Source organism: Dipteris shenzhenensis, chromosome 7 (genome assembly GCF_047967505.1).
Source record: "Dipteris shenzhenensis isolate YYH24624 ecotype China chromosome 7, Dip_SZ_1.0, whole genome shotgun sequence".
NCBI lineage: Eukaryota > Viridiplantae > Streptophyta > Polypodiopsida > Gleicheniales > Dipteridaceae > Dipteris > Dipteris shenzhenensis.
The window spans coordinates 32,328,340-32,400,428 of record NC_141602.1 but is presented as its reverse complement, the minus strand read 5'-3'; the positions used below and the strand labels follow the sequence as shown (position 1 = coordinate 32,400,428).

Genomic DNA, 72,089 nt, shown 5'->3' with positions numbered 1-72,089 from the left:
GTCCTGCCCTTCCAGAGCTAGGTTTACCTCCTTGATTGAGGCTAGTCCGTCATATCCTTGGGAGCACCCATCTTCCCGAGATCTCTTGGCCTATTGGTATAAGATCTTGCAATCCTCGATTGTGTAGGCCTTGTAGTGGGTTGGGACCTATCGTAGGTCTTCCTTCTCTTCAACCTCCTCCTCTATTTCTATAAGAGAAGTGGTCCTTTTGGCCTTAGCTGAGCTTTTGGATAAAGGGAGTTCCGGACCTGAAGGGGGCTCTTTCATTGCACTTATAGAGCCAACGAGGGAGGTGAAGAGAACTCATGGTGAGCGGTCGTGGCACCTACGTATGATAGCCAGTGGAGATCTGATTTAACCCTTACTGTTCCCTTGTTCACCTCATGGGGTCTGAGCATGTTAAACATTCTAAGGGAGACCACAGGGGTCCAGTCCCTTAAGCTCGGAGGTAGCGATCTGCAACCATATTCTCTCTAAAACATCAATGTTGGCTAAGATGTGCATCTAGTTCTGAGAGAATTCCAACTCTGAAAGAGGTGCATACCAAAATTCATCAGACTCTTTTCCATCCTCTTCCCTTTCATAGGGTTGGAATAGATTCGGAAATGTGGTCCAAACAATTGTGTCGGATTCTGGGGCAAAAAGTGTCTTGACAATGGGTGGACCTTGTAGGTGTGCAAGTCCACTCACATGATTTGTTCCTCGTGCCACAAATAGATGTTATTAGTGCGCCAATCATGTATGAGCCCGAACATTCGTAAGAAGGGTCTGCCAAGGATAGCCTCATATTCCAGATGCCAGGTGAAGCATGCCAGGTGAAGCCTACGAATGTGACAGGGTACGTGAATCTGAATACTTTAATGTTAATGCCAATAAGGACTCCCAAGGTTTTGCAATTCTGCCATCAGCCACTTCACTACCAGATGGGTTTGCTTGAGTGTAGGTTTTCCCCACTTCACCCAGCATTCCTTGGTATAGGCACTCACTCCCGCCCCCCCATCCAGGATGGCATCAGCCTTTTGGTGTTGATAGATTATGGGAATAGCAGCGTTCGTGTCATCACCCTTGAAGTATTGGCCTAGCTTATTGATGGGAACCTTGGGTAAGTTCTGCCCCTTCTCTAGCAACGATTGGTTGGCCTTAGGGCTAGTAGGGCCTAGGGGCAAGAATTGTCGGTTCATCCAATTGGATAGGTCTCGCCAAAGGATGGGATTCCCTCTAAGTAGGGAGGCGATTGGCATTTTTACCTCAGTCGATAGGAAGGTAGCCAACCCGGCACTATTGCAGGGTTCTTGTGAAGAATCTCCTCTAATGGATAACAGGTCCTTGAAACCATAAAGGTCTCCTTCTTCCTATAGGTTTTGCAATACTGGGTCCTCCTGGAACATTTTTTGCATCAGATCTGGAGCCTTTGATTGATTGAAGCTGAAACCTTCCACCTTTTTCGGCACCTTGAGTGCTTTTGCCCCTCGGTGGCCCGTCATGTGGGCTAGGATAGTGTCTGACCCTCTGCTCACCTTGAGTCTATGCTCAAACTTTTCCTAGCATTCTCTTACCAAGTCTGAGCCTCTATTACGTATTGCTTCCTAGGACCGGGTCAGGATAGGTTTCTTTATAGGAGGGTGGGGGCTAAGTAGAAAAATTCGAATTCGTGATTTGAAAAATTTGGGAAAATACTCGAATGATTCGAATGGAAGAAAAAATCGGTTAAAAAAGCAGTGACACATCACGTTTTTTAGATAAATCGCCATGTCATCCCCATATATTCGTACAAATATATTTTATTCGTACGAATAAACCTGTATTAGGATGAATATGTTACTGCGTTTCTGCATATAAGCTCAGTGTTTGCCAATGTCTCTTATCTCATGCATGGTTCCCCAACTGAGCATAAGAGATCAAACAAGGAAAAGAAGAAGAAAGGTCCTCAAGGTTGTGAAAGCGATCTAGAAGGTCCGAAATAAGATGGATTTTTTGTTAGGGAGCTTTAGGATCTCATTTTGAGTTCTTGAGATCTCTTGCAAGGTTTTTGGTTTTGGTCTTTATTCTTTTATTTGTGGGAATTCTACATTCTCTTTATTGAGTTCCTTCGATCTCTTGTGATAAAAATGTTTTAGATATTTTTTTGTCTGAAATTTGTTTGTGGGAGTTCTAGGATCTCCTTGTTGAGTCCCTTAGATCTCTTGTGAGATAAATTTATTTGTGGGAGTTTGAGGATCTCCTTGTTGAGTTCCTTAGATCTCTTGTGAGAAATGTGTTTGTTTTTGCGTCTATGAAATTTGCTTGTGGGAGTTTGAGGATCTCCTTGTTGAGTTTCTTAGATCTCATGTGGATAGATTTTTGTACGTGGGAGTTCTAGGATCTCCTTGGTGAGTTACTTAGATCTCTTATGATAAGATTTTTGTACGTGGGAGTTCTAGGATCTCCTTGTTGAGTTCCTTAGATCTCTTGTGAGAAATGGGCTTGTTTTTGTGTCTATGAAATTTGTTTGTGGGAGTTCTAGGATCTCCTTGTTGATTTCTTTAGATCTCTTGTGAGAATTTTTTGTATGTGGGAGTTCTAGGATCTCCTCATTGAGTTTCCTAGATCTCTTGCGAGAAATATGATTTTATTTTGTGTTTGTATTCTCACACTTTCTTTGAATGAATATTTAATATTCTTTCAATAGAATGTCAAAATGTGAAAGAATATAAAGAGTTTTAAAGTGTACGAATTGAAAGTTTTAAAAGATATTAGAAGAGTTGTCTCATTCTTACACTTTCTTTTGAATGAATATTTAATATTCCTTCAATAGAATGTGAATGAATGATTTTTAATTTGAGTGTATTCTTTAAAAAAAAATGAATCCATATCTCTTTTTATTACTCAATTCTTTCACTTTCTTTTGAATGAATATATAATATTCTTTCAATAGAATGTGAATGAATGATTTTCAATTTGAGTATATTCTTTCAATAGAAATGAATCAATGTCTTAATTTTAATTACTTATTCTTATAGTTTCTTTTAAATTAATGTTTCATATTCTTTTAATAGAGTGTGATTAAATGACAATTAATATATTGCATGCTTGAACGTGTTTTTTCAAGGATATATGTTGTTTTTTATAAAATGTGTATTGCAATATGTTTCTATTGTATACTCAAATTAGTTTTTTTGCATTTTGTTTTTGGCAACTTCAAAAGCATGGTATGCGGCAAGATTTGGTCATACATGATGGAGATAAGAAAAGTACATGCCTCAGTTTCTTTCTTGTAGTGTAAATATTATGGACACAAGCTCACAGGCAGTTCTACTCACATCAAGCAACATTTTCTCGGAATAGGCAGTGATGTTGGAGCTTGCACATGCACTCCATCTGATGTTCTTCCGTTATGCAAATCATATTTAGAGAAAGTGAAGAAAGTGATTAATCCGACCCTAATAAGACATTGTTCAAATCAACAAGATGTGAGCGCTGAGGTTGATGAGACGGTTGAAGGAGAAGCACCAATAAATGCAAGGAATGTATCCATACATGAAGGTGATGTAGATATGCTAGCAAGCGAGTCGCATGTGAGTTTTGATGCGACTAATGCCTATCAAGTAAAGAAGAGAAAAAAGGGAGAACAATCTTCTATGGAGGAACAACAAGTGCATGAAGAGCACTTAAGATGGACAAAAGCATTTGTTAAAAATGGTATACCATTCAATGTCATGAGAGATGAAACATTTCATAATGCCTTGAAATGATGTGCTAGACCAGGATTTATTTTGCCAGATTATAATAAAATGCATACAGATCATCTTGATAGAGTCAAACAAACTGTGGTAGATTGCTTGAAAAAAAAGATATTGGATTTTATTCCTACATATGGGTGCAGTTGTGGGGGTTAAAGGTCATTGTGCCTTTACCCCGGTTATGTACAATACTCAAACACATATATAAATGAATGAAAAAGAAGATTAGGGTGGTTCTGCACCCACCAAACTTGTGTGGCTCTCTGTCTCTCTCTCTCCTTCTTCCGTTCTTGCTTCCGTTGAGAGCACTCTCAACTGGTATCAGAGCCCGAGTGATCTAGCTGAGCGTGCGTGAATGCTTGGAAGCTCAGTAGCTCTGTGGGAGGAAGGAGAAGCTCTGTGAGAAGCTTTGTGGGTGACTTTACTTGCATTCGAGTGTGCAAAGACCTTGGAGGAACCTTTGGAAAAGTCACTTTGGCTTTACGAAGTAGTTTTGAGAGCCTGTTAAGTGGTTTCAAAGAAAAAGTCGTTTTTTGAGCTTTTCCCTGTTCCGTTCGATGACAGAGACTCCGCATTGACTTGTAGAGGCAACTATTGCTTGCTTTTGGTATCCACTTCACTTCAGGAGCTTGGAAACACCTTCATTCTTGAATTAGGGATCATTTCATTGGATTTATGACTCACTGTGTCAGTTCCTGCGTTTTTTGCTCGGGTGTTGGAACTCAAGTTTGGAGCAACCATTTGCAGATCTGTCAATTCCGGTGGACTCAAGAGTCCTAAAACTTCTATGTTGCTCACCATTCGCACTCCGGTGGAGTTTACAGATAGCTCTGTTTCCAAAAACGTTTTTCAGTCCGTGTGTTGGACCCAGTGATTGAGACCACGGTTTCCAAAACTGTTTGTCCCATTGCGTTCCGGACGCCCAAAAACCCCTACCTATCAGTTCTTGCATGATTTGGTGGAGGATTTTCAGAGTTATAGATCTCTGTGTATTCGATTTCGTCTCTCTGTTATGCATTTTTCATTCTAAGGTTTTGAAACCTTAGATTTATGCCACATGGCAGTGGATAAGTGTTGACTCCCATTTCTCACTCATCGGTTGGGATTTTGGAGTTCTGGCAGAAGAGAGATATTTGCATATTTTCTTGTTGAGTCCGATTATGCAATGGCACCCATGTTTTGAAGCATCTCAGGTTCTATTTTCAGTAGCGCTCATTACCGTGGGACTATGATTTCTTGAGCATACCTTATGCAGATCACTCTGGTTGCAGTTTGAGTAGTGTGCGCTCATTCGTGGTATGCATTGGGTTGCAATGGATGATTTATAGGCCACGGTCCTTGTTGGATGCGCTGATAGGCCCAAATTGCCTTGTGGGATGCTATTTTTTATGGACGCTTTGCACATGGATGCTATTTTAAGCTGAGGGACAGCTTTGACACATTGTTGGTGATGCACTGATAGTGCTATGCTCTCTTGGATGAGATATAATTGATCGATATGCCAGTGGACAGTGTTTATGCTTGAGTCATTTGGCACTTATTGGCATTTTCTTTTGGGCCAGATTTGCTCATATGGATGCATAGTATATGCACATGAGTCAGATGCATCTTTTGATGCTTTGAGCTTTGAATTTTGGTGATATTTCACTCTATTGTGGCATACACATTTCGGTGCACCTGGTATTTGGTGTGATTCTCTCTTGCAGGCACTAGCATTTGGGATTTTGTTTCATTTGCATCATGGCATCCTCTTCCACGTCTGAAAAGGAGTTTTTCAGCATGAAAAAGTTTGATGGGACAAACTTTTCTTTGTGGAAAAAACAAATAAGGGATGTGCTTATTCAAAAGAAGCAGATTAAACCCTTGGCAGGTATTGAAGCTAAGCCTGCGGATATGTCTGAGGATGATTGGAATGAGTTGGATGCATTAGCAAAGTCTACTATTAGACTTCATCTTGCAGAGTCAGTTTATTTCACAGTAGTAAATGAGCAGACTACGGAAGATTTGTGGAAGAAACTGTGTGCCACTTATGAGAAGGAAACTGCCTCTAATAAAGTTTACCTCATGAAGAGGTTGTTTGAGCTACAAATGAAGGAAGGGGTCTCTATTGCTTCTCACTTGAATGAATTCAATATTATTTTCAGCCAGCTTCAGGCTCAGAAAATGAATTTTGATGCAGAGACTAAGGCAATATTTCTTTTATGTTCATTGCCATCCTCATGGGATACCTTCCGTACAGCTCTCAGTAACTCAGCACCTGGCGGAGTACTGAAATTTGATGATGTTCTGGGTAGCTTGTTGGCCGAGGAGATTAGACGGAAGTCTATGGATGGCAACAAGCAGGATGCAGCCTTAAATGTGCAAAGGGGCAGATCATAGTTCAGGGGGAAGTCCCAAGAAAGAGTGAAGTCACGTAGCAAATCCAGGGCACGGAACATTGAGTGTTACCACTGTGGCAAGAAGGGCCATATGAAAAAGGATTGCTACAAGCTGAAAAGAGAGCAAAAGGATAAGAAAAAGAATGCAAATTGGGGTGCAAATAAAAAGGAAGAGAGTCCAAGGGAGGACAAAGGAAAAGTGAAGATCGAGGAGATCAATGCAGTCACACGTGATAGTGACAATGATGTTCTCTTCATGTCTAGTTTATCTGCAGAGTTGCTTACCACTTCAGATGATGCATATTCCCAGGATTGGATTTTGGATTCTGGTGCTTCATTCCATGTTACTCCCCATAGGGAATGGTTCTCCACTTATGACAGTGGAAAGACAGGTTGTGTGCATCTTGGAAATGACTATGCATGTGACATAGTGGGAGCAGGTGTGGGAGCAGGTGACATAAAGTTTTCTTTTGCAAATGGGTCTGCATTTGCTTTGAAACATGTGAGACATGTGCCTAAGCTGACCAAGAGTCTTATTTCAATGGGTCAGCTAGATGATGCTGGTTTTCACACCACTTTTGGCTTTCAAAGTTGGAAAATTCAAAAGGGCTCTATGCTTTTGGCTAGGGGTGCCAAGTGTGGGACTTTGTATCCCTTACATGTATCAGGGGTATTTGATCATGTTGTTGCAATAACCGAGCAGCCAAGCACTTCTTTGTGGCATTGCAGGTTGGGGCATATGAGCCAGAATGGAATGAAACTCTTATGCCGTTTGGATTATGTACCGCATTTGAGTTTCTCTGATTTTGAATTTTGTGAGCATTGTCTCTATGGGAAGCAGACTAAATCAGCCCATAAAAGAAGGGGAAAGAAAGAGTTTGAAATGCTTGATTTGGTGCATTCAGACGTATGTGGTCCCATGCCTACACGGTCATTAGGCGGGGCTGAATACTATGTGACATTCATTGATGATGCAACTAGGAAAGTGTGGGCTTATGCTATAGCTCGGAAGAGTGATGTGTTCCACGTATTTCAAAAATGGCTGGCCTTGGTTGAGAATCAGTCAGGTAGAACGCTTAAATGCCTATGGACTGACAATGGTGGAGAGTATCTCTCTCATGACTTTCAGCATTTCTATGATACACGTGGGATTAAGAGGGAGCTCACATCCCCTCGTACTCCAGAGCAAAATCCAGTTGCAGAAAAGATGAATCGTACCATTCAAGAAAGGTTGCAATGCATGCTTTCCAATGCAAGTCTTTCTGGTGGTTTTTGGGCTGAGGCAATGAAGACTGCAGTGCATGTGATCAATAGATCACCTCGTAAGAGTTTGGATGGTGGTATTCCTGAAGAGGCATGGAGTGGAAAGAAGCCCTCTTACTCTCATTTGCGTATATTTGGGTGTGAGGCATATGCACATGTGCCAAAAGAGCTTTGAAAGAAGCTAGATCCTAAGTCTAGGAAATGCATCTTTCTGGGTTATGGTGAAAATGGAGAGATGGGCTATCGTCTCTGGGATCCAGAAGCCAAGAAGATCATACGCAGCCATGATGTGGTCTTCAATGAGAAGAAGATGCATAAGGCACCCATGAGGGATGTGGAAATGAGGAGAATCACTTTCCAGGATGTGAATCCACCTGCATATGTTGATAGACAGCAAGCTGTCCATGCACCAAATGTGCAAGAAATGGTACCACCAAGTACTCCCACAGGTATACAATCAAGGGTAGATGATGGATCATCTATTGGTGGAAATGATGAGCCAAATGTGGCTGATATGCAGGTGGGACAGCAAGCTGAAATGCCCTTGAGAAGATCATCTAGAGTGTCTAGACCGCCTGATAGGTTTGTTCCAGGGGTAGACTATGTGATGCTTACTGATTGCGGGGAGCCTTCTTGCTATAGAGAGGCTATGATGCGTGAGGATCAACGCAAGTGGGAGTATGCTATGCAATCAGAGATGAGTTCACTTATGAAGAATAAGACTTGGCACTTGGTTTCTTTGCCACATGGAAAGAAAGCATTGCCATGTAAATGGGTCTACAAAATGAAGGTCACAGGTGATGATGTGCCTAGGTACAAGGCCCGTTTGGTTGCTAAAGGGTTCAAGCAAGAGAAGGGTGTGGACTTTGATGAGATATTCTCTCCGGTTGTGAAGATGACCACACTTAGATGCATGCTTGGACTAGTGGCAGTAGAGGATATGGAGCTTATGCAGATGGATGTCAAGACAGCTTTCTTGCATGGGGATTTGCATGAGGAAATTTACATGGTGCAGCCAGAAGGCTTTGAAGAAAAGGGCAAAGAGCATTTAGTTTGCAAGCTGAAGAAGAGTCTCTATGGTCTTAAGCAAGCACCTAGAGAATGGTATCAAAAGTTTGATGCTTTTATTCGGTCCCAGAGTTTTAGAAGGAGTGAAATTGATCACTGCCTCTACACTAAAAGGGCTAAGGATAATAGCCTGATAATCTTGGCACTATATGTGGATGATATGCTATTGGCTAGCAAGAATACTTATGAGCTAGATGCATTAAAGGCCAAGTTGCATGAGGCCTTTGATATGAAGGATTTGGGACTTGCAGGTCATATTCTTGGTATGCGCATCACGCGTGATCGGAGTAGGAAACTCCTTTGTCTTTCACAAAAAGAGTATGTTACAAAAGTATTGCAGCGTTTTAATATGGAGGGGGGGAAGGCAGTGAGTACTCCATTGCCTCCATATGTGAAACTGAGTCATACAGATAGTCCCAAATCAGATGAGGAAAGGGCCATGATGGCCAAGGTTCCTTATGCATCAGCAGTTGGGAGTCTTATGTATGCTATGATAGCTACTAGACCAGACATTGCATTTGCAGTGGGAGTTGTTAGCCGATATATGGCTAATCCAGGAAAGAGGCATTGGGAGGCAGTTAAGTGCATCATGAGGTACATGAAGGGTACCAAGGAGATGTGCATCTGCTTTGGTAAAGGAGACATGCGTGTACTTGGGTACACAGATTCAGACTGTGCAAGGCATGTGGATAGTAGGAGATCCACTTCTGGTTATGTGTTCACCTTTGCAGGTGGTGCAGTGTCGTGGATGTCTCGTGCACAAAAGTGCGTGGCTTTGTCTACCATAGAGGCTGAGTATGTTGCAGCCACAGAGGGTTGCAAGGAGGCTATATGGCTTGATCGGCTAGTGGGAGATTTGGGGATTCATACAGGTGTACCGACATTGCATAGTGATTCCATGAGTGCTATTCAACTAGCACGGAATCTGGTCTTTCATGCAAAGACCAAACACATTGAGGTCAGGTACCATTTCATCAGGGAGGTACTTGAGGACAAGCGCATAGAGCTTGTCAAGGTTCATACAGATGATAACCCTGTAGATATGCCGACGAAGAGTCTACCTAGTCAGCGGTTTGAGTATTGTCGTGTATTGATGGGCATTGGATAGTATGCTCACTGGTTGTTCTCCCTTAAAGGCACATTGTCCTTTAAGTGGGAGGTTGTGGGGGTTAAAGGTCATTGTGCCTTTACCCCGGTTATGTACAATACTCAAACACATATATAAATGAATGAAAAAGAAGATTAGGGTGGTTCTGCACCCACCAAACTTGTGTGGCTCTCCGTCTCTCTCTCTCCTTCTTCCGTTCTTGCTTCCATTGAGAGCACTCTCAGCAGTTGCTTTTTATGGATGGACTAGCAAGCAGGCCAGACCCTTGATAAATGTAATGTGCATTACTCCCAAGGGAACTATGTTTTTGGAGAGTATTAATACATCTCTAAAAGAAAAAACTTCAACATATATTGTAAAACTATACGAAAGAGCAATTCGTAAAGTTGGTGGCAGTGAGAATGTTACTACATTAGTAATAGATAATGCATCGAATTACAAGACCGCGGGTGAGATGGTCACGGCAAAGTATCCCACTTTAACATGGGTACCATGTGGCACTCATACTCTCAACTTATTGTTGAAGGATATTGGATAATTGCCATTTGTGCAACTAGTACTACAACATGCTAACACCGTAGTGAGTTTTATAAAGAGTCATCAATACTTGCATGTAGTATTTAAAGAGCACTCTATGAAGCAACTCAATCAATTTTGTCAAACTAGATTTGCCACTTCTTTTCTAGTTCTTGCTAGATTGTTGGAAGTGCATCAAGGGACTGTTGCTGATAGACGATGGGCGAATCAGCTTGAGAAAAAGACGCAGTATGCAATACCAGGCTCTAAATGTGTGCATCTTGTACAATCATCTCTATTTTGGAAAAATGTCAAAAGAATAAAAGAAGGTGTAGAGCCATTTGTAACAGTATTGAGGATGGTCGACGGTGATGCCTTTGTTATGGGTAAAGTGTATTGGAAGATATTGGAAGCAATACGACAAGTTAAAGAATTCGTGCGCTTTGCACCTAGGGAAAAGCAACAAGTGATATATTAGGCCGATAAGAGATGGAAGCAAATGCACACCCCTTTGCATGGAGCTGCATTTGTAATACATCCACAATATCAAATGCATGCTCAATCACAGGATCCTGAAGTCATAAGTAGCTTTCGAAAGGTTTGTAAAAACTTACTTCCAAGAGATCAAGGAAAACTGGCCTACTAGCAACGAGTGAGGTATACAAATCGTGAAGGCTCTTTTGGAGATCCTTGGAATCTTGATGCTATTAAGACGACTATTGCACCTACTTGGTGGAAGGAATATGGTGGAGAGACATAAGAGTTGCAACATGTTGTAACTCGTGTGCTCTCTATTGCTGCATCATCGGGTGAATGTGAGCGAAATTGGAGTGCATACGATTTTATTCATTAAGGGATGCAATCGCTTAAAGCCATCAAGAGCTACAGATTTGGTATTTTGCTTTGGAAATCTATGATTGTTGAAAGGATTCAATGTTAAGCTAGGGCAGCAAGCGAAGCCGCTATAATGAGAATTGTTGGACAACGATTGACTACAGAATTAGTTGCTGAGGGTGCATTCAGCAAAGAGTAAGACGAGCTTGAGCTACTCAGTGACAATAGTGAAGTCGAAGAGATAGACGATATTGTACCTATGTTGAATGCAATATAGAGTGATAGAAGAATATGATAGGTGATAGAAGTGGTGGATGAAGCTGTAATTATATCGAATATAATGTTGTATGCGAGGGGATGGATGGGAGAATATGTCAAGGATGGAAGAGCGCATATGCTCGTATCCATCTTATCTCCTTTTGTACTTGAAATCTAGAACCTTGTGGGCTACAAGCGATGTTGTGTTGTAGGCAACATCAGAAAGTTGGAAAGAATAATCGAATATGCATAATCAAAGTTTATATTTTCAAGTCTCAAGGGTTGATCCAACTATCATGTGCACTAATTCACGTTGATATATTTCAATATTTATGCATTAACTTTACAAGTTCACCTAATCCATTAAAATCACTTAAATCACTTTCACCACTTAGTTCACTTAGATCACTTAAATCACTTAGTCCACTTAAATCGCTTAGTCCACTTAAGTCACTTAAATCACTTAGTCCACTTAAATCACTTAGTCCACTTGAACCACTTAAATCACTAATATCACTTGAACCATCATTGCATAAGAAGTTGGAGAATGATAAAAATTGTATAATGAAACAAATACACTTAACCTAGATCATTATATTCAAAGAAGAGTATTACAAAGTGATATGTGAAGTTTACAAAGTACATAATTATGTAGTAGGATCCACATCTGCCATTCCCTGAGTGCTTGGTGGTCCTGCACCCTGCGAATCTATATTAGTGAGGTCCTCAAAATCAAAAGTGTCAGTATCCTCAGCTACATCCAAATCTCCAAAGGTATGTCTGTAGTGTGCAAGCTTAGACTTCAACATCTGTATGCATGCTTGCAAGTCCTCGATCTCTTTGGCTTGTGATGTAACATGATCTTGTAACTCCTCAGCAATAACACCTTGTTGACGTTTATGTGGGGGTTAAAGGTCACTGTGCCTTTACCTCGGTTATGTACAATACTCAAATACATATATAAATGAATGAAAAAAGAAGATTAGGGTGGTTCTGCACCCACCAAAACTTGTGTGGCTCTCTATCTCTCTCTCTTCTCTTCTTCTATTCTTGCTTTTGTTGAGAGCACGCTCAACTGGTATCAGAGCCCGGGTGATCTAGCTGAGTGTGCGTGAATGCATAGAAGCTCAGCAGCTATGTGGGAGGAAGGAAAAGCTCTGTGGGAAGCTTTGTCGGTGACTTTACTCGCATCCGAGTGTGCAGAGACCTTGAAGGAATCTTTGGAAAAGTCACTTTGGTTTGGCAAAGTGGTTTTGAGAGCCTGTTAAGTGTTTTCAAAGAAAAAGTCGTTTTTTGAGCTTTTCCCTGTTCCGTTTGATGATAGAGACTCCGTATTGACTTGTAAAGGCAACTATTGCTTGCTTTTGGTATCCACTTCACTTCAGGAGCTTGGAAACACCTTTATTCTTGAATCTAGGATCATTTCATTGGATTTCTGACTCACTGTGTCAGTTTTTGCGTTTTTTGCTCGGGTGTTGGAACTCAAGTTTGGAGCAACCATTTGCAGATCTGTCAGTTCTAGTGGACTCAAGAGGTCCTAAAACTTCTATGTTGCTCATCATTTGCACTCCAGTGGAGTTTACAAACAGCTCTGTTTCCAAAAACGTTTTTCAGTCCGTGTGTTGGACCCGGTGATTGAGACCACGGTTTCCAAAACCATCTGTCCCATTGCGTTCCGGACGCCCAAAACCCCCTAGTGTTAGTTCTTGCGCAATTCGGTGGAGGATTTTCAGAGTTATAGATCTCTGTGTATTCGATTTTGTCTCTCTATTATGCATTTTTCATTATAAGGTTTTGAAACCTTAGATTTATGCCACATGGCAGTGGATAAGTGTTGACTCCCATTTCTCACTCATCGGTTGGGATTTTGGAATTCTGGTAGAAGAGAGATATTTGCAAATTTTCTTGCTGATTCCGATTATGCAATGACGCCCATGTTTTGAGCCATCTCAAGTTCTATTTTCAGTAGCGGTCATTACCGTGGGACCATGATTTCTTGAGCATACCTTATGCAGATCACTCTGGTTGCAGTTTGAGCAGTGTGCGCTCATTTGTGGTGTGCATTGGGTTGTAGTGGATGATTTATAGGCCATTTGGATGCATTGCGGTCCTTATTGGATGCGCTGATAGGCCCAAATTGCCTTGTGGGATGCTATTTTTTATGGACGCTTTGCACATGGATGCTATTTTATGCTGAGGGATAGCTTTGACACATTGCAGGTGATGCACTGATACCGCTGTGCTCTCTTGGATGAGATATTATTGATGCATATGCCAGTGGACGGTGTTTATGCTTGAGTCATTTGGCACTTATTGGCATTTTCTTTTGGGCCAGATTTGCTCATATGGATGCATAGTATATGCACATGAGTCAGATGCATCTTTTGATGCTTTGAGCTTTGAGTTTTGGTGATATTTCCCTCTATTGTGGCATATACATTTGGGTGCACCTGATATTTGGTGTGATTCTCTCTTGCAAGCACTAGCATTTGGGATTTTGTTTCATTTGCATCATGGCATCCTCTTCCATGTCTGAAAAGGAGTTTTTTAGCATTAAAAAGTTTGATGGGACAAACTTTTCTTTGTGGAAAAAACAAATAAGGGATGTGCTTATTCAAAAGAAGCAGATTAAACCCTTGGTAGGGATTGAAGCTAAGCATGCAAATATGTCTGAGGATGATTGGAATGAGTTGGATGCATTAGCAAAGTCTACTATTAGACTTCATCTTGCAGAGTCAGTTTATTTCACAGTAGTAAATGAGCAGACTACGGAAGATTTCTGGAAGAAACTGTGTGCCACTTATGAGAAGGAAACTGCCTCTAATAAAGTTTACCTCATGAAGAGGTTGTTTGAGCTACAGATGAAGGAAGGGGTCTCCATTGCTTCTCACTTGAATGAGTTCAATATTATTTTCAGCCAGCTTTGGAGACTAAGACAATATTTCTCTTATGATTATTGCCATCGTCATGGGATACCTTCCGTACAGCTGTCAGTAACTCTGCACCTGGTGGAGTACTGAAATTTGATGATGTTGTGGGTAGCTTGTTGGCTGAGGAGATTAGATGGAAGTCTATGGATGGCAACAAGCAGGATGCAACCTTAAATGTGCAAAGGGGCAGGTCACAGTTCAAGGGGAAGTCCCAAGAAAGAGGGAAGTCTCATAGCAAATCTAGGGCATGAAACATTGAGTGTTACCACTGTGGCAAGAAGGGCCATATGAAAAAGGATTGCTACAAGCTGAAAAGAGAGCAAAAGGATAAGAAAAAGAATGCAAATTGGGGTGCAAATAAAAAGGAAGAGAGTCCAAGGGAGGACAAAGGAAAAGTGAAGATCGAGGAGATCAATGCAGTCACACATGATAGTGACAATGACGTTCTCCTCATGTCTAGTTTATCTGCAGAGTTGCTTACCACTTCAGATGATGCATATTCCCAAGATTGGATTTTGGATTCTGGTGCTTCATTCCATGTTACTCCCCATAGGGAATGGTTCTCCACTTATGATAGTGGAAAGACAGGTTGTGTGCATTTTGGAAATGACTATGCATGTGACATAGTGGGAGCAGGTGGTGACATAAAGTTTCCTTTTGCAAATGGGTCTGCATTTGTTTTGAAACATGTGAGACATGTGTCTAAGCTAACCAAGAGTTTTATTTCAGTGGGTCAGCTAGATGATGTTGGTTTTCACACCACTTTTGGCTTTCAGAGTTGGAAAATTCAGAAGGGCTCTATGCTTTTGGCCAGGGGTGCCAAGTGTGGGACTTTGTATCCCTTACATGTATCAGGGGTATTTGATCATGTTGTTGCAATAACCGAGCAGCCAAGCACTTCTTTGTGGCATTACAGGTTGGGGCACATGAGCCAAAATGGAATGAAACTCTTATGTCGTTTGGGTTATGTACCGCATTTGAGTTTCCTGATTTTGAATTTTGTGAACATTGTCTCTATGGGAAGCAATCAGCCCATAAAAGAAGGGGAAAGAAAGAGTTTGAAATGCTTGATTTGGTGCATTCAGACGTATGTGGTCACATGCCTAGACGGTCATTAGGCAGGGCTGAATACTATGTGACATTCATTAATGATGCAACTAGGAACGTGTGGGCTTATGCTATAGCTTGGAAGAGTGATGTGTTCCAGGTATTTTAGAAATGGCTAGCCTTGGTTGAGAATCAGTCAGGTAGAATGCTTAAATGCCTACGGACTGACAATGGTGGAGAGTATCTCTCTCATGACTTTCAGCATTTCTATGATACACATGGGATTAAGAGGGAGCTCACATCCCCTCGTACTCCAGAGAAAAATCCAATTGCAGAAAAGATGAACCGTACCATTCAAGAAAGGTTGCAATGCATGCTTTCCAATGCAAGTCTTTCTGGTGGTTTTTGGGCTGAGGCAATGAAGACTGCAGTGCATGTGATCAATAGATCACCTAGTAAGAGTTTGGATGGTGATATTTCTGAAGAGGCATGGAGTGGCAAGAAGCCCTCTTACTCGCATTTGCGTATATTTGGGTGTGAGGCATATGCACATGTGCCAAAAGAGCTTCAAAAGAAGCTAGATCCTAAGTTTAGGAAATGCATCTTCCTGGGTTATGGTGAAAGTGGAGAGATGGGCTATCGTCTCTAGGATCCAGAAGCAAAGAAGATCATATGCAGCCATGATGTAGTCTTCAATGAGAAGAAGATGCATAAGGCACCCATGAGGGATGTGGAAATGAGGAGAATCACTTTCCAGGATGTGAATCCACCTGCATATGTTGATAGACAGCAAGCTGTCCATGCACCAAATGTGTAAGAAATGGTACCACCGAGTACTCCCATAGGTATACAATCAAGAGTAGATGATGGATCATCTATTGGTGGAAATGATGAGCCAAATGTGGCTGATATGTAGGTGGGACAACAAGCTGAAATGCCCTTGAGAAGATCTTCTAGAGTGTCTAGACCGCTTGATAAGTTTGTTCCAGGGGTAGACTATGTGATGCTTACTGATTGCGGGGAGCCTTCTTGCTACAAAGAGGCTATGATGCGCGAGGATCAACGCAAGTGGGAGTATGCTATGCAATCAGAGATGAGTTCACTTATGAAGAATAAGACTTGGGACTTAGTTTCTTTGCCACATGGAAAGAAAGCATTGCCATGTAAATGGGTCTACAAAATGAAGGTCACAGGTGATGATGTGCCTAGATACAACGCTCGTTTGGTTGCTAAAGGGTTCAAGCAAGAGAAGGGTGTGGACTTTGATGAGATATTCTCTCCGGTTGTGAAGATGACCACACTTAGATGCATGCTTGGACTAGTGGCAGTAGAGGATATGGAGCTTATGCAGATGGATGTCAAGATAGTTTTCTTGCATGGGGATTTGCATGAGGAAATTTACATGGTGCAGCCGGAAGGCTTTGAAGAAAAGGGCAAAGAGCATTTATTTTGCAAGCTGAAGAAGAGTCTCTATGGTCTTAAGCAAGCACCTAGAGAATGGTATCAAAAGTTTGATGCTTTCATTCGGTCCCAGGGTTTTAGAAGGAGTGAAATTGATCACTGCCTCTACACTAAAAGGGCTAAGGATAGTAGCCTGATAATCTTGGCACTATATGAGGATGATATGCTATTGGCTAGCAAGAATACTTATGAGCTAGATGCATTAAAAGCCAAGTTGCATGAGGCCTTTGATATGAAGGATTTGGGACTTGCAGGTCATATTCTTGGTATGCGCATCATGCGTGATCGGAATAGGAAACTCCTTTGGCTTTCACAAAAAGAGTACGTTACAAAAGTATTGCAGCATTTCAATATGGAGGGGGGGAAGGCAATGAGTACTCCATTGCCTCCATATGTGAAACTGAGTCATACAGATAGTCCCAAATCAGATGAGGAAAGGGCCATGATGGCCAAGGTTCCTTATGCATCAGCAGTTGGGAGTCTTATGTATGCTATGATAGCTACTAGACCAGACATTGCATTTGCAATGGGAGTTGTTAGCCGGTATATGGCTAATCCAGGAAAGAGGCATTGGGAGGCAATTAAGTGCATCATGAGGTACATGAAGGGTACTAAGGAGATGTGTATCTGCTTTGGTAAAGGAGACATGCGTGTACTTGGGTACACAGATTCAGACTATGCAGGGCATGTGGATAGTAGGAGATCCACTTCTGGTTGTGTGTTCACCTTTGTAGGTGGTGCAGTGTCGTGGATGTCTCGTGCATAGAAGTGCATTGCTTTGTCTACCACAAAGGCTGAGTATGTTGTAGCCACAGAGGGTTGCAAGGAGGTTATATGGCTTGATCGGCTAGTTGGAGATTTGGGGATTCATACAGGTGTACCGGCATTGCATAGTGATTCCATGAGTGCTATTCAGCTAGCACGGAATTCGGTCTTTCATGCAAAGACCAAACACATTGAGGTCAGGTACCATTTCATCAAGGAGGTTAGTTGAGGACAAGCGCATAGAGCTTGTCAAGGTTCATACAGATGATAACCCTGCAGATATGCTGATGAAGAGTCTACCTAGTCAGCGGTTTGAGTATTGTTGTGTATTGATGGGCATTGGATAGTATGCTCACTGGTTGTTCTCCCTTAAAGGCACATTGTCCTTTAAGTGGGAGGTTGTGGGGGTTAAAGGTCACTATGCCTTTACCCCGGTTATGTACAATACTCAAACACATATATAAATGAATGAAAAAAGAAGATTAGGTTGGTTCTGCACCCACCAAAACTTGTGTGGCTCCCTGTCTCTCTCTCTCTCCTTCTTCCGTTCTTGCTTCCGTTGAGAGCACTCTCAGTTTAGGCAGATTTTGCCAAGTCAACAAGATCACTATGTGCCTAGGGAGTTAGCATGTGAGGTCTCTAAGACACGGGATCTCTATTCTCTATCCTTGCTCGCTTGCGCTCTGTAGGACGTCCCTTTCCTGTTCCTGACAAGTGATGCTTGTCATTCCAATCCACGCATCGATGCAAGACATTGTAGACATACACCTGCTGAATGAAATACATGGGTATTTGTTGGTTGTTGGGGATGCTTCCTTCCACCTCTATGAATCATTGGAGAAGGATTTGGGATAGGGTTTTGTACCACAAGTCTGACGACTTGGGCTTTGCATATTTATTCCTAGCATTTTCTGAACGAAGAAACAAGGTGTTTCTTATGAACTTTGATGGACATAGTCTCTATACTTGTTGAAGAGAGAGCGGGGGTCGCCTTGCATGGTATCGTCATCCACTGGACCAGCAACAAAAATACCTATCCCCTCTCTGCCTAGCATCTCTCTTTGCACTTGTAAGATAGCTTGAGCCTCGGTGTGATTTAGCTGGTCTACTAAATCAGCCTCTTGAGGCACAAAAGCACCTTGTGGGCCCTCTTGGACTAGAGGTTGCTCTGGTTGGGGAGGATCCTATGGGAGAATGTTCTCTAAGTTCTCTCCCTCCATGCTCATACTTAGCCTAAAAAATGACAACAAGATAAAATTAATTTGTAACCACAAATAATATTAAACCTATACAAATAATATTTAGATATTTATTATTGTAGCATTTATCATATTTTAAAATTGGACCATCATTTTTATCGCATCATTCACTTATAGAAATAATTATTTAAACATTAATTATTGCATCATTTATCATATTTGACAATTGGATCATCATTTTTATCGCATCATTTGCTTATACAAACAATATTTAAACATTACTTATCGCATCATTTATCATCTCATTGTAAATATACAAACTTGAATAATGGAGTGGATCCCAAGAAAGACTTAATCATTTGCTGGTCTAAGTCCTTGGTTTGGATTGAGATGTATACCACATCTTGGAGCAATGTCGAAAACCCCACAAAAATCAGTAGTACTTGGATGTCTATTCAGTTCGGCTAACTTTCCTTGAACCGCAAATCATCGTAGACACCCGATTAGAGCTACGGGTCCCATGCTTGGCGATGTGCACAAATGTCAGAGACATGGCGTACACATCTTGTGCAACATCGAAAGGTGTAGGATTGGTGTAGAGGCACTCTGGAGCAATGTGGTGAAATCTAGCAATGGAACTCCACACAATGTTGGGGCTATCATTGAGTAATGCGGGATAGTGCTTCCTAGTACTGCATGGGGTCATTATTCCCCAATCACAAATGCCCAGATACACTTCCTCGGATGACTTCGAGAAGTATAGCATAATGTTTTGCACATGCAAATCATTATGCAGGACATTGTGTTGGTGCATGTAATGAATAGTGCAAACTAGTGCACTTAAAATATCAAATACATGCGGATGGACCGGTGGAGCTCTAGTAGGCATTTCCGCATCATCTCTGTGAAACACCAAAGATGGTCACTTTCCGTCATGTTTGGGGTAGGTTAGCCATCTTTGCAAATGATTTCCATTCGAGAACGAAAACAGTATCATTGGGTTATCGTCATGGACTAGACCTATTGCTTGGATGATGCCCGGATGTACGACATCACCCAAGCATGTGGCTTCTTCCAATGCTCTGGCCTTCAATGCATTAGTGGGGGCACAGAAACCCTTAGCACCTTACATGCATAAATCTTGTGTGGATCAAAGGGAGTGACAAGAATATTGCACATATTAACTGTTCCTTTCGTGCCTATGCTCACAGCTGCACTAGGTGTGAATCGGATGTCTCATTGCTAAAGCAGTATGGGCCGCATGGGTCTTGGCATTGCTACATGATCACACAAGCCATGTGCTGTGCGTGGTGCTTGTGCAAGTGAGAATGAAGATCGGAATGTATTTGCTTGTGTAGATAGATTGTGCATTCTTGGTGTAGGCGAGTATGCGGGAGATGGAAAATGGCTTGCACGTGTGGTAGGAGGCACAAATAGAGAAGCAAAAGATGTGGCGAAATGTGGTCGTGCATGTGGCGGGAGATGTGGACCAGGAGGAGGAACTTCTTCTAGGTATGGAAGATCTTGGAAAAAAGGGATACGGGAAAAGACATGTTGTGGTTGATGTATTGGTGCATACACCTTGCATGGCTACAGTGGTGCTTATGGTTGCATTGGGTGGAATGCGGCATGTGACTGGGGACGTGGGTGCATTGGTGCTTGTGGTTGCAATGGGTGTAATGCGGCATGTGACTGGGGGCATGGGTGCATTGGTGCTTCTGGTTGCAACTGTGATTGGGGGCATGGGTGCATTGATGGAAGGGAGGTCAAGTCAGCTCTGCCTTTATAATCTCGCCACGCATTCTTGATGTACGTGACCCTGGCATCTACAGCAGGAACCTCCCACTTCGTTTCATAGGATTTTATGTATCGATCTATTTGACCGAGGCATCGTCGACCCTCCATCGCTAAGTGGTGCAAATACTGGTCTATAGACTCTACTGTGAAAACATCTAAAAATCCGTCATGCAAGGTCCTCCCTCCATGCTTTGCCATTGTTCTCACCAAATTTTATACACCACTTTCACCATTTTGGAAAGCTGTCTTAATGATGTCTTGATCGACATTCATTAAGAAGTGTACATTCTCATTTTTCAGCACCTTCCTCTGAACTTAGTGAGATCAGGTTGCTAAGACTTCCTCTTCTCACCTACATGAGCCATCTCATATGTAGTAAGCTGCAACATAGAATTCAATGCCAGGTGCAATAAGAAACTCATTAAGCCATAACAATTAACAATGCAAGTAGTCTAAGAAATTACCTAGATATAACCTCTCAACTCAAGCTCACATCATGTAGCAGACTACATAAAATCAAAACACAAAAAATAATCATGTAACCTGCACAAGAAATGACCTAGGTATAACCTAATCGTGGACTTCACCATCTAACACTAGGCTTCAACTGCAACACACAACTATTAAGGGACAGTTGAGTGCCAAACTAAGTGTCTAAGAGCACATCACATGATATCTAACTTAGACTGCAACACACAACTATCAAGGGACAGTTGAGTGCCAGACTAAGTGTCTAAGAGCACATTGCATGATATCTAACTTAGACTATAACATAGAACTATCAAGGGACAATTGAGTGCCAAACTAAGTGTCTAAGAGCACGTCGCATGATATCTAACTTAGACTGCAACACACAACTATCAAGGGACAGTTGAGTGCCAAACTAAATGCTTGAAAACATCTCTAAACTTAGACTGTAACACACAACTCTCAAGGGAGAGATGAATGCCAGAATAAACATCTACAAAAACATCACTAAGCTTGAACTGCAACACACAACTCTCTTAAGAGAGATGTGAGTGCTAGCCTCAATTTACTAATGAAAGTCTACAACACAAGCAAGGGTGCAGTAAGGTACCTATGAAGAGATCTAGTAGGTATGGAAGCAAGCAAGAGGTAGCAGGTAGGCAAGCAAGAGGTGTCAGGGCTAGCAAGCAAGTGGCTGAGGTGGCAAGGAAGACATGTGGATGTATTCATACGAATACCAAAAATGGAAGTGGCTGCAAGTTTATACTATGTTTATTCGTACGAACAAACTAAGTTATTCATACGAATAGCTGTTTATTCGTACGAATAGGTTACTCATAAGAATAACCTATTGGTATGAATAAAATAGCAAGAAACATTTGAAACGTTTTAAATCGCAAAAAACATGTATTCGGGCATTTTTTTTAATTTAAAAAAGAATGCGCGAATTAATGCAACTTAGGGTGGGGGTGCTAGGCCTTGGGCCTCCACTAGCTTTTTTACCTCTGAGCTTGGAGGTACCTCTGGGTCACCCTGGGTGGAAGCACGTTTGGAGGCAAAGGAGATGGCGAGGGTGGCTATCTCCTCATCGGAACCGTCTTGGATGAGCACCTGGTCCGACCCATCACCTACCCTTACGGAGTTCTTGGATCGGGTTTGCAGATGTTGATGGATCTCAAGGTCTTGCAGTAAGGTCTCTTTATCTTTCCTTGCCAGTTTCCTCATTGCCTTACCTATTGCTTTGGCTTGCATCCTTGTGATGACTTTTAAGGGTACTACGGCCACCTAGCCTTGTTCAATACTAAGCAAGTTAAGGTTGGTGCTCTTATGCGGGGTAACTAGGGTTGTCATTCTTCTCAAGGGACTGTCCTTGAACAGATGCTCGATTCCACACCCCACACACAAGGGTGTGGGGCTGGTCATGGGCCAAGCGACGAGGGTAATATCCTTCAAGGAATGTGGCCCCTGACACTTGAAGCATGACACCAAAGGGTTTGAAGTGCCTTTGTAGGGGCATTCACTTGCCCTATGGGGGCCCTGGTATGCATAGCATTGGATTGGGGGCCTTTGGGTGATAGAGTTTAGGTCCCTAGCCCTTGAGTTTACAGGAATAGCCTGGAACACGGGGACTTACTAATTCTCTTGCAGGAGGTAGTGACTTAGGGTGCCACTTCCTTCATAAGGGTAGTAGTCAAGGGGTCCATGATCCGGATCCATCTCCTCCCAGTCATTGGGCACTTCCTCTACTAATACTTGATTGACCTGAGCTATATGAGGTATTGGAGGTTGAGGGCCCAGTATGGGTGGCAGTAACGGAGCCACTTGGTGGCTTGAACTAGCCAAAGGGCCACCTTGTGCATTCAGAGGATTAGGCAGAGCTGTCAGGGCTAATGGGGGTCTCATTTGATACATGGGTTGGGTCAGGGACCTCCAAAATTGGCATTGGGAGGTATCGTGGTTTCCCCATCTATGGCAGTGTGCACAATAGAGTGTCGGCCTTGCTCTCAGGCGAGGACACTCATTGGAGGGATGGTTTCCATTGCATACCCCACACCAGACGTTCTCTCTCCATGGAAACAAGTGGGGGTTTCTTGGAGCCTCCTTGGAGGTTCCTTACCTCCATTGTTGGCCTAGCTGATTCAAAAAGTTGGAGGCCAGCTCACTCATATCCAAGCCCTTAGGCTCGTTGGTCTCCTTCTTGATCATTTCCACACTAGAAGACATGACTGATGTTGCTATTTCTAATGGAATCGAGGTTTTATCCGTATTAGCCTTTCATATTATCGCTCATACGAATAGCCACCTTGTTGAATAGATCAAAGGAGGTAGGATTCAGGTGGTTGTGTAGCTTTGGGTCTACCAATCCGATGAGAAAGCAAGGCAACAATTGTTCGTCGCTTATCGACTCGTACGGTTCGCAATGGGAATTGAGGTTCTTGATTCTGGCTACGTAATCCCAAAACCATAAGGAGACCTAGAGAAGCTCGGGTAGCTCGATCGTCAAGGCACAGTACAACAACAATCTTTAAGGCAGGGCTGTGCAATAAATCAAGGCTGGCAGCAGTCAAGGGGGTCACCGAGTATCAACATCAATGCACCATGGCAGTGATCATGCACTATGGGCCAAGCTGATATGCAGTAGCTTCTAAGATCATAGAGCTCCGCATGGCATATGAGAGGGCTTACAATTGCTACAATTTAGCCCACGTGTAGTATGTTCCAACTCTAGCGATGAAGAGAGAGGTAGAGAGGCTATATGTGCAAAGAGTAGTTTAGTAGCTAGCGAGGCGTAGTAAGACTAGGGTAGCAAAGCTATTTTATAGGATAAGTAGTCGGGGTAGTCAGGTAGCAGGTAGTTAGGGGTAGTCGGGTAGCAGGTAGCTAGGTATGCAATAATTGTGCTAGGGAGGCAAGTAGGTAGTCAGCTCTAGGGGAGGTATAAATACACGTGCCCTATGGAGAAAGAATGCAATAGGTGGGTGGGGGGGGGTTATAAATTAGTTATTAGAATTTTCATAGAGTTTTCATAGGTTAGTAGCAAATAGAAGGATAAGTTAGTAGAAATTTTGTAAAAGCTAGAAAGGTAAATTAGGATAAATACGAGCCATATATATTCATATAAATAGAGTAGCATAGGTCATAAAAGGAGTCACAATTAAAAAAAAGGGAGAGGAAAAAAAAGGGGGGGACTAAAAAAGAAAATAAATTTAAAGAAAGAAAAAATTAAAAAGAAAGAAGGGGAAACTATACATGATAGTAATTAAAAAACTTGGATTTATTAGAAAAAATAAAATAGATAAGTAAGGGAGTTAAAATTGGGGGGAAAGATGGGGAGCGAGGGGAAAAGAGAGAGAGAGAGAGAGAGAGAGAGAGAGAGAGAGAGAATAATATATATATATATACACACACATATATATCTACACTAAGAAGGGGAACAGCTATGACTAGTAGGGACCAGTTAGGGCAAAGATCAATTGGGGGGGTTTGCAGAGATAAGACAAGTAAGAGGAGGGGAGCAGGGGGGGGGGGAATGGGGATAATGTGAATGTCAGTAATTACATGTGTGTAAGGGTGTGGAAAATGTGTGTGTGTAGTAGACATTAACAACAACCCTTTCCATAGTGAAGAGTAGACAAATTTGGAGTAGGACAGAGAAATGTTTAATAGATAAGCTTTGCAATAAACATTCGCAAAAAATGAGTAGCATCAATTAAAGGATGAACAATTTTTTCTAAAAGAGGAAATGTGGGGAGATTTGGCACTCCTCTACAGCATCCGCAATACCAAGCACAAGATCAAGTACCGAGGTATGGGTCCCTACCGCGTTGTTGAGATCACTCCACAAGGGGCGTGTCGAATAGCCACCCTAGATGGAATAGAAATGGATGGCTACCTTAATGGAAGCTAATTAAAAAGAGACTATGGATCACTGACATTGCCTACCCTTCAAGCCATCCATAGAGAAAAATAACTCTAGGATGAAACGTTAGGCCATCCAAGAAGCCAGAGCACGTAATGCTAAGCTCAGATAGCATAAGCGAATGGCACTACTTAAGACAACGCTTGAACAGTGGAGACTAGCATATGAGCTAACAATAGAACCAGCTCGGTTGCATGTTCAATTGTAGGGCCCACACATGCGCATTAGAGCACTCATGGATCCAGTAGCAGCAGCGAGCCACAACTTCATCTCCCACAAGGTATGGGAAAAGCTACAGGTACCCCTAAACCTCACCATCATTTCAGTAAGGGCTATCAATGGCCAACTCATAAGCACCTTGGGTTTTGTGAACTTAAGTCTAACGGTTGTTTGCCAGGCAGTAGAAATACGCTTTTATGTTCTCCCCACAAAAGCAACTAACAAAGATCATATTGGGAAGGTCCTAGTGTTACACCGTGAATTGTCAAATCGACTAGCGTGCCCGGACAGCTTCTCTCACAAATGGTAGTAAAACTGCGGTAGTCCCGTTGTGTGGACCAAGTCCTGCTCCTTCGGTTTCACCCTCGTCAGCCCATGACAAAGAAGTTCTATAGGAGGGTGGATCGAAAGCCCCATCCACCTCCAAACCCCCGAAAAGAGTCCAATGCCAAGGGAGTGTTTAGCTTAGGAAATCAATAATGGTGGTAAAGGGAAAGAGAAACTTAAGAGCAGGAAAAATATGATATAAGAGTAAAAAGGAAAAGAAGAAAGGAGTAGTGCTATGAGAAGAATGGACTTTTAAGAAGTATCAAAGGAATTTAAAGAGGGAAATTAAGAGAATTGAAGAAAGAAATGTTAAAAAAGGGGGGTTTTTTAAGAAAGGAGTTTAAAGAAATTCTTTTATTAAAGAGAGAAATCTAATAAAAATCAAAAAAAAATATTTTTAAAGCGAAAGAGGTTAAATTAAGAAGTAAGGAGAAAAAGGGAGGGGAAACCGTTTTTAATATTAGCAAAGGGAGAAAAAATTGGGGGAATCACAACAATCGAAAAACGTAAAGAAAAAGGGGGGGGACATTAGAAAATGTAAAAAGTAGGGTAATTTTCAAAGCGAGAAAAGTAGTTGAGAACAAGGGAATTGGGGGGTGTAAAATGTCAATAAGTAGAGAGGGGGAATGAAATAGAGAAGAGAGGAAGAGGGGGGGCAAGGGGGGTGGGGTTTAAAATAAGTAAATTAGAAGGTAAGGATTAAAAAATTAATAAGTACCTGTCTATCCATGAAATGGACACGTGTGAATGAAGGCGGCACCAAGGACAATTGGATTAAATGATGTGGATAGTCCTAGTACAGTCGCCAAGAGATGGCACAATCTGAAAGGCTCGAGGGCTGAGAATTGTGATACAGTATGCAGGGATTTCGGCTAGTGATAGCGTAGGTGTGGGTAGCTGGGGCTAGCAAGTTTAGAAGTGACTATGGCTGGTGTAGATAGGGAGCTAGGAGACGGCGAGACTCATGAGTCGGGAGCAAAAGCAGCAAACCAATGGAGGAGGCAGTAATCGCAGAGAGGGTAGGGCATGTAGCAAGAGTTTTCAATGCGTCAACGCACAGGGGATGAGCCAATGGGGGAAAACCCAGGTTTTATAGGTGAGGGAGTCCAAGTTGGGAAAAAGGGGGGCGGGGGGGGGGGGAACGTTAGAGTTTGGGAAGGAAAAGATAAGTCAGTCGGGGGAGGGGGGGTTTGCTTAGGGAGAAACAATAGGGAAATATGCAAAGTTAGGAAATTAGGAAGAGAAAACTAGCAAAAAACATAGAAAAATAAGAGAAAAAATTAGGAGAAATGAGAGAAACTAATGGGGAGGAAATAAACAAAAAATTAGGAAGAATCAATGGAAATTTTGGTGAAACACAAAGGGGAAAAGGGAAGAAATGAGGGAAAATTATGTGTTTTTATGAAATGAGGAAGAAATAGGGGAAACAGAGAATTATAGTAAAAATAGGGGAAATAGGAGAGGGGTAGGAACAATTTTCTATTTAAACAATCGCCTCATGCATGTAAATGCCATGTAAGTCACCCTACTCATCATACCATAGGTGGGGAAAAGTTGAGAGGTGATTCACCCATCCTAACAAACTAGTTTTGTACTTTGTAGTGGATATATATTCATCCTTGGAACAACAACGAAATGGGATGCATTAAATTTTCTTTCAATTCCTAAAACTAAGACATAATTTTTTTAGCTAACTTTATACATTATCAAATTTAAATGTCAAATGAAAAAGTGAGACACAAGGGGCCATTCCTTGCAATTAAATCTATATGACATGGTTTGTTTTTCAAATACAAATCTGTTCACCATCCGTACCATGTCTAACATAACTCCAAGCATATGAAAAGTTTGTGAATGATACATGCTATTAATTCAATTCAAGATGATATCTCTTAATTACACCACAAAATTGGGAAGATTTTGACACAAAATTTGATGGAATCTTTGAATAAATAAAATATTTTCTAAGTGTGAAAGCATTGTTATAATGCTAGGTATAAGCACAAAATAGAATCATTAGTATATTTTGTGATGTCCAACAAATTTTTATAGAGAAGTGATGGTGTTGGTATAATCATCAAACATTGGCATTGTGTAAGACAAATAGAATTTTCATGGTGCAAAATGGGCTTTGTCATTCCCATTGTATCCAAAATAAGTCAACCTAAAAGAGTGATAGATCTATATTAAAAGAACCTTCAAAGGGGCATGAATATATATTGTAAGATAAAAATACCCTCAAATGGGCATAAACATATATATTGTTACAGAAGTCCTTTGAGGGGAGATGAATGCATAGGGACAAAAGATGAGCTACAAAACTCCCAAAAGGACATACAAACTCATACTCTAGATTAAAAAAAGAGACTAGCTACAATCTAAGAACTAGCTATGTAGAAGAGCGTGTAAAGTGCTCATCGATCTTAGTAAATTTTCATCACACTTGTAGGAAAATGTCTTATCCTTGCCTCCACTTTTGCCTCCACTTCTAGTGTTTGTGCCCACTTCCAGTGGTTTCTGATCCCTTGCTCTCTGGTAGAGCTACAAGATGGACAAGTTGCATGCAACATGAATGGAAAAGTTTATCAAGCATATCAGCAATATATAACTTAAGAGTAGCTTGCTACAAATATAAGATTGATGAAAGATGTACCAAAGGGCATGGGAAAGGGGGGGGAGGGGCAAGGGCGGCGGGGAGGGCAGGCCCGTAGTGTTTTGAGTTGTCACTCTTCAAAAAGCCGACATAGCAAGTGCGAGTGAGCATAAAATACCCCTATTCTTGCACTTTTTTGTTTTTCTCATGTAATTCATTAACCCTCTCGTTCATGTGTACACTTTCCAATATTAAAATTTTGACTCCCCTCTATAAATCTACACATATAATTTACATTGAGTTGTTATTTTAGAAATCCCCTCATGTATATAAACAGCATTAAGTCAGCCTATTTTTAAGAACCCCTCAATGCACTAACATGCTATGTCACATGTTTCTAAGCGACCTCCCTAGGATAATATACTACGAGGTCCTTTAATTGAGCACAAAGTTGCACTTCAAAACATACCCAGATAAATTAATATTGATTCACATATTTCATGTCAAAGACATTAAGTCACTATCTTTTCTTTGAGTTCCTAAAATTAAGATTGAATTTCTTTTATCTATCTTAATATATTATCGAAATTAGATGTAAAATAAAAAGTTAACAGAAGGGTCTTTTCTTATGTGACATGATTTCTTTTTCAAACCAATATATCTATTTCACCATCGTACCATAGGTGGGGAAAATCAACCCGCCTAACAAAGTAGATGATGGTGAATGTGCATGAGTAGTGGATATAAATTCATCCTTCGGAGAACTAGGCGATATGATGCATTAACTTTTCTTTGAATTCCTAAAATCAAGATAGAATGCTGAAATCTAGCTTTATACGTTATAAAGTTTAAATGTAAACTCAAAAATTGAAACACAAGGGGCCATTCCTTGCACATAAATATATGTGACATAGTTTATTTTTCAAACTTATATCTATTCATCATCGCTACTATGTGTAGCATAACTCCAAGAATATGAAAAGATTGTGAATGATACACCCCATTAACTCAATTCAAGAAATATAAATGTTGATATCTCTTAGTTAGACCACAAATTGTGAAGATTTAAATAAATATTTTCTAAGTGTGAAAGGATTGGTATAATGCTAGTATAAGCATCGAAATAGAACCATCGCTATATTTTTCTATGTCTAGCAAAATTTTTACAGAGAAGTGATGGCGTTCTTATACTCTTCAAACATTGGCACTATGTAAGCCGAACAATATTTTCATGGGGAGAAATGGGCTTTGTTATCCCATTCTATAAAAAATTAGTCAACCTAAAAGAGTGATAGATCTATATAAAAAGAACCTTCAAAGGGCATGAATATATCTTGTAAGATGTATTGAAAACATTCACTCAAAGGGGCATAAACATATAATGCAAAATCATCATAGAAATCCTCTTGAGTGGACATGAATGTATAGGGCCAAATTTTCAGCTATGACAACCCCAAAAGGGTGTACAAACTCACTCTAGACAAAAAAGAGAGACTAGCTATGTAGAGAGCTGTATAAAGTGCTCATCAATTTTAGTAAATTTGTAGGAAGATATCTTATCCTTGCCTCCACTTTTGCCTCCTCTTCCATTGGCTTTTGACCCTTGCCCTCTCTAGAGCTACTAAAGGGATAGGTTGCATGCAGCATGAATGGAAAAAGTCTATTACCTACATCAGCATTATGTAACTTAAGAGTAGCTAGCTAAAAAAGTAAGATTGCTCAAAGATGTACCTCTATTGGTGTTGTGAAGCAATCAAATTGTAACCCCTCTACCGATATAACATTCCAAAATTACAAGATTGGACAATGGACCCAGATTTCCATTGGGCTCTCATCGTGTGGCAATTGGTGCTAGAATCATACTAACAGAGAACATCAAATTGACAATATAAGTTGCTAACGGAGCAACAATAACTATTCGTAGCCTGGACTGGCACAAAAGTGACAAAGTATGAAGAGGAGAGAGAAGAAGAGTGGAGATGAGGAGAGAGGGCATAGCTAGAGAGCATACCACAAATGGCTAACTGTACACTAGATTTAGTTGAAAAAGCAGAATATATACAAACCCTTTTAGGAATAGGGTTAGGGCATCTAACCCTTTCCTTTATAGCACTCTATTGGGTTAGTGCTATGCACATATGATCACATGATGTTGAGCATGGTTTCTCAACACCTTCCCTCAAGATCAACATCATGAAGTAGGCCTTCCCTTAAGATGATGATTCTGGGGAATCAAAGAAAGACTTAGCATTACATTCCATCACACCCCTTTCATGGGAATTCCTCTGTGTCAAACCAAGAGCTTGTCGATGCTTCTAAAAAAGCTCCTTACTGAGTAGTTTGGTAAAGATGTCTGCAACATCTTGTAAAAGAGAGAGTAAATATTATACTTATAAGAAAATTCATACCTGTCTTGCATATCACCAACCACATGAGTCTGCACCAACAAGAATTTCCCATGAGAATAGAGAAGGGAATGTAACAACAAGAGTCTACAACAATAAGAGTTGTCCATCAGAAAATAGAAGGGCAAGAAATTTGTGAAAATAACATATATCCAACCAAGTGCTCATCGAATGCAATAATTAACAAAATAGTACATAATAAAGAGACTTACAGAATATGATGTGAAGGAAAAATGGTTTGGGATTGCCAATAGGGTTTGAAGGACCTCAGTGGGGTGGGGGTGTGTGCTGGCCTCTATAGGTGGTGTGGATGTCCCACTAGTAGATCGCGCATCAGCGTAACTGATATCCATGGGATCAACAACCTCAATTGCCCCTCCATAACAAGTGCCTCCCTTGGGTCATAGTCATCCTCTTGTCCTCTCTATGATGATGATGTGAAGCACCCACCAATGATGTGTCATTAGGAGGCATCTGTTTTGAATGACGAAATGGAGATTGGAGTCCCTTGCACCTAGCCACCACTAACTATATATGAGTCAAGAGTGGAGCCAGTTGTTATAGAAGTGAAAGGTGAGTGTAGAAGTGATTGAGCTTCTTAAGGCCCATTTGAGATAAGCGAGACTAATAGAACAAGAGTATGAATCCAACCTGGATGACCTACACAACCAAATAGCTATACATGCAAGTTCAGCTACTATAGATCTCAATTATATAGGAGACTAACTCAAGACATACTTTTTTGAAATGTAGGTCTTCGTTGGAGATGCAGATCAGGGATGATTTTTTCGCGTTAGTCTCGTTAATAAGCGAAAGTTTTATATGGCTTGTGAAAGTTTATATGCTTTTATAAAAATAAAAGCTTAGTATATTCGCCACAATTTGAAACTAAAATTAAAAAAGAGCTAGGTTTAGCCTTTAAGATTATAAAATTATAAATAAAGTCCATGAAAATTCGCCAAAGTTTTATATAATAAATAAATATATTTGGAAACTTTTGCCAACATATTATATATACAATTTAAAATTTTGGGTAGATCTATAGAATTAAGCACCAAAAGAAGACTTGTGCAATCAAGAAGACTTGTGCCCTTATATCCAGCGTACATTTGGCTAACTTAAGCCTATGGTAGGCCCATCATTAGAAATATGTCTACTCCTCATCAAGTCATATAGTAGGGATATATCTCTTCATGCTTCTATCTTCGACAAGAACATGGAAGGACACTACATACATAGGTAAACAGAAACAACAAGTAGATTCTTAGCAAGAATAATCAAATGATTAAAATGACACAAAATTAAAGAATGAAATTTTGTATAATGGCCTGGTAGAAGGTATCTTGTTAGATATTTTAAGTATTTCTTTAGTCGCAATTTATGATCGTAAAAAGTAGGTAAAAATTCAACTAAATTAATGAATAGAGCTAGAGTAGTGAATATGCAGTAAGTCACATATTTAGTTTTGTGTGTGTGTGTGTGTGTGAAAATCTAACTTTAATTTCATCATGTACTTCTATGCATTTATATTTAGTTGTGTATATGTGTGTGCGTGTATGTATGAAAATCTAACTTTAATTTCATCATGTACTTCTATGCATTTATATGTTTAGAAATTTATCACAATGCAAAGAACTTGCCAGTCAATAGAGGCTTTAAAAATAAATCTACTCCTCAAGCATTCTCATACATTTAGTACACTTAAGCCATCTATCCAATCTCACAATCTTGTATAGTGGAAGATTCTATAGATTTATGACAACAAATAAGAAGAAATGAACTAAACTAAAATGCCACATGCAAATACTTAAATGTGAACTAACTATTTCACCCCCCAACTTAACCCATGACCACTCCTCAAACTAATCGTAACCCTTACATGTACTCACTATATTGATGTACTTATATTGCATGCCGACATCACCTCCTCCTTAGGAGGGGCCCCATAGGTTGGTCGAGTTTTGTGTAGATGTGTTAGTGTTTAAGTTAGTGTTAGTTGTTAATGAGGGACCTTAGTTAACCTTATCTTCTTCTCTTGCATTCTACTCTACCGACAAGCTTCATGCCACCCCTCTCTCCTCTCAGCTCTCCCTCACTTTTAGACCTCATCTACGAGGTCAGCATCCTTCTTGCCTACCCAAGTCATCATGGCCACCACCCAAGTCTTTAAGCACTCCTTCGAAGACTTAGAATCTTAAGAGCAGGAAGATATTCAGTAAGCTTCATTGCAAGCAATCTTTGATGAGCTTTGTTGTAGCAATCTTCCAAAATGGTGACCCTTAAGCATCACATTATGATTGGATTATTTTAGCAGGATGAAAGCCTACGTACAATATCTCTAGGAGCAGTAGCAGCAGCAAGACTACATGACAAGGGAGCTAGTCATAATTAGTTGAGTTGAGGCAAGGCTTCCAAGAGCCGTGGTTTCGACTTGCTGGCAGTTATTAGAGCCAATCGATACATGCTGCACAGCCTTTTCACTCCTACATCAGCATTCCGTGTGCTCCCTTCAGTTCTCCACCACTTCCCAAGGGAACAACCATCTTTCGTCTGAGCTACATGTCCTGTGCAGGAAGTGGGATTGTGCATTGTGAAGCCTACGAAATTATCCTTGTAGGTAGTGGAAAAATAAATCCTTCAATCTGGCACAACAATATTTGCTGGATGCGACCTACGCCTCTTCTGTGAGTGAGACAGACATCAACCCTCAAGCTTTGCAAGCCTTACCCTCACACAATTCTGGGTGGTATGTGGTGCATCTCCTCTTACTTTTTCTTTTCAAGCCTGTGATAAACCAGTATTGCGAAGCCAAATGTGCCCCATGATTTCGTATTGGTCCATTCTGGAATCTGTGGGCTCTTTCATCTCTTTAATCGTAATGCATTCTCAAATTTTCAGTCACCATTGGGAATGGAATAATCGGCCAATTGTGTGAGCTTGACTGGTTCTTGAGCACAACTTTCCCATCATCTTCTCTATCCGAATGCCCTCATATTTATTTATTCCTTGCCTAATTCAAAATTTGTGCACTCACAATTCTAGATTTTCCCACTGTCACTATTGAATCCACTGGGGTTGCATTTTTAGTGGGAATGCTGCCTGTAATCGAGCCTACTTTAACCATCCCAACCGCCTGATAACCTTGATAATCGGAACTCATAACTGTGTTCCACGGCACTACAAGCATACTAGTTGTTTGCACTTCTTTTCATGCATTTGCCGCAGAGGTCACAATAATAAGTCTCAGAAGGGCTGAGTTGTACTCTATTTGGCCAGTTCAGATCCTGTTAAGTAGTAGTTAAAGTGATAGTTGTGTTGCTGCTATGCCTATAAAGTCAAAAAATGATGCGCTGATCCAAGAAGCAAAAGATGCAAATTTTCCAACAACATTGAATAGGCCTTTGAGGAGTGATTGTCGGGAACTTGATCACTAAGTCGGCAGACTCGTGTATGGAGTTGAGAAAAAGAGAACTTCTTTTTCATTTCCATCCCTCCCTTGAGCATAGTGGTCAACCATTAGACTTGCATCTTCCATGTTGGTAGGGATAGACGATCTAAAGAATCTCTTATTGTAGGATACTCTATGGGCTATCCATAGGTACCGCTCATTCCTTGGTATGTGCATTATAGGTCTACTTATTAGACTTTAGGTTACATGGTACAGTTAACTAGTACATGTACCTTTTATGACACCTAGTTGTGTTGGGACACCTATCTTAGGGTTTCATCATATTGGGTGTAGTCTTTTGTACTTTCCAACACTTTTAGATATTCTACTACAGTAGCACAGTTTGCTTCTTGCCTCCGTCTCCTTTGCTTCCGTTGTCCACTCCACCCAACAGTGGTATTGGAGCAGGCTTTGCCTTGGTTCTTGGTCTTCCCCCGCTTGCAAACTTCTCATGGATCTATTATTTGCTGATTGTCTACTTCTGGAGCTGTTTTTCAGCAGGTCGCCTACCTTTTTAGCCATCTAGAGCACTCTCGTGGATTTCTATCGCGAAAGATTGCATCTACCTGTTGCATTGAGCTAGGCGACTGCACTTCAAGGCAGATTTGAAGTGGGCGACACTTCTCCTGGCTGTTCTTTCCCTGAGCGACCTGTTTTGTGGCTTCTTTTGGCCAGGGCGACCTCTTTTCAGGCAACCATTTGTTGTTTTTCACATTGGACAGCAACTTTCTCCTTCTTGAGTGATTGGTTTACTTCTTGGAGCTGGAATACACATTCAAATATGAGATTTACTGCTGCAGCAACTGTATTTTGCTGAATTTAGTTCATTTCCACTTGGTGGATTTGTGCCCGAGACACTCAGATCTTGCACCAAAATCCTCCCTTTTGCTGGACGAATTGATTTTGGTGGCATCTAGAGTGATATTCAGTCACCATTTGCTGAATTTCAGTCACTATCGACTGCTACATAGAGGTTGCATGCTTGTCATTAGCTTTCCTCAGCTTCTGGGCTGATATTTGGTCATTCTTTGGTGGACATTTGCTGTCTTTCTTCCATAGGCTCACCTGGTAAACTTCTGTTCTTTCTGTTGCATAGTTGGCAAGGCCCTTATGCCTTTGGACTTGGCTTTTGATGAACCATTTAACACTGGACAGCAGCACACTCAAGCACATTGGATGGGTTGCCTGACTCTTACTAAGGTTTTGCCACTACCTTGAGGTTGGTTGCCATAGAAATAACATGAGTATAAAGGAGATGGAGATGACCATAGAAAGCACTTCTAGATTGCATACTCTAAAGAGCAAAGTTGTTTTGAATACAAGGCATCAAGTAGAACTGGATCCTAATAGGAAACACCTTGTAGGGATCAAAAAATGGGACACTGATGTTATGCTATGGGTAGAGAGCAACATTGGGAATGTCTTGGCTCGGTTTCATGAAGCATGCGCAAGGAACCCAACTTTTGCAAATGATGTTAATGAGGCAAATATGCATTTATGGAATTCCTTCTGGGCTAAAAATAAGACAAAGGCTATAAGGTTAGATGTCAAAACCATACTAGCTACAAGTTGGGAGAAAAAGTCAGCAATTGCTTTCGGAAGGGCAGAGGAAGTAGCACTTGGAGAAGAAAGTGCAAGGATTTTGAATGGAAAAATGCGAAAAGTGCAAGGTAGTGATTCTCAAAAGCTACAGATCACGGCAAGTCATATAAGCAATGTGTCCTTCATGATGTACATAATTGAAAATGAGATCCAAGTTGGTGAAAAGATAGGTTCCGACACATATGGATTTGTCTACAAAGTACAACTCACAGGTGCTCCAGGATTATTACAATATATATGCTACGCTGGAAAGCAATATAAGGGTGACATAGGGGATCATACATGAGAGGCAAGGAAGGAGGGACAAATGTGAATTCGGCATCCTGTGCTTGTTCATGTTATTGCAGCAACTCTAGAAGAGCCCTTGTGGACTATCATACCATATTTTAACGGCGGTAGCTTGATGCACTTCATGAGAACTTTACCATCATCCTAAAAAGAGGCAAAGAAATGAAGGCAGGTTTAGGCGGTATGTTGACATCATCCTAAAAAGAGGCAAAGAAATGAAGGCAAGGGCACAAGGAACATTGGAAGATGTATGCACAAGGGAGTAAATAGAGCAAATTAACTACCTTAGTGCAAATGTGCACCACATTATACATGCACTCATTGCTGGATTAGCAAGGTTACATAAGGGTCAATGGATTCATACAGACTTACATCCTAGTAACATTCTGTTAGATTTCACAGCAAATGGTGCATGTAGAGTTGGCATAATTGATTGGGGGATGACACTAGTTTCTTCAGAGACTAGAAAAGCTTTTAAGGATATGAAGAAGACATCTCTAGAGACTAACCAACAATTTACACAAAGGAAGCATAAGAAAGAGCAAGAGCATGCACAAAAGAAGTGGTTTGCACCTGAGCTTCAATGTTTTTCTAGGAGAGGCATGTATAGCCCTCAGTCAGACATATATGCATTAGGATGGATAATTACAAAGATTATACAATTTTGGAAAGATGCAGTTGGGTATTTTGAACTTTCTTGCCACATGCCTGATAGTGCACTATTAAAGTGTATTAAAAAACATGCCTTTGAAAAGATGATGACTGAGAATTCTACAGAGAGAATAGCACTTATGGATACCTATAGTATCCTATCAACATTTGGATGTAATGCAAGTCTAGCAATGTGGCCCCTTGATGAAATGGATGTTGCTTTGAAGCTAGCAACATAGAAAGTCTACTCTCTTACAAAAATATATTGTTGTTGTATTCATGTGGTGGACTTGTATTCATATAGTAGATTTGTATGAAAATAAATTAAAGTATTTCTTCTCTTGGAAGATGTGTTATACTTGATTTGCTGCACTTGAAGTGCACATAATTTTATAAGGATAAGAAGTATTATGCTATTTTCTCAGCATGTGTTTAGAGAAAAGAAATTATGTTCTATTTTATGCTCAACTAATAAAGACATAATTTTTGAAACAGGTACTTATCATGGGAAGAAAGAAGAAAGTTTAAGCTTTGGAGAAAAATACAAAAATGACATCTTTCTTATTACCTTCTACATCATTGGGCACTAATATAAACATGTTTACAACATCAAGTACACTAGAGAATTTACTCTCAAGTTCATCATCCATGAATCATGAAGCAATTTATGGGACTCCTGAACATGCTTTGGGTACAATGCATCATGCTAGAAATCAATGTTCTAGATTACTGCTTAACAATGATAGTTTTAACACGGATTTGAGTTTTCAAGTCTTGGAAGTAGGGAAGACAGGATCACAAAACTGTAATCAAGGGAATGCAATTGGAATTGAAAATTCATCAGCTGGCACATCATTGACAAATAATGAGGTAGTGGATTTAACTGGATTGGAAAGTGGAAAAATGTTAACACCAACTGATGAAGCCATTGAGAATGCATCACAAAATTGCAACTCTTCAAGTAAGCAGAAGAGGAAGAGAGATATTCGTAGGAATTTTCAAGAAGATTGGGTAGCCAAATATACTCAGTTAGACGTAGAACAAGTGGACACTGGGGATGCACCAAAGTGGGCCATTTGTAAAATATGCACATGGGCAAGGAAAAAGGAGGCACAGTTACAATTGAAGATTGATACGATTGAGAAGCATTGTGGGAAGGTTTACTTGTAGAAGGTACAAGTAATGAAAAGAAAGTGATCAAAGAATGGGACAAGGAAAATAACCGCCACTTTAAAAACGAGATTGGACACAATAAGTTCTTACTTGCACAAGAGTCTAGCAGAAATAAAAGTGAAGGATCATTGTAAAAGCATTGGGAATGTATCGATGATCAGGTTGATAGAGAAAAGATAGTGCAATTCTCAACTATCATGCAAATATTGAAGCAAGGCCACTCACTAATAAACTTCTGGGGTTACCAATCATATCTTCAATTTTTGGATGTTCCTAATTTGGCAAGCATGCATTGGTCAAGGAGTAGTGCAATAGATATGGCTAACCACATGAACCAAGTCATAATTGATGATTTAAAGGAGACTTTAAAACTTGCAGACTTTTTTTTTGTGTCATTGGATGAGTGCACAACTGTGGATACTACATCGTGGTTGGGAATGCATTTGTACGTGGTAGAAAACAATAAGAGAAAACCATATTTTTTACATGTACATAAACTTGATTCAGAATCCAATGCTAATAACTTAGTGCAAGTTTTGATCCAAGCTTTAAAAGAGTATGGAGGCGTGACAGAGTTTGAGATGGTCAAGAAACTTGTTTGTTTTGCATGTGATGGTGCTTTAGTCTTGCAAGGTTGTCGGAATGGTGTCTCTGTACAAATAGAAACAAAATATGCTCCTTATTGTATTGGGATACATTGTATGGCTCATCGCACAAATCTAGCTTACAAAGTTGTGTCCACATTTCCATTAGTACAATGAATCAAGACTTTGGTTTAAAAAATCTACTGTTACTTTTGCAAGAGTTCAAAAAGATACAATCAATTTAGAGTTATTGCAGAAGCAGTGGGTACAAAAGGGAGGAAGATTTTGAAGAATGTGGATACTAGATGGATATCTTTGGTTCAGCTAGTGAAAAGATTATGGGATGAATGTTGAGATATCGAGCTCCACTCGCGATATGCCACGGTGACCGTTGTGCATTTATGTCACCGACTTGTTAGCTGCAGATGCGGTTGGTACACCGAATAATAGCTGGATGACAGCTATCCTTGTGTACTCTAGTTCGTGGCTCAATTAGTATGCCAACTTAGTTAGCTGAGTTTGGTTTGAGACCCACATATAGGGTTCTCCTATTTCTTTGTACAAAAGTTCTTTTTGGCTTTCACAATTAAGAAGAGGAAAAACTGTTTTCAGCCTCTACCTTTGTGTGTATTCCCCCATTGTGTATGTGAGAAAGCCGCAAGTGAGCTTCCTTCCTTCTCTCCCACTATCCTCACATGGTATCAGAGCTTGGTTCGTGGTAAGGAGCTCAAGAAAGCAAACCAAGTTCGCAGTGTCCTGGTAAGAGGACCAGTGTTGCTTTCCTTTTTCGAGTTTGGGAGCAAATCTCTGCAGGTAGCACAGTCGGAAAGTGCAAAAGTGCATTGTCTCAGATTGAGACGTCCTTCGCGGTGTGGCGAGAGGGCGGTATATGCTGCGGGATCGGGCTAAGCCCTAGGTGACTTTATTTTTTTGATTCGAGGCCATTTCGAGGCCCATTTTAGAGGCGGAAGATTTCCACACGCACTGAGAAAAAGGCCCTGTTTTTGCTGTGCGACCACTGCTTTGCAGGTCGGTGAAAAGTTGCTACAGAAATTGCATCGTATGCCTGTGCACAGAGATATTAGGAGTTACAGAATCATCCTTATTGCCTGTTGATGCAAAATCGTTACTAGGAAGTGACTGTGTGGTCAAATACCACTTTTGTCAGTTTTGCAGATTTGCCCTTGTGAGGCAGAAGCTGTGTTTTTTGTAGTGACAGAATATTTTGCAGTGTTCTGTAATGGCGTCTGATTCTCTTTCACAGATTGTCACTGAAAAGCTTGACAAGAACAAGTTCCAAGCATGGAAGTTTAGAATGACGAATTTCCTTATGGGAAAAGGCTATTGGGAGTTCATTACAGGAAATGAAGAAGAACCAGTTCTTCCTAATGTTCCCAATCAATAGGAAATGCAGGCATTCAAAGGATGGCATGAGAGAGCTAGAAAAGTTATGTACTGGCTATCTATCAGTATTTCAGATTCTATGATTGTGCATATTCAGGATGCAAGTACGCCAAAGGAGGCATGGGATACTTTAGCAAAAATGTACAGCATAAATATGCAAGGCAGGAAAATGCAGCTCAAGCAGGAGTTGCACAATGTGCAGAGAGAAAATATGAGCATCAATGACTACCACACGAAGGTGAAGAAAATTGCAGATGCACTTGCTTCCATTGGGTCGCCAGTGGAAGATGATGATTTACTTTCTGTGACCTTGAATGGTCCAGGAAAGGATTATGCACAGTTCCAGACATCCATTGCCGTCTGTGAAAAATTTCCTGATTTTGAGGAAGACAGTTTCTTTTGAAGTTCCTCCTGAAGAAGATGCACCACCATTTCTCTGCTCTTCAGAAATTGAGGTAGAGGCAGAGGTAGAGGAGGCCGATCTAGAGGCCATGGTAGAAATCAGAATATGCAGCAAACTCAAGAAAACCAGTCCTATGGAGAAGGACGTGGTAACTCTAGAGGCAGGGGGAGCCAAAGAGGCCGTGGTGGATGGCAGAGAGGTCAAAATGCAAACAACAATGTTGAATGCTACTATTGTGGTAAAATGGGTCATATGGCTAAAGACTGCTACAAAAAGCAGAATGACATCATGAATGGAAATTTGCAGCAAGGGAATTATGCATCTTCTAGTAGACAGGGTGATGACAGAAATGAGCATCTGTTTATGGTACAGCACATGACCAATTCTGTGACATGTAGAAGAAAGCAATGATGTGTGGTATGTTGACTCAGGTGCATCAAACCACATGATAGGTCATGCAGAATGGATGCAGGATGCAAGGAAAATGGAAAGACTAGGATTTGTGGAGACTGGTGATGATACTGCACATCCTATTGTGCAGATTGGTAAAATTCCTTTGTCTATGCAGGATGGGAAAAAGAAATACCTGTCTGATGTATTTCATGTCCCGAACATCACCAAGAACCTGTTTTTGTTGGTCAAATGGTTGAGTAGGGCTTGCAGGTCAGATTTAATACTCATGGATGCTTTGTTGAGGATATGAAAAATAATGGTAGCTTGATAGCAAAAGGAAAGAAGAAGGGCAGGATGTTTACGTTGGATGCGGACATGCTTGAATTGAGTGCAGCAATGTTTCCACATGGGACCGGTGTAGTTGCAGATATTGATATTTGGCATAAACGCATTGGTCATGTTAATGTACAGCGACTTAAATCAATGCAAGCCCAAAATATTGTTGCAGGATTGCCTAAATTCAAGGTTGCAGAAATGCATAAGTTATGTGAAGCTTATCAATTTGGAAAACAGGTAAGGAAACCATTTTCTAGGCATGTTCAAGAGAGTAAGAAGCCATTGGAATTTATCCACTCTGATGTGTGGACTACTAAAGCTGCATCTATTGGAGGGTGTCATTATTTTGTCACTTTTATTGATGACTACAGCAGAAAAGTTTGGGTGTATTTTATGAAAAAGAAAAGTGAAGTGTTTGGGCACTTCAAAGCTTTTAAAGCTATGGTTGAAAAAGAAACAGGCCTGCAAATAAAATGCCTAAGGTCAGATGGAAGGGGAGAGTACCTCTCAAATGAGTTTGCAAGGTCCCTGCAAGAGCATGGCATAAAGCAGCAATATTCATGCAGTCATATCCCACAGCAAAATGGACTTGCAGAAAGGAAAAACAGGCATATTGGAGAGGTATCTCGGGCCATGCTAAATGAAAAAGACCTACGAGATTATTATTGGGCTGAAGTAGTTGCTACAGCAGTTTACATAATGAACAGGACTCCCACTGCAGCAATACATGGCATGATGCCAGAGGAAATGTATACTGGTAGGAAACCAGATATTTCTCATTTGAAATTTTTTGGTTGCATTGCCTATGTTCATGTGCCAGATGAGTTGAGGTCCAAGTTGGATCGAAAAGCTGAGAAGTGCATCTTTATTGGTTATTCTCTGCAGCAGAAAGGGTATAGATGCTATAACCCTTCTACTCGTAAGTTTACAATGAGCAGAGATGATGTTTTTTATGAGATGAGTAGCTGGTATAAACCAATAAATGTGATGATTGATGTAGATGCACAAAATGGTAATGCTGCACAGAATTCACAACAGCAATCACAAAATATTAGTGGACCTGTAGTGTCCTCTAGCAGTGGTTCACATACTTCGCCATGGACAGGCAGATTGAGATCAGGAGAATCTCCTCAAAGTAATGCAGATAGTGGTACGCAGGTATCACGAAAAGGAAAAGAGAAGGTAGATCAACCCATGTTTGATGTGAATGCAGGTCACTCTTATGTGGATGGTGAATCCAGTGGCTCAGAACAGAGCATTGATGATGAGTTGGGTATTCCTTCTGTTGTTACACCTAGAGTAAGGAAGACCAGGGATGTTTTGAGAGCACCTGGAAGTGAGCCTATTTTGCGCAAGTCTACCAGAGCTAGATATCCTATGGATAGGCTGAAATATGATGGATTTACAGCCATTCATTATGCCTATATGGTCAAAGTGATACAGGAACCAGAACCCACTTCTTTTGAGCAAGCCATGGGAAAAGAAAAATGGGAGAAAGCCATGGATGAAGAAATGGATGCCTTGGAAGCAAATGCTACATAGGAATTGGTGCCTTTGCCTAAAGACAATAATGCAATTGGCTGTAAGTGGGTTTATAAGGTGAAGCACAATGCAGATGGTTCTGTGAATAGATACAAGGCAAGATTAGTTGTCAAGGGGTATGCACAGACATATGGCATTGATTATGAAGAAACATTCAGTCCAGTTGCAAGGATGGCAACCATAAGAGCAGTCATTGCCATGGCTGCATCAAAGGGATGGTCTTTACATCAGATGGATGTAAAGAATGCCTTCTTGCATGGTGATTTGCAAGAAGAGGTCTTTATGGAGCAGCCACCAGGTTATGTTCATGCTGTTCATCCTGAATTTGTTTGCAAATTGAAGAAAGCCTTGTATGGCTTGAAGCAAGCACCTAAAGGATGGTCTGACAAGATTGGACAGTATCTTGTCACTATTGGCTTTCAGATTTCCAAGGCAAATTTCTCACTTTATGTGAGAAAAACAGAGAAAGGTATTATGCTGTTTGTTATTTATGTTGATGATTTGATCATCACAGGTGATAGTGATGAAGATATCCTTCATGTGAAAATGCTATTGAAGCAGAAGTTTGAGATGAAGGATTTGGGAAAGCTGCGTTATTTCTTGGGCATTGAGGTGATTACATCATCAAGTGGGATACAACTCTTGCAGAGTCAGTATGGATTGGACATGTTGTCCAAATATGGGATGACAGGCTGTAAGCCTATTTTAGTTCCTTTGGAGCAGAATGTGAAGCTGAGCGCAGATGCAGGTGAGCTTCTGGAAGACCCTACTATGTACAGACGCATAGTAGGATGTTTGATTTATATGACTATTACCAGGCCAGATTTGAGCTATGTTGTTGGATTGGTAAGTTAGTTTATGCAAGCTCTAAGGAAACCGCATTTGGATGCGGCTAGAGGCATACTCAGATATGTGAAGTCCACATTGCAATATGGACTATTTTATGAGGCTGGGATTCAGATACAGTTGCATGGATACACTGATGCTGATTGGGCTGGTAGTATTTCTGATAGACGATCTACCAGTGGATATGTGTTCTCTTTCGAGAGTGCTGCAGTCACTTGGAGCAGCAAGAAACAACCTACAGTTGCCTTGTCGAGCACAGAGGCTGAGTACAGGGGTGCAGCAATGGCTGCATGTGAGGTAGCTTGGTTGCATAAGCTACTTTATGATATGCATCAGTCTAGAGATGGGCTAGTTGTCATTTATTGTGACAACATGAGTAGTATACACTTGGCAAATAACCCAGTCTATCATGCTAGAACAAAGCACATTGAGGTGCATTATCACTATGTGCGGGAGAAGGTTTTACTAGGTCTTATTGATCTAGTTTATGTCAACACAGAGGATCAAGTAGCTGACATATTCACGAAGGCATTGGGTGCAGAGACGCTGCGCAAGTTCAGAGACCTGCTTGGTGTGCAGGAATTGGGATTGAGCTCGAGGGGGAGTGTTGAGATATCGAGCTCCACTCGCGATATGCCAGGGTGACTGTTATGCATTTATGTCACCGACTTGTTAGCTGCAGATGCGGTTGGTACACCGCCCATGAATAATAGCTGGATGACAGCTATCCTTATGTACTCTAGTTTGTGGCTTAGTTAGTATGCCACCTTAGTTAGCTGAGTTTGGTTTGAGACCCACATATAGGGTTCTCCTATTTCTTTGTACAAAAGTTCTTTTTGGCTTTCACAACTAAGAAGAGAAAAAATTGTTTTCAGCCTCCACCTTTGTGTGTATTCCCCCATTGTGTATGTGAGAAAGCCACAAGTGAGCTTCCTTCCTTCTTTCCCACTATCCTCACAATGAATAGAAGACTTTGGTCTATTTAATGCATATGGAGGCAGAAGAAGAGGCTGAAAAGGTAGATATTTTGTATCATAAACTGACCAACATAGATTCGATATTGGGATTGTGTGGAATTATTCCACTTTTAGACAAAATGAATATGTTGAGTAAAATGTCTCAATCGAAGGATATTTATATCAATGAATATGTCAAGGTAATAAAACTCACTAATTTGAGTATAACAACAGCATACGATAAGAAGTCAAGCTCCAGTTTTCAAGATGAGAAATTGTTTAAAGATTGGAAAAGTTTAATAGACCTAGATGGGGATTCCTCTCTTTTAACATGTGACCAGGAAGGATATGTTTGCCTTCGTGCAAACAATCAGGTTTTCAGGATGATGAGAGAAAACAAACGACACGAAAGACTACAATACATTAAAAAAGAGGCTTTTTTAAGAAAGTACAAACAATGAAAAATGCCCTTAGTGAAGTTGCAAGTGCAGTGGTAGATGAGATCAAAAGTAGGTTTCCATGAAATGACCTAATGGAAGCATTTACCATCATATTTCCACATTTTTGGATCAATGGATCTTATGAAAGTATCAAAGCAGGTCTAAAGAGTCATTTGGATGCTCTCAAAAAACACTTTGGACGAGACATTGACATGGACAATATAAAGTACAATGGTTTGTTGGATTTTGGAAAGCTTTATTCACAATCTTCCCTTTTTAGAGAAGTCATGCACCAACAAAGTAATTTAATGGAAAATGTTCAAATGCAAGGATCGATGGTTCGGCTTTGAAACGAGCTCTCTCGTAGTACATTCGTACAAGATAACATTTTTGAGTACTTCAAGCTTGCAAATTTATGTCAAACCTTTATTCTTGGCTCAATTGAGGATGAAAGGTGTTTTAGTACTCTTGGTTACTTGAAGAATAAGCTTCGTAATAAACTAGAGGATAACTTAGATCTTAGCTTGAGATTATACTCTTGTTCTTATGATGTTAGTAGCTTTCCGTATGATAGAGCATTAGCACTCCGAAAGTCAAGCTATAAAAGAAAAGGCTATAATTAGCTTTTTTAGACTATTTAAACTAGACTTTGAGAATTTTCTTCCCCCATTGGATTTGAAAGATATTCATTATCCTTAAACAATTTAATGTTTTGCATACTCTACAGCATCCTAAATGCTAGCTATTTCATGTATTTTGAAATTATGTAAAACGAAAAAGATAGAGTTTTCAATATAACTAGTTTTTAGTATATTTGTGAAAATTAAAAGTTTTTTCAATGCTCTAGAATATTTAGCCAAGTTTTGAAACAAAAATTATAACAAAAGATATAATTTGCCAATTCTTTTAAACTTTTAAAAATAATTTATGAAAAATTTCGCATGTATATTATAATACTATATTTCTATACCTTCGATAAAAACATCCATGATGTAGATACTACTACTTGATTAGCTTATCATGGTGAAAGCTTTTCTTCCTTCTTTGATTAACTTGTATTTGCAGAATGGCAGTTCATATATGTTCTCAACATTTTTATCTTTCAAATTATCAAAGTATAAAGATTCTTTTATGGGAGGTATACAAAGCCATTTCTTTAAATTTTTTGGCAATCTCAAAGTCGATATACACGCCAGTATTGTCATCAATGTTATTGCCAATGATCTTTGAATATACCGACAATAGTATTCACATATGTATTGGCACTCATTCTAATGCACAATTCGATAGCAACGTGGCTACCTACTTTTTTCTATAAAACGTAAAAATTTCCAACTACCTTACAGCATTGCAAATAAACGTCTCAAATCAACTCGTCGTAATTTACAGCATAAATAGACATAGCAATCCTAACTCACATATTACACATAAAAAGCATTACCATTGACTTTTCTTTGGCTTAAATTAAGATGAAATCTCTTAATATACTACACTAAGGGCCTTTTTCCACCTACCTAAGTGATCTTAGCTAGTATCGTACAAAATGGTATACCTCGAACTGTGATGTCCATTGTTTGAACTTCCAATCACAATGGTGGTTGCTTCTTTTAACAACCTTTCAAATGACCATGTGGTGTTAGTGTTCTTCAGTCTTACTCCTAGACAATTTTGTTTAATCAAAAGTGGGTGGTTGTCTCCTAGAAGAACATATGAGGCAACCTTGACAAGATCAAGTGCCTTATGCAACACATGTCCATTACCCATATCTGGATCGAAATTCTTTGCTGCTAGCAAAGTCATGCATAGCCTAATGGTTTGCTTTTCTAAAATTGGGCCTTCGAGCAATGCACCATGCAAGCACAGTTTTGTTCTTCAATCTCATTCAAAAAGCTTCGAATTTAGAGTCTTGGGTTAAAATTTATGTTCTTTCAAAGATTTGATGCCGAAAGAAGACAGATGCATATTGTGATACCTCACCCTTTGATTTTCAAACTTTAAAATTTGAAAAACAAAAGCAAGAAATTTACATAAAGCAAAGGCATACTTCAAGGTGTGAGTTTAAAATTTGAATCCTTTTTACTTTTTGGCCTTTTGCTCAAAAGATATGGTCTAGATTACACTATGGAGGATTGAACGCAAGACCTATTGGAGTGTAAGAAAGTTATCTTTGAATGTTATTACTCTTACTTCTTTAAAAACACTCAACTAGTGTAGAATCACACCTTTCATTGCACAATTAAATGACTAGTATCACTTTTCATACTTAGCCTCTTAAAAGAAAATGGTAAATCAAGACTACCACTATGCACTTACCCTCATCAAAGGATCATCATACTTCTAAAGAGTGACTAAATGAGGATCATTATTCTTCTAAGCTTGAACCCTAATGAATAAATGTCACGATGTTTAAATGAATTTGCTTCCACAAATTCACACTTTCGAAGCTTACAAAAGAATTAATTATTAAAATCAAACTTACAATTCTGTACTTCACAAACAAATGCAAATTGTCATCCTACTATCGATTGTCTTAGTCATTGTATTCAACAACTATAAAGAACTTACAAAATAATTATTTGCAATATTGTGAGAGCATTCATAAACTTGAGAATACATGTGAAGATGGTTAAGCATGCCACTAATGTCCAAATAAACAAGCTCCTTTTATACATACAATAAGCTAACCATTGTAAACAATTATAAGGTCAAGGCAAATGAAAGTTGACTAATACTACTAGGTTTAGACTAATGTTATCTATGGTACATTTTTTATTTATGCAAATTATTGTACAAACTATCATGCATATAATTGTTGATGTATGCTACTCATTAATTTGTAGGAATATTTAAATAATGATAGCAACTTCTGGTGCTAGCTAGAAGTTGTTGGTTCAACTAACTTGTCTAGTCATTTACTTTACAAATACATCTAGCTCTTATTAGTACATTGGTGACGACGAGTTAGTTTTGCTTAAGGGAATGCATGGTTATGAATACTTGCAATGAAGAAATGTCATCTAGCATATATGACAAGGAAGAAAGAAACCTAGCATTTAAAGGGATTCACACTCTTTTCACCAAACAATTGACCCCCCACCAACCCTAACTCAGTTCCCCTCAAATTTGAGATTATCTTTAGGCAGGCAGCACCGTGGAACCAAACCCCCTTTCTGCCCTCTCGTTGAGACACATGGCACACTATACATAGCAACCCCAAACCCACATGAGCGAATCCTATATTTGATGTTGCTACATACTGCCTCCGCGGGTCTAGTTTCTCTCCTTTCTTGTTAGGCAAGCTTGGAACGAGATTCTGCCCGCCCAACCTGACACCATTCACTACTGCCTACCCGGTTCTAGTTATTTACTTAGCTTCTTCCCTCCCTTGTTCCTCATCTAATTTTATGGTTAGCTTGAATGCCATAGAGGAGGACCAAGAGCTTCTCTTAAGAAGCATGGTGTGTCGAGAGCAATGTCTTTGTGAAGAAACTCGAAGATGAAAGAAAGGATGGAATAAGGAAGGGCCATGGGGAGGCCTGTCTGAGGAGGAAGCCGGGCGGTGACGGTCGGGAGAGTTGAGGAGGGCCGACACGTGATCATTCCTGGCACTCAAGGCTAGCAAGTGAGCAGGTTTTAGAGGGACTCGATCGGACGCTGGTGGAGATTAGATCTCTACGGACTTGCGAGTTTGACAAAAACTGTAAAAGCATGGAATCACAAACAATTCACGCATTTGTACAAAGGAGGAGAACAAGTATTCTAACACAGGCCAACGGTCTTGGCGATTTCGTCGGCTCCTGGAACAGTTTCACATGCTTCCCACGGAGCCGACCTTGTGCAGTTGCTTACGAAATCGCTTGTTTGAAGATTTTTAAGCATTCTTTTCAAAACCCCAGGGTTGGGCACGAACTGTGAGCACACGCAACAAAACTCAGAGCCACAGCTAAAGACAACGACTCAAGAGGGAGTTATACCACCGCCCACGACTGTCAACAAGAAAAGCAGAATGATTGGCATCTGTAGACAACCTTATCTTGACCACGCATGCTCATCAACGTTTCCAAAGCGACAGAAAAGGAACAACGTGTTGCCGAGAGAGGTTTGAGTATATTCTTGAGCCCTTTCTTGCTTGGTGGCTACAAGCTCATGTTACGCACAGCAAGAAATTTTCAACTAGCTAATCCTCGATGACGATTGATTGAATATCCTCTTGCTGGTCTTCTTGCTCTCTTATGAGCTTCTTGCCCGCTTGACAAAAATCGACCACAATTTGTGCTCTCGGAAAGAGCCAATCACAGAAGCGAAAATATGACAATGAGGCTGAGGGCGATGCCTGACCACAGGCTACAGCTTCAAAACCAGACTGATCATCTCTTGGACATGTGGACGTGTGAAGAAGAGAAAACAGAAGCCGATGAACACGAGGAAGACGCAAAGGAAAACTCAGAAAAAAACTCTGGATTCTGCAAACGTTCAAATAGGAAGAGAGAACAACCTAGTGTGTCAGGAGTACATACGACCTCCACTGTAGATGCAAATCCTTATCATTGCTATAGCCCCTAGCGGGGCAGTGCTAATAAAGTCAACAGGTAGGCACTAGAATGCTCGTGGAATTTTAGGCAGAGAGAGAGAGAGAGAGAGGCTATTTGACCTATAGCAGCCAAGGGATAAGTTCACAAAAAGTTGAAAGGCTTGTGGATATCTTTGAGCGTATTTAGAATGCAGATTCTTGTATCTTTGACTTGCAATTGCTAGAGCTATGAGGACTCCAGCATGAAACAAGTATATCCAAAACTGTATCATATTCGCTTAAGAAAATGAAACGCAGCAACTAATCAGCAGAAAAATGAAATATTTTCTCCCCGTTATCTTCAACTCGGTTCTAATTCCTCACCTCAGTTCCACTCAATACTTCTGATTTGACTACAACCAGCAGGTTTTTTGAGAATGACTCCACAACTTTTGAAAGAAACGCTTGTTCAACTAGCAGACAACTGATCATTGAAAACCAGAAGTATTCAAGTTAAAGCAAAAGGTGAAAGGTAAAACCTGTAAAATTTGTCCATATTGGACATCTGGAGTGCATTATTTTGGGCTCCTGCTGCATGTACACACAGTATTTATGACGAACATCGAAAAGAACTTCCACTTCTGTGGCCGATTCACAAATTTTAATTTACAAGTTTTGGCTCGGATAGAGTGGATGATGCAACCAATAAGATCCAACGTTGGCTCGGAAGACAGGTACATCCAAACCACAGATTATGATATCCGTATCATCTACACAAATAAAACACATCCTCTATGGTACCACATCCCATACATACCTATCTTATTCAGGTTGTGCAGAGGACATCTCCTCTTCTACTTTTGAAAACTTAAAAGCAGCCAAATGATCATCACCTGAAAACATAAGGAAGTTAGCATCATGCATTCCTTCTAGAAACAAGATCATCATCCAAAGCAGAGCCAGTTTACATTAGAACATGGAAATATGACACTAGTAATATGACACTAGTAAGACAGACACCAGCCAAATATTGATACTACACATCAATCAGATCTACTTGCAAACAGCAGACAATCACTTGTATCCATGTTGCCAGTTGCCTTACAGTAAATACACACTCAGGCTGAACATTACAAGAGCCTTCGTCATGCCTTGCCTGGACAGCACCATGCATATGGGGTTCTCTTATTACTTGGCTATCCAAACTTTTATCTGATATGAAAGACAAGCTCAACAGGAATAATTCAGAAGAGTACCGAAGTAATCAAATGAGCTAGCAACTGACCCACAAAGCAGGAAATGGATTCCTGCTAAGGGCAAGCCGCAAGCAAGCTATATACAAGACAGGGCCAGGACCTAGGGACATAGATCAGTCCAAGACACAAGCCCAAGAGTTTTGAACCTGAGACTTTGGATTCCTTGCATGCCCTTCCCACTCTAGAGGGGCATGCAGCGTGCGAAACCCCGCCCCCCCTTCCCCGCCAACCCTTCAGTCCTGTAGAGACACTCACGCAACCGAGCCAGATCAGCCGTCACAGCATCCTTTTTTGGATGAGCCAGCTCAATCACCCGGGGAGTTCCCTTTGTTAGAAAACAGAGGTGGAGGTTGCTTGCCACAGCCAACACTCCTCGCCAGTGGAAGATAATGTAAAGCGCATGCGAGAAACCACACAGTGCCAATTTTCAAATCACACTTCTTTCCTTAATGTGTACGACTGCATACAGATAGTGTAAGAAATCCTAGATTTACTATATTTAGAACTGTGCTAAGGAACAGAAAGGAGACTGAGATAGCAGAGAGCAAGGAATAATTATATTGCTTGAATGTCTGTAGGGTGGATGTGATTGTCATCCATACAATTGGGCCTCTCTTATATAGAGAGTGAAGAGTCACACATGAAAAGGTGTGTACTCCAAAGGGTATGTGCATGAAGAGGTGTGTACCCCTTGTGAAGGGTGTGACCCTTGATGAGAGGGTACATTACAATAGGAATGTCTCTTCATTAGAATGTCTCTTGTGAAGGGTTGTGCCTCATTAGGAAGTGTCCCGTCGAAAGGGCAAGTGTCCCGTCGAAAGGTCATACCCTTCCACAAGTGTCCATTCATTAAACCATCCATAAGTCTAGAAAGAGAAAGGAATACGTCACAGATCGTGACATCCCCTCCCACTCAAAAGAAGACCCTGGTGGAGATAATGAACTGATGTAGAAAATATCATGGTAGATTCTGAAAATACTGTTGTAAAAGATCAGGGTACTGCTGTAAGTCTTCATCAGACTGCCAAGTAGCGTCGGAGTCATCCAGATCTCGCCAAAGAACAAGGAAATCCGTAATAAGTCGATGTCGAGTCTCTCGCTGTCGATGGTCCAGAATACGCTCAGGAATAAGGAGAACATAATATAAAGAAAATACTTGGAGACAAATAAAACAATACTGAAGACAATCAATGGCTGAAGAAGATATATATATCACAAACGGAACTTAGTACAAGTGAAGAGAAGCTCTGGAGGAAACAAACTTCAGTCCTGACAACTTAGTGGACTTCTGCACTAGCTCCACAAGTTGGAACTGAACCAAATCTGAGACAGCAAACTGATGCAGGGGTTGCTGCAGATTTGGAATAGAAAGAACAGAATCTGGAGCGGAAGTTGGAGGTAGATCTGGAGCAGAAGTTGAGGACAGATCTTGGAGCAGAAGTTGGGACAGATCTGAATCTAAACGAAGGCAGATCTGGAGCAGAAATTGGAGCTGATCTGATGCAGAAAGGAGAGCAGAACTGAAGCAGAAAGGAACGCTGTTCTGGAGTAGAAAAGAGGGCAGATCTGGAGCTGAAAAAGGGGACAGATCTGGAGCAGAAAGGAGGACAGATCTGAGCAGAAAGGAGGGGCAGATCTGGGGCAGAAAAGAGGGCAAATCTGGAGCAGAAAAGAGGGCAGCAGAGGAGGCAGCCAGGAGGCAGAAGTTGAGGCAGCAGAGGAGGCAGCCAGGAGGCAGAAGTGGCTCAGGGTGTGCAGGAACCTCTGGAGCTGGAGGAGAGATGATGTCTGAATACCTAGCCCCCCCCCCTTTAAATAGGAAGGGGCTGTAAGTCGGTCAACCAGCAGGTTGACCGACCTGGTCAGATTTGACCGACCAGGTCAATCTGGTCGGCCAGATCTGGTCAGACCAGAAAAAAAACATTTTTTAAATAATTTTTATTTTGTTTCTCCTCTGCACCGGGGCTTTTGACATTTCTTTGGTTGTGGTTTTTGCCTCCGATTCGGGGTTTCTTTGACAGAATTTGGAGAGGCACCAGTGGTGTTTGTACCTGTTTATCTGGTCCTGGAGAATTGGAGATTGCCTGGCTTAACACATAATCGTCTTCGATTTCTGGGACATAATCACCTGCAGGAGGAACTGCTTCATCGCCTGGAATGTACGTCTTTAGCCAAGAAATATGAAATGTTGGATGGATTTTACCCCATGATGGTGACTTTAAAGAGTGATGGTCTGTTTTGACCACAGAGTCGGCACCCATGAGATAATGTTTCCAAGAGCGATAAGCATGTACAACAGCAAGAAACTCCTTATCATAGACTGGATATCGGGTTTGGATATCAGAATGTTTATGGCTGTCAAAAGCAATAACTCTGCCTTCTTGCATCAAGACTGCTCCTGTAGCGATGTCGGAAGCGTCGGTCATGACCTCAAATGGAAGATTTGGGTCAGCAATAGCCATAACTGGTGTGGTAGTGAGTGCTTGCTTGAGTTGTTGGAAACTATACTCTGTTTCGGGAAGCCACTGAAAAATTGCTGTGCTTTTCAATAATTCGGACATAGGAGCTGCGATTTCGAAAACTGATAGACCTTTGTATGGTAGAAGTTTGCCAATCCGAGAAAAGAGCGGACATCATGAACATTCTTAGGAGTAGGCCAGTTTCGGATTACCTCAACCTTCTTGGGATCCACAGAGATACCTTGAGCTGAAATAACATGTCCCAAATATTCAAGTTGGGTCTTGAAGAACTCACTCTTCTCAATGTTGATGTAGAGAGAATTTGCGCAGAGAACTTCAAAAACTTGGTGAAGATGTTGTTTATGCTCAAGTAGGGATCTGCTGAAAACGAGGATGTCATCGAGGTAAACGATGACGAACTTATCGAGGAAAGGCCTGAAGATGTCGTTCATTAATGTCATGAATGTGGCCGGGGCATTGTTTAACCCAAAAGGCATGACCAAACATTCATAGTGTCCATACTTTGTTCGAAAAGCTGTCTTGTATTCATCACCTTCTCGTATGCGTATTTGATGATAACCTGAACGAAGATCAATCTTGGAGAAGTGTGTTGCATGTAGCAGTTGATCGAAAAGGTCATCAATGCGAGGCAATGGATACTTGTTTTTTATAGTGAGCTTGTTGAGGGCTCGGTAGTCGATGCAGAGGCGCATGGACTTGTTCTTTTTTTCCACAAGTAGTACAGGAGATCCGAAAGGGCTGCGACTGAACCGAATGTGACCTTTGTCGAGTAGCTCGGTGACCTGTCTTTGGATTTCTTCATTTTGAGTGTGAGAAACCCGATAAGGAGGTTTCGACGGTGGATTACTGCCGGGAATAAGTTCGATTGGGTGATCCACTGGTCGTCGAGGTGGCAACTGCTTTGGCAATTCCTGTGGAAAAAGGTCCAGGTAAGGCTGGAAAAAAGGTTGGTTGAGGTATTCAGGAGGATCCTTTGTTGGTGTCTCCTCTACTGCCGTAACCAACAGAAGTGAAGTCTTTACTTGGCGTTTACGAACCCACTTCTTTACTTGTAGGGCAGAGGCAACTGGGGTTGAAGGAGAGTCCCTAGAACTAGTTAGCTCAATAAGTTTTCCCTGGTGGACAAACTGGATAGTATGGCTGCGAAAATTGATTGATGGATCATAGTTGTAGAGCCATTGTTGTCCGAGTATGACATCGTACCAAGAAAGAGGCATAATGTCGAAGTTCAACTTGTCCGTATAATGTTGGATGCGAAAAGACAAGTTTTTGATCCTGGTGTTGCACAAGAAAGTTGTTCCATTTGCGAGTTCAATCTGATAGTCCATGAGCCTAGGACTGGTGGTCAACCGAAGTTTTTCGACCACAGAACTGGCTAGGAAATAATGAGAACAGCCACTGTCGATGAGGATGGTAACCGTTGTTCCACGAATCGATCCTTGAACACAAAGTACTTGAGTGGCCAGGGAAGGTTCGGGGTTGCTGGCAAGGCTCAGGTGGATGGTATTCGCCATTCGAACAGCTTTGCCTTTCTTGTCTTGTGCTGAGGTAGCATCTTCTTTTGGGGAAGTGCTAGGTTCCATATTAGAATTTTGCTTTGGTCGCTTGGGACAATCGAACCATCTATGGTCGCCTGTACAGATGGTACAAAGTCCTTTTGTGTTGGAGCTGTTCTTCTTGTCAGTGACCGCACCTTTATGTTGGGGATGTCGGTAATGACTTTGTGAAGAAGAAGAAACACGATCCTTGGGGGAGTGCTTCTGTTGGAATCCAGTAAATGATTTCTGAGGCTTCTGGGGATCTTGAGACTGTCGCTGACCTTGATTACCGAAGTTTTTTCGAAACCTGGTGTTATCTTGAGGGTGAGCACCTTTGGCCATAGGAGAGTTCTGTGTGCGATTAGCACTCTGCTTCCCTGTGTTTAGGAAATCTGTAATGCGCTCTGCGTAAGCAATAGCGCCATCTGTGGTGGTAATATTTGCTTTAAGAACATCAATGCGTAACGAGGGATTTAGGCCTGAGATGAAAGCATGAAGGCGATCATCCTCAGTTAAACCATCAATCTCTAGCACCAATGTGGTGAACTGAGAGATATAGGAAGACAGGGAACCCGTTTGCTCCAACTGTCGAAGTTTTGATCGTGCTTGGAAGTCCGCATTGGCAGGTACAAACTGCTTACGGAGCACGTGTTCAAAACGTTCCCATGTTAACACACTTTTTCCGTCCTTTAAGCGTCTTTGCCACCATAGAAATGCTGTATCCTTTAGGAGGGAGGCTGCCAAGGCGATCTTTTTGCCTTCCGTGAGGTCAACAGTGTCAAAATACATGCGCATTTTAGCGAGCCATTGGTCAACAGTTCGGCGATTACGTTGACCAGTGTAGGCTTCCGGAAGTTTGACGTCAAGTCGTTTTGTTTTGGAAGCTTGAAGTAATCGGTAGAGAGTACGCAGTTCAGTGTTTTCTACCTCTGGTGGGAAAGAGTCCGCATCGTCGTCGAGTTGCGTCACGTCGTCCTCTGTATGTGCTGGACTTCGAGAATCTTGAAGTTGTTGAACTTTTTGAACCAAGTCGGAGATGCTGTCCTGAAGCTAAGATATTTGAAGTTGCAATAGGGATTCACTTTGGACGTTGCCTTCAGGGGTCTTTTTGGGACTTGATTCTTTAATCTCTGGAGAGGCTTCACGCGAGCGGTGCGACATGTCGGAAATCCCTGTGAGAAAAGCGCGAACTTGCGCTCTAGTTTGTACCATCCCTGAAAGAGGATTCGGGCTTCTCCCTGAGCTCTCTTACATCACTTATTTTACATGGCCAAAAACCCATGATTATCTTTCACCGTTATGTGCTCTCTCTATCTCTCTCTTACATAATTTATTTTACCATATGATGGATTAACGAGAGATTCATGCTAGATGACAACGGATATGCACGTCAAAGCGTGTTTTGCAAATTACTTTTTTAGTTTACTAGAACTACCACCATTTGGCCCCCAACTCCTTGGAAATAAAAAGGCATGCTACTAGATTATTTGGAGGGGGATTTGAATTCTTAAAGATATGTTGTATTGCATGCTCTTTCTTATGTCTTTCTTTTCACATAGCATGTGCATTAAAATAATATAAGGGCACATAGACAATCGATGAAAAAGCATGCTACTAGATTATTTGGAGGGGGATTTGAATTTTTAAAGATCTGTTGTATTGCATGCTCTTTCTTATGTCTTTCTTTTCAAATAGCATGTGCATTAAAATACTGAAAGGGCACATAGACTGGAGATTCTGAAAAAGGTGTTATTGCTCGTGATAAGACAGGGGTAGGTAGCAGAGTCCACGGATCTGAAAAAGGGTAAGGAGCTGCTGTCGGAAGAGGAGGATATCCAGGAGAGGGAGTGCCTTCAGAATGTAAATACTGACGTGGAGAAGGTACAACCTGTAGAGGAGGATATCTGGGAGCTGAAGGAGGTGGAGAGTACCCTGGGGATGCCGAAGGTGAAGGGTAAAACTCTCTCCAAAAATAAACAGCAAACTCCTGAGGAATATCGTGTTCCGGATATCTTCGTGTCTCGTGGAACACAACCTGTACTGTGCTGAGGAAATAATGTAACTGAGGTGCCTCACGCAGAAGGTAGAGGATGTGATCCAAGTCACTTGGAGGGCACGTGACACAGAAGACCCAAGATGCAAAGGCTCCAAAATGGGCTGGCTGTGCAATTTGAACACGATATTGTGTAGTAGCAGGTGCCTGAGGTGTCCTTGAATGGCCGGGTGAATTACCAGGGGTTTCCATGCTTTAATGTGGATTCTTTCATTTGCTGTAATTTGTTAAAGAGAATCCGTAAAAAGCAGATTGGAAAGACTCCACTTGGCAATACTTTAATCTGCCAAGTGATTGCATAGAAGAAGGCTGCAAATCGTTGTCCGGAGGTCCATGTTGCAGTGCTCGAGGCTTGTCTGGTCCGGGCTGTCAACGGGCTGTCTTCATCACGAGAATAGTTGCAACTGGTGCTGAAATGGCAGGGTGAAAATGGCGAAACAAGGAGAGGGCAGCAAGCTGTCAGGAAAAGGCAGGTATCCAGGGCTGCAAATAGCGAGGGGGGCTGTCAGCGAAAATGGTGAGGTAAGGGCTGGGAGTAACCAGGGCTGGCAGCATGCATGGCGAAACAGGGTCTTGGCAGCGCAGGGCTGTAGCGGGATCGCGAATGCAGGGCTGGCTATGAGCAGGGGGTACGGCTGGCTGTACGGCTGGCTTGCGCAGGCTGTACGGCAGGGCAGCGAAAAGTCGTACAGGTTGTACAGAATCACTGCGCAGGAAGGTACGGAAGAGATGGCGCAGGGCTGTACGGCTGGTTGCGCACGGATTTGCTCAAGATCCGTACGGTGCAGGGCTGGTGTTGCGCAGGGCTGGTGCCAGGGATTCCGTACGGTGCAGGCTGGCTGCGCAGGAAAGTACGGAAAGATGGCGCAGGAGGGTACGGAAGTCCGTACAGTTTTTTTTTTTGTTGAAAGAGAGGCTGCGACTTTTTGCTTTGGCTGCCTAAAGGGTTATTTGCCCCAAAAATTTAAATGGGGGTTTAGTTTAACCCTAGGTAGCTAGGGTAAACCTAGGGGTAGGGGATAGGTTTAATTTTTTCCCTTTTTTACCCCTCTAGGTACCCTTTTGTAGGTGTACTTGGGGCCTAGGAGGTGTGCCTATTCGAAGGGGTGTGACCCTTGGAATAGGTGCACCTATTCATGAAGGGATATGTCCTTTTTGTTAAAAAGGGGTGTGACCCTGCATGAATAGGTATGTCCCACGATGGGGTATGTCCCATGAGTGAGGAGTCGAGACTTGTCACCAAAAGGTGTGTCCCATGGTGGAAAAGGTGTGTCCCTTGGTTTTGGGACAGCCCAAGCACCTGAAAGGACACGATTTTGGTCGTGTCCATTCACATCAACTTGTGATGTGAGGGAGATGGAGAGGCCAGGATGACTTTAGGCCGGGTAGGCGTTTAAAAATTTTACGCTCATCCTCTCCATCTCTTCCATGCACAATGTGCACGGGTGTCCTTCTGGCGGCAAAGGATGTATCAGATCAGCGCTAGAAGGTGGGGGGCATTTCCTACAGGCAGGAGCGGATTTTGCTCTGATACCACTGTAAGAAATCCTAGATTTACTATATTTAGAACTGTGCTAAGGAATAGAAAGGAGACTGAGATAGCAGAGAGCAAGGAATAATTATATTGCTTGAATGTCTGTAGGGTGGATGTGATTGTCATCCATACAATTGGGCCTCTCTTATATAGAGAGTGAAGAGTCACACATGAAAAGGTGTGTACTCCAAAGGGTATGTGCATGAAGAGGTGTGTACCCCTTGTGAAGGGTGTGACCCTTGATGAGAGGGTACATTACAATAGGAATGTCTCTTCATTAGAATGTCTCTTGTGAAGGGTTGTGCCTCATTAGGAAGTGTCCCGTCGAAAGGGCAAGTGTCCCGTCGAAAGGTCATACCCTTCCACAAGTGTCCATTCATTAAACCATCCATAAGTCTAGAAAGAGAAAGGAATACGTCACAGATCGTGACAGATAGAGAAAGAAAGAAAGAAAGAAAGTTTATTAAAGTCTACGAAAGACCGATGGGTCTATGAGACTGATAAAAACCTGATATAAACAAGCAGAAGGGTGGAGCTACTAAACCAGCATCATCACCCATGCTGAATGCTAAGTCATAAAATACATAGTCATATAGCATCAGTGGTGTCATCAATATCATCTTCATAAGTACAATGTGACCTCATGATGGTGTAGATGTCAAGGGGGACGAGAGAGAGAGAGAGACGCACAAGACAGAGTAGAAACAGTATATGTATTGTCCCCAAGACAGACAAAAACCATGTACAAAAGGTGTACAGTGTGCCACCATCTAGCAGCAGGGTGTTACCTAGATATGGACCCGTGTGACTCTGAGACTGTTCTCTGCACCTTCAAACACTCAGCCTTTGTGCTATCCTAGAGCTTCAGTGGGCTGCATAGTGATGCCCCATAAACACACCTTCTTGCTACTCCGATGGACAACCTATGGTAAGGCAATGTTTGCTGCTTGATCCTTGACCTCCTTGCTGCTTCCGTCTGCAGCCAATGGTGAGGCACAGGTCTCCCTTGATTCTTGCCCTCCTTGCTGCTGTGTAGGCAGCCCAATCTGAGGACCTTCTGTAGGTGTTCTAGACCTCCCTGCTGCTGTGTAGGGAGCCCAATGTGAGGCACCAAAGACCTTATAGACTGCATATGGAATGCGCCCCCCCCCCCCCCCCCCCGGGACCGACTCAGTGCTGCAGACAAAAGTCTGCCATTTTGCTGCACCCTGCTGCCTTGTCGCTGCTCTGCTTCAGGCGCCTGTCTGATGCTGGTTTCTTCCCTACCCTCACCTGTCTGACAGCTTGAAAATGTGCCTGTTTTCAGCACAGGTCTGCAGCACTGTCTGCAGTCTTCTTTTGGCCCTGACAGCCCCACAATCATGTCCGCTACTGCGAGCTCAGTCGCCGTCTTCTGACAGCTCTTCATGCTGTCCATGCTTCCCACATGGCAGCTTGCTTGCTGCCCATGTGGCCGCCCTGCATATTCCTTCAGATTTGCCCCTGTGGCAGTCCCTCTCTGCCCACGTGACATGTCCTCTGTGCTGTGTGTTGGTCCTCATTTGGGACTCACAGGTGGGGAGGTGACCCAGATAACCTTAACACCATGTCTCACTAACTGACCATGGGACAAAGCCCACACGTCGATGCAGGTGTTCCATTAAGGAGAAGCACTCCGAAACAAGTCGGAGACTCGATCATAGGTCTTTCAACCCACAACTCCTGCTGCTCCAGGTCCCGTCCAGTGCAAGCAAACCATCCTAGTATACATTGTACAATCTAGATAGTACCAAAGGTCAATGGCACCACCATCCTCAATCACGAACCCGCAAGTGTTCTCAAGCAATCTTGGCACAATATTATCCAGATGTCCCCCTCAGCATCTAAGGACAGCCAAGCACCATGATTGCAAAGCCTGTTTCAACCCGTCTTCACTGTGGCTATATCCGCAACCAAGTCCTTCTCCTGAACAACGAGATCCTAGTGGCTGATACACATGAATCTCCAAATCCGAGTGTCTCAACTTAGTAATCCTCCAGTAACAATGTGAGTACTCTTTTGACTTCTAGATGTCCCTGTCTCCATATGAAGGCTTCACCATGTTCTCCTTCCAGCAACCTGCAGCCGAGCTTTGAAGAATCACCAAGACTTTCCCCTCTGCATACCAGGGGAAGGCTTTCACCCTCCTGTCTCTCAACACCTGAGAAACACAAAGCAAAGACTTTGCCCATAGCATGCTACTAAAGTCTGAATGTACTCACAAAGGATATACATACCAATGAATCCACCCATTTGTGTGCTTTCTTTGAAAACAAGCCGAGTACCTCATGGAAGCACCCATAGCATTCCTATGTAAACCTGAAGTGCCATCTTCAGTGTCCCTACATCCATCTGACTCTGATCCTTGAGTCCTTGAAGTCCTCTCAAAGACACCTCCCTCATGCAAGTGATATCAGCTTTGTTCCAAGAACAATTTGAGCAAACATTGCTGTCCTTCACCTTCACAAAGGTTTTTGGTCCCTCTAACTCGTTAGACCATCTCTTCAGCATATAAACTGGAACACTGATAGAAATTGCAGCATGCAATTAACTTTCCCACCCAGGAGATAGAACTAAAGACGCAATACTGCCTGTCCGAAACACTCACTTCTATTCAACGCACTGAGAAGAAAGGCAGACGAGACAAAAGGCGATGTATTAGCTGCTTAAAGATCAGACCCACTTGCCTCAACCCTATGGGGTTTGTTGGCTACAAAGAACTTGACACAGTGACAACTATGGACCCTATGAACAGCTGCTCTACAAGACTACTGGCAGAAGGAAGACTCCATGAAATTGACTCTCATCATACTGCTTAATTTGCTCACGAGCTGACCCATGGTGAAAAGGGCTCAAAAGACCGTCTTTCCCCACCTTTGTAGGAACCTCTCATCATGAGTTGGTTTGAGGAACAATCTCGAATCTGCACCTGAGCCAATCACAACACCAAACCATGCAATGCCATGCATCTCCAAAATCAAGTTCCACTGCACCACCTGATCAAAAAGCATTCACAACCTTCGTCATAGGTGAACCACTCATGAAGAAATTTAGCCGCCTTCCAAAGGTTTTCCATCTCGACCTTCCAGCACTTGTAAATCCTCCTTAGCGCTCTAATACCATGTTAGAAAAAAAGGTGGAGGTTGCTTGCTACAGCCAACGGTCCTTGCAGAGAAAGATAATGTAAAGCATATGTCTAGAAACCACACAGTGCCAATTTTCAAATCACACTTCTTTCCTTACATGTACAAGTGTCCACGCACATGCACACACACACACACACAGAGATGCAGACAGTAATTGAATAATGCTCACGAAAGAAAGAAAGAAAGAAAATTTATTAAAAGTTTTTGGAAGACCAAAGGGTCTATGAGACTTAAAGAAACCTAGTACAATGATTCGAGGGGTGAAGCCGCTATGCAGGCATCAATACCCATGATGAGTACAAAAAAGAAAAAAATCCCATAGTCATGATCATAACATCAGTACATCACTTTACTGGTATCAGTACATAGAGAGGAAAGCTCTCCGAGGCGAGGCATCAATCCGAAGGGGGTCGCTGTGTGAGGCTGCTATGGTAGCATAAAGCCAGTGATGGAGCACTAGCGCTTGTCGACGTGCGTGGCCACCTTTGGTCTCTTGGCCTGCGGCGGTGAACAAGCGCCACTATCGCGCATGTGGGTCGTGTCTCCAATCTAGTGAGCATAGAGGAAAGGTCCCCAGTATGATCTGCCTCCGTCCACTAGCTGTCATGTCTCTAGCTCGGGTCCGCATGTCCATCGCCTCCGTGAGTCTTGCTGATTGGTGCTATCTGGCTGGAAGAACTTAGTGATGATGCTCTGAGGGGAGTCTAACTGGGTACCGTGATCATGCCTACGTGTTTGGAGCAAAGACTCCCTGTGTCGGACGGCCTCATGAATGAAGGCTGCCAAGCATCTCTGGTCTAGGTAGGAGACGAGATTGGATAGGGGTCTGAATTCATCCCCGAGGTAGTGATAATGACCTCTGATCTCGTAGTACACCAGGCATTTGAGAGCGAAGTGCTCCTTTGATTCGATCTCCTAGTGATCGCCTAGAGTGCAGGTGCAACCCTCTCTAAGTATCCCCTCCGCTCAACCACTCTCAATACGTATGCAACGTGATGAAACACGCAAGCCTCAAGGAGTCGGGGAGGTGGATCCATGTACATCCTAGCAGATCGTTAAAGCCCTCAACTAACATCCGTAGGCAGTGGTCTCTATAGAAGCTGAGCTCGACAAGGAACTCCAATAATGCCAACCAGGTCCTATATGTGTGTAATTGTAAGAGATCGTCTCGCGTGACCTAGCTCAACTCGTGATATGTTAGCTGGATGGAGGGAGTCTCGACGTTGTACTAGAAGGGAGGTAACATGTCTGTAGCTCTCAAACCATCTGCATGTGTGTGCATACCAACACCTCTGGTCACCCTCTCCCACCAGCGCCATCGATGAGGACAAGGCCAACCAAGGAAGCCTAGGTCACTTTGTGCTACAAGAGCCATACTGTCTAATGCGGTAGAGGCACATGATAACCTAAACCGCCACATCAAGCTATAGTGGGGATGCTACGAATTCAACCAGGACTATCGATGTGGCACTGAGGGCTTACTGTGAGTCATCCGTGAAAGCATGAGAACTTAAAGCCTCTCAATTCGAGCCCACTCTGTCTCTGAGGGGTCTGGCCCCCAATAAGGGCTATACATACCTGCTAGACAACTCAGAGTCAAAGAGAAGGGTTTTGGTCTGGGGGTCCTGAAAGTGAGAGTGGCCAATTCTTGCTTAGTCTCACCTATCGCGCTTGTTGCATCGTGAAGAACGGGCCGGATAAAAGGAACCCAAGTAAATGTAGAATGCAACCACTTCCACCGGCAGCCCTCCTAGTGTGAAATGCTCTCTGCATGGCTGCCCACAATGTATTAAAGATCTTGACCTTGGTTTTACAAAGGATCACCTTCAGATCATGTGTCTCACAAAAGGTATGAAGAGCATCCAAGTCTCGCTAGAGACCCTCTCTTGAGGAAGAGAGTAAGACGTCATCTACATATAGGAGAATCTGGGGCAAGGATCATACCAGGGAACAACCAGCCCCTCCTAGGGCCCCAGTAAAGGTCTCAAGCTCATCTATAGAGGCCGAGCAAGGTTGGTGATAACAGACAACCTTGTTTGCCCCCAATGGTGCTCATGATCTCCTCTGTCCACCCTACACCAGTCCGAACCCGACCTGAGACTCTCTCAAAAATGCCCAGCTGACCTCATGGTCATACCCCAACTCATGTAAATGTTTGATGAGTTGGTCCCTCCGCACTGTGTCAGACACCTTGCAGAAATCCACAAAGCAGCAGTAGACCCTCTGTCTCCATGCCCTGGCCTCCTCAATAAACCCCCTAAGAGTAAGTGTATAATCCATGGCCCTGTGATCTATCCGGAAAACTGCCTGCTCTAGAACCCCGAAGCTCTACAACCAAGCTAACCTCTGTGTCAAGTACAGATACATAGATCCTGGACATGACATGTCCAATCATAATGGTCCTGTAGTTTTCCAGGCTGTTATGGGATCCCCAGCCTTGTGTACGGGGCTGATGGTGTTAAGGGTCCAAGTGTGGGAAGCATGTGCACACTGCTTTGTAGAAAAGCTTCACTAAGAAAAAGTAATACGTAGTCCCAAAGATGAACCAAGACCATGTACAAAAATTGTGCACGTTGTGCCACCATCTAGCAGCAGGGTGATGTGTATTTATGGAACCTTTTTACTCCAATCTGTTCTCCTACCTCCTCGTGGCACCTTCAAGCCTGTGTGCTCTCCTAGCACTTCAGTGGGCTGCGTGGTGATGCCCCTCAAACATGCTGCTCCGATGGACAGCCTATTGTAAGGCAGTGTTTGCTGCTTGATCCTTGACCTCCTTGCCAGTGGTGAGGCACAAGTCTCCCTTGATTCCTAACCTCCTTGCTGCTGTGTAGGCAGCCCAATCTGAGGACCTTCTGTAGGTGTTCCAGACCTCCCTGCTGCTGTGTGGGCAGCCCAATGTGGGGCATCAAAGATCCTGTAGACTGAGTATGAAATGCCCCTCCCTGGACCCTTTAAATAGGGCTGGAGCCCCCTAGAAACCAACGACCAAGTTTGCAGACTGACCTGCCTCAAAAGTGCAGACAAATGTCTTCCCATTTGCTGCATTCTGCTGCCTTGTGGCAGCTCTGCTCCGGGACCTATCTGCTGCAGCTTTCTGCCCTGCCCCGACCTGTCTGACAGCTCCAAAATGTGCCTGTTTGCTGTGGAGGTCTGTAGCTTTCGGCACGATGTTTGTCCTATTGTTCTCAGATGCTAGAAGAATGCAAGGGTGAAGATCCTCTAGATAGACAGAGAGGGAGGCTTCATTGCAGAGGCAATACATTAAGCACAGCTGTATTGTAAAACCACTAAAGAAGTGTCAAACACACCATGATCTTTGCAGCATTGTAGCAGATATGGATTTGCCTATATGTGCTCACACTTGGTACGAGATTGGAGAGGACTCAGGGCTTCAACTTTCAAGTTCTTCTTTCCAAATTGCAATAGTACTAAGTTTGATAATTGTATAAACCTGGATTAACGTTTTCTATTCCAAAACTAGAGGGCACTCATTCACTGAAAACTCCATCCTTATACATACCTAATGAATCCAGGAACATTCCCAAACTCATCCTCTAAAATCCAGGAACATTCACTGAAAACTTCGTCCTTATATGTAGCTGTTGCTTAACAAAATAATACTACTAATTTACATTTTATATGAGGAAGTTACAAGCTTGAAATGGTCTGCTCAATGCAATACAAAGGAAAGACAATTCAGTCAGCACTCTACTGCAGATCAGCTTTTGACAACTCTTGAGGCAGAGGGCAAAATTGTTGCGGAAGTGAAATGCTGCCAGAATACTCGTCACTCACCAAAAGTAACTCGGCTTCCAGGAGGGACAGGTGTAACACTTCCAGGCCTGATCTGTCGATCATTTATAAATGTCCCATTAGTGCTGTCCAAATCTGTCACGTAAAGCGTCCCACTTTTCTTCTCTAGTCGAGCATGAAGTCCTGAAACTGTTAAGCCAAAATAACATATAAAACCATCAAAGTCGCACATACCACAATCTGTATCAAAGCATAAGCTCCTAGACAGATTTATTGATCCAAGCCTACAAAATTAGCTCTAACACGGCACCTGGTACACAATATAGCTGATAATATTTTATTATCGCCTTTAAAATCCACGCCAAAGCACATAGATTCCAATTTTGAAGATACCTGTGGCAACTGGAATGACAATATCAGCTTTCTCAGGCACCCGACCGACTGTAGCTGCATCCTGAAATAATTGCGAAAGATTAAAAACAATTGCGATAGATTAGAGACACTACGATAGAATGTCTTCAAAAAGCTTGCTCTTCCGCTTACAGTAGACAATTCAAAGGCTCCTGGTAATGGGACGGCCTCATCAAGGTGGCTGCAGTCTCCATCACCTGTAGGAAATGCAGACTCGAATAAGGTAAATTAAGGTAGCATTCCAACACAGACACACTGTTCAAGCAGAAACAGCAGCATGGTAACTGAGCGGCCAAAGACCCACATGGCACAGACTTGTTCCGTGCGCATTTCACCTTAGTATTCTCTCTAACACAGAACGCTTCATCTTGTGTCACTGAAGGAGCTCACCGATGGGTTGAAGAAGCCACTTCACTGTTTTAACAGAGGACTCCGCTGCAAACACCTGGAAACTTGCACGCGTACTGCCACGACCCCCAAGCGCGTGTTGCCCCCAGAGTGGCTTTCTGAGATGATTGACAGAACGCGGCCGACATGGAAGAGCAGCCGTCAACCCAAACGAGGACTGCAAGCGAGAGCCCGAAGTCGAAATTCCCAAGCCCAGAGGAGGGGCGGATGCAGCAAGGGTGTGCATGGCTACCCAATAAAGAAGACCCAAATTCTCTCTCTCTCTCTCTCTGTCTCTCGCTCAACAAACGGTAGAACTCAAATTCGTAGATGCTCGAGATCGAGGACAGAGAAATAACAGCTCGATCACACTCGGGGGTCTCCCCTTCTCTCGACAAAACAGCAGAGCTCAAATTCGTAGAATGCTCGAGATCAAGGACAGAGAAACAACAGCTCGATCACGCTCAGGTCTCTCAAACGAAGTGGCCAGCGCTGTGATGCAAGGACAGAGCAACAACAGCTCGAACACGCTCAGGTCTCTCAAACAAAGTATTCCGATCGATTGACGACGAGAGAGGACTCTGACACAGTGGCAAAATAGGCGAATTTTGTACGAGAGAGCTCAGGTGGCAGCAATCTATTGGCTCACATCCCTTTGAGATAAATCCTCACAGAATGCCAAGTGTTGGAAACCTTAATTCGTGTAGTTTGTGAAGGTTTTAAAATTCATCTTCAAGATAAGGATATGGGAATATTCTGCCACACACCTCTCATTGCCAACTTACAAAGAGATGAGTTGTTACATGAGGGACTATCACATATGTAGTAATAGAAGTCTCTCACTTGCTTCTAGTTGAGTTGAAATCTCACCTACAAAAAGAAAGAGCTCTCAAATAAAGAAGATGAGTTGTTAAATGAGGAACATGATGTAGTAATAGAAGTGTACATCTAAAACATTAAGTGCCATTGGCCTTCATGTATGCTCAAGAATATATTTAGGGAAGGAAAAGATAATGGAATGGTTTAGAAATAGCATTGTGAGAGAGGTCAAACACAAACCATGGTAGAAGTCATCTTTAAGTGATAGAGCAAGGTAAAATACTTGATCTTGAATCACTAGATAGAAGATTATGCTTAGTTTACACCCAAAAGAATCCCTCATACTTTTTATTTTGAAAAGTAATGCGGGTGCTTCAAAAGTTGCATGAAGTAGGAGTGAGGAAATATTGCTCCACCATAAGAGTCTAATGGACCAATGCCCCTTCATGGGCTATTTCTTCAACCATGTCATATGTGTTTAAACAGTTTTTAAAAGTAGATGCCCTTTAATTTCAATAAATTTCATTAAGTAAGCCACAATTCACCATGAGAGTTAAAGTGGCTAAGATGAAAAGGGTAACGTGCAAGAATGGGGGTACACAATCGAGAAATCATGAAATTTGTAGTGAAATTAGAAGAAAAAACATATTACAGAATAAAGCAAAAGGAATCACAATGAGCTTATGCATAAGGATTTATGGACACTTTATATAGAACGATATAGAGTATTCCATACTTACTACTTATTGAGCAAAGAGCAGAAATGTGAATGTAAAGCCTTGAATAGCTTTGGTCAAAATTAGGTAGCAAGTGGCCACAAAAAAATTGATCATATATACACAACTTTTTCTTTTTGGGCAAATAAAAGGATATTATATTAACTTCAAAACATATGTACAATAAAAAACATGTCATTCATAACCGAAATTCCCTCCAAGGAGGTGTACTAGGGGTTCCAAGGAGAACAAAAGAAACTCCTCATAGGAGGTAAGGCTGAAAAGTTACTAACGAAGCCTAATTGTGTCAGAAAACTCCATGGGTTCACCCTTGATAGAGCAAAGAGAGAGGATCTCATCACTCCACAGATTCCTCTTTGATAGGGAAGAGAGAAGGCAACACTTGTTCTCGCAAGTCCTGATGAGTGGCTTCACAGTGGACAAAAAGCTGGTGATGCTCTTGAACTTCAGAGTTGAGTTTAATTATTTCTTCATTATAATTATGTATGTCTTGATCAAGTAAGAACTTAGCCTGAGGCAAAAGAAGTAGCAGTTAGACATCATAATTGTAAAACCAATGAGAGAACAGTAGAGCTGCATCAGTGACTTCGTTGTTAAACTAATAAGCATTCCTGGATCCAAATGTGCCAAAGTGCATGTGGTCTCTAATCCAGGTCCAAGTGGCATAAGGAGTCTTCAAAGCATCACCCAAAAGAATGGCCTTCCAATTGATAGGTTCTCCTAGTTGCATCTGCACAAACTTCCAGACTCTTCTTGCAGAAAGGCATGAAATGAACAAATGAAAAACATCCTCCTGCTTGTCTGGGCAGGTACCATCACTCTTGCCTATCCTAGAGCTTCTACTGTTTGTCCACACACCTTTCTGCATAATGAACCATAGGAGGGTGGACAACTTTTCAGGGATCTTTATCCATAGGAAACCAAAACTGGTGCCCCATTTGAAAGGGTTGTCAGATAGCTTCCATCTATAGTTCAAGATTGGGTAAAGCTCATCTATGTTATCTGCTGGTGCAGGGATAGGTAGAGGTGTGAGGCCCCTATACAACTTAATTCTCTATCAAAGATTAAAAGTATGCCCCCTTTCCATACAATGTCACCCTTCCAGAGTTCAAGTCTGTGCCCAAGATCAAAGACTGCTCTTGGTTTGAAAGTATGAACTCTCTTTTGATTGATTGCCAATATTTCCATCTAAAGTTTTGCCTGTCCCACAACTGGTCCCATGTGTGAAGTTCTTTCTTAAAAAGTTACCAAGCCTTTTTTAGCTCATCATCATCAAGGGAGTGTTTTTGAAGATGGCAGAGACCCAAATAGAGTCTAATCCCATAAAGGATCCTTTCCTAGAAAAGAACAGACGTTCTTTGGTATGTTCAAAGGTAGCCCATAGTGATCTCTAGAATTGACTTCCCTTAGTTGAGCAAGGTTCAGGGTTAAAGATGGCTGATAGCATTGGGTAATTCCTCCATTTGGGCTCTCTAATCAATGTGACAAATTTAAAATTCATGAGTAATATTTTGGCCCATTCTCTATCAGGATTAATGATTGCTTTAAGAATCCAAGAAGCTGCCAACTTTTAGGAGGCTTGCTGGATGTTAATAACCCCTAGCCCCCCTTCACTCTTAGGTCTTGTGCAAAATGCCCATCTGACTTTGGAGATTCTTCTCATGGTGTCATTTCCCCCTCACAAGAAGGATCTTTAGAGTCTAATAAAATTCTCAAGTCCATGAGAGAGAGGGGCACTAGCAGGAGAGGTGAAAAATAGAGATAGGATAAATACAGTGGTTCAGGACCACTCTTTTCCCAGCTAAATTAGCTTGGAAACCCTCCATTTGTCAACTTTCTCCTTGAATCTTTTCAAAAACCAATCCTGCCTAGCTTTCATAGTGACTTTGAAACCCATGGGGATACCTAGTAGTCTGAAAAGTGAATTTGTTTGCAACCTTTTGCCTTGAGTTAATCTTGATCAATTCCAGATATCACAGCATGGCCTATCGTCATATGATTGACTTTTGACCCAGAAGCAATGTAGAAGTTGTCTACACATTTTAAGGCATTCTCTATGAATAGAGGGGTATTACTGATGTGAGATCGGTGTCATCTGCAAACTATTGGTTAACCAACTGCTTTCTAGAGGGTAATTTTATTCCTATTAGAGTCCCTTGATGATCTCTTATCAACCATCCCAAGGAGTCAGGATCACAATAGCATACAACAGAGGATCCAAAGGGCATCCTTGTCTAATACAGCATTTTAAAGGAAAAGGTTGAGACATTTCCCCATTTATGCAAAGCCTAGCTGATGCATTAGTGAGCAGAAGCTTTACATAAGAGGTAAATTTTGGGCCAATACCCAAATCATGAATAGTCTGTAATAGGAAGTCCCAGTTGAGTCTATCATATGCTTTATCAAAATCGATTTTAATGAAGCAAACATCCTGACCTGTTTCTTGAGCATGTGTACAGCCTTCCCATAAGTTTGTGATAGCTTCCAATATGTGCCTGCCCTTAATGAAACCCTTCTGCTCTGGGAGAATCCATTTTTCCATCTTATGTTTGAGTCTGAGAGCCAAGACTTTTGCAAAGATCTTGTAGCTGCAATTCAACATAGTGAGTGGTCTCCAATTCTTTAGCTCTGTTTTTTGTCCTTCCTTTGGAATAAGCTCTATCGCGCCTAAATTCAAGTGGTCTAGTAGACTGCCTAGTTCAACAAATTCTCGCTAGAGCTTGAGAAGACGTGGTCCAACAGTGTCCCCAAAAAAATTATAGAATTCAACAGAGAGTCAATCTTCACCCAATGTCTTACCTTCTACCATGGCAAAGACAGCTTCTTTTAGTTCTTGAAGAAAGAGGTCCAATTCTAGATGGACTTGATCCCAGGCTGGAAACCATTTTTTCCTTGTAAATCTGCATAGTTGCCATGCCTCTAGCACATCTGCATCTACACTGTCTGTGGTGCTCAGCTGTGAAACAAAAAGATCATAAACGAATTTATTATTTTCTTCTTCTGAAGATACAAAAGACGTAGGGTCCTTCATGAGGAATGGGATCTCCTCTTGGGCTCTTTTTTTCCATATCAATCTAAAGAAATCTCTTGAAGGTCTATCAGATTTACCAGCCCACCAATCTCTAAAGTAGAGATTAGCGCTTTATAGTCTTATCCTCTCTTGAATGTGTATTTCCTTTCTCTTGACAATTAACTGGTGTTGGGCATGAGTGTCTGAAGCTCTAGCCTTCATCTCCAGTTCCTCCACGTCTTTATTTAACATGTCCATCTTGCGAGCTCTAATGGAAGCTTTGTATTTCCTTGCAAGTTTAAGGACTCTCTGGATGATGACAGCATGATACCATCCTTGTGAGAAGGACTTAGCTCAATAGAAAAGTGAGTTCCAACTATTAGTAATTGATTGCTGAACAGAAGATAATATGAAAAGAGACAGTCACCTTTGAACCAAGAATTTCCCTTGTGACCCAATCCAAAATGAAGTCTTGTGAAGACAAGCTTGTGATTTGACACAATCAGGGAAGAAAAAACTCTGCATTGTTTCCCAATAGTAAGATCAAGTATCGCTTGGGATATGTATACTCTGTTTGATATGGCTTCCCTTTTGAAATTGCAACATTGCCTATTAGACCTCATGAACACACCAGACTCACCAATGTCTACTAGCTGAAGGCTTTCTTTAAGTTCCTCCCAACAAGACAATTCAGAACCTCTTATTGTAGACCCTTTCTAGAGCCATCTATCTTCTCCCATTTCTACCATGTTAAAATCCCCTAATACGACATAGTTACTATCAAGGTCTTGGAGGGACTTCCACGTAATATTTATGGACTGAACCCCAATAGGAGCATAAATAGAAGCAATTGAAAATGAAAACTTTCTATTGCTGTAGTCTAATGAGATCCATCTATGGTTGGCATATTGGCAAAAGTTAGATATACTTGCATGCTTGTAAGAAAGTACCCCTAGAGCAATGCCACCCCTTCCTTCATCATGATTAGAATAGAACCACTTTCTTCTTTTGTCAATAAGTTTCAATCTATTTTCTAGAGTAGAACCAGCTACCTTAACTTCTTGAATAGCTAAGAGGGTGGGGGAGAGAAGGTTTTCTTTTAGCCACCTGCTTAGTTCCTGACTTCTTGAAGAGTCAGTAAGCCCACACACAATAATTGTGAGGAAGGAGACAAGTTTACTTTTTTTCAGTCTTGGGGGAGGGCTTTTTAGGGGGGTCCTCCTTTGACTGGGGAAATTCTTCTCTTGTTATGCACAATGGCTTGAGGTTTGCCTTGGACTGTAAAGTCTTTCCGTCGTTTTAGAGTTTGACCTGGTAGTTCTTCCTCTGATTCCCCTTCTTTAGATTCACTCATACTGGCATCCAAGTGATTTATCTTGTTTTCAAACCCTTTAGACTGCCTAGGTTGTACATTATCCTCTTCCATAGCATTCTTTTGAATCCATCTCTCTGTTTCATGATCAATCATTGACTCAAAGGCATTGTTAACAAGAGGAACTGAGTTGAATGTGACCAAAGGGCCAGCATTGGCCACTTGCAAGTTTTGTATTTCCTTTTCTTTAGCTATTGCCGAGGCATTGGTAGGAGGATCCTATTTGTTAGGGCTCTTAGCCCCCTTAGGCACCCATTTTGGGTTTAGTAGTTTGTTGTACCTTATCCTAGTTTGGCTTGGCCCTGTTTCTTTTTGGAGGAAAATTTTTCACAGTGTGGGAAGCACACTCCCAATTGCATACTTGGAGCTATCAACATGAACATGAAAATCAATATACCGATTGGGAGATATAAGGATGGGTATTGAAATGTTTGTGTATCTGTTGCTGGTAGTTGAGGGTGTCCTGGTACGTCAGAAGAGCCTCCTAGGTTGGTTCTATTGATGGAGTCATTTGCTCTACATTCTTTTGATGCTCAAGAGAACCATTCCTCATTTCTTGAAGATATACTTCCTACCCCAGAGGGGTTTCTTCTGGTATTGTTGGCAGAGGAGCCATTGGCTTGCTTCACTATCTCTTCCATCGGGATGCCAATCTTTTTTTGGGTTTAAGCACTCTTCTCAGTGCTTCTTTTGTCTACTCCTCCTTCTAAGAGCTCTGACTTGTC

The 72,089-nt window shown here is 41.7% G+C and overlaps 1 protein-coding gene across 1 annotated transcript; it reads right to left on the bottom strand.

The window, feature by feature from the left end:
- Positions 1-49,376: 49,376 nt before the first annotated feature.
- Positions 49,377-66,116, bottom strand: LOC147900235 (SMAD/FHA domain-containing protein). Its single transcript, XM_087377046.1, has 5 exons — positions 65,430-66,116; positions 65,172-65,236; positions 65,022-65,082; positions 64,671-64,817; positions 49,377-49,743 (listed from the first exon to the last, which is right to left on the bottom strand). The coding sequence occupies exons 1-5, from the start codon at positions 65,671-65,673 to the stop codon at positions 49,673-49,675; spliced, it is 588 nt and encodes a 195-aa protein (XP_087233172.1). The 5' UTR covers positions 65,674-66,116; the 3' UTR covers positions 49,377-49,672.
- Between the last annotated feature and the right edge of the window lie 5,973 nt (positions 66,117-72,089).

Excerpts from the sequence above, each read along its gene's own strand:
- LOC147900235 (XM_087377046.1), bottom strand. The coding sequence starts at position 65,673 with ATGCACACCCTTGCTGCATCCGCCCCTCCTCTGGGCTTGGGAATTTCG. Across the intron at positions 65,083-65,171 it reads GAGCCTTTGAATTGTCTACT|GATGCAGCTACAGTCGGTCG; the intron begins GTAAGCGGAAGA and ends CAATTATTTCAG. Across the intron at positions 64,818-65,021 it reads TGTCATTCCAGTTGCCACAG|TTTCAGGACTTCATGCTCGA; the intron begins GTATCTTCAAAA and ends TTGGCTTAACAG.